Below are 72089 nucleotides of genomic sequence, written 5' to 3' on the forward strand. Positions count from 1 at the left end.
TTGTACATGTTGTTTTTTCATGAATATAAAAATAAGATGTGGTAGGATTGCCAATGAGAAACTCTCAACCAGAGACCAAATGACATAGGTGGCAACCATATGTCACTGTACGGCCTTTTATGCTTTTAATACTTAAAAAGAGGATAAAGATACACATACTTACAGTAGAACGTGCCAGCCAGGAAAACAAATATAAAAAATAAAATAGATACATTCTAGTAAACATTAAAACATGACTGTATGTAAATACTTTTTGAATACAACCTCCAAGTATTTTCTAGTAGTACAAAATATACTGCATGACGAACAGTTAAACACTCAGTAGTTATTTTGTTGTATCATGACTTGCTATGTATAATTTGATTTTGTTGTGTCCCAAGGCTTCGCTTAAGGGTTATATATAATGTCATAAAGAATGCAGTCTGACAAGTAAGTATGCCAGACTTGTGTTTAGTCTACATAAGACTCATTAGTGGCGCTTGAATCAAACCTGTTGAAAGGAAAAATCAATTATATGAATTTGAAGAGTATTCAAAACTGAAAATTTCCATCTATGTATCAGTATCATCAAAATGGCTTGTGATATATTTTTACTTACATGGTGACTGACTGTGCAAGACCCTCATAGAGAGTCAAGGTCGTTAAACACTCCAGTAGTACTAACATGTCAACTGTTTTTTTATCTAGCTTATTAGAACGAACAAAATGTATTTTTGTGTACTCGTATACTCTTGTTGTTTTACAGTTTATATAGTTTTACTTGTTACATATAATTTGTAATTTGTTTGTCTAAATTCTAATTAAATGTTTTGTTTTGATTGATCTTTACTGTTATATCTTAACCTCAAAACAATAAGTTCAAATGAGACTATATTGCTCACCTGTTATCTAAGCATAGTTTTGACAAACGTTTCTGAAATTGATCATGAAAACCCATTCAGAGCAGGTCTTTAGGGGTATGGTTTTCTCCCAATTGTGTTTAAAGCTTGTTATGTTAACTAATTATGTTTTTGCAACATTATGATCCCTAGAAGATAGAAGACCTGGATTCTGGATACCTTGTATGCAATTCCTTATGTTATGAAGATTCCGTCTGGCATATGTCCATTCTCCTTGACCTTTTTTTGGTTGAGCAACAGATTCAAATTTTTTTTTTTTATTTGTCTTGTGAATTTCTCCAATATTATCTCATTTTCATGGTTTTGTCTGTTTATCAAATACTATATGCAATAGGTCAACTTTATTTGGTGTAAAAAATGATTGTAATGTGAAGATGTCTGTCTGGCAGGTTTCATCTGACCTTGACCTCATTTTCATAGTTCATTAGTCAATGTAAAGTTTTCATGGTTATGTTTGTTTTTCAGATACTGTAAGCATAAGGTCAACTATATTTGGTGTATGGAATGCTTGCATGGTGTTAATATTATCTGGCATGGTTCATCTTATGTTGACTACCCCCAAGGGTGACTGGGGAATAGAAGTATGGTCGCCATTGGTCTTCCTCCGACCGGCAGTAAAACCCTTGCTAAAGTGGGGCGTCCGTTTGGCTGTGCGGGATGTACAAATTTGCAGCCACGTCCGGTCAGAATGGGGACGTTAAATCCGATGCCTCGTGTAAAGAGAGTGCCACGCTCTTTGCACGTTAAGAACCCTTGCAACAACTCTTTGAGGGGTCCGTAGGTGACCTGTTGCAAGGCTAAATTTCTGTCCCTATCCAATATTCCCTCATTTCCCGTGGCAGTCTAAATTTCGTCTACCTTAACCCCGAACGCCCCTATTACAGAACCTACTTATTGTATTTATTGTTAATTTGTTCTCGTCCTGAATATGCATGAAATATTTGCCACTGGACGTTAAGCAACCAACAATCAATCAATCAATCTTATGTTGTCTTCATTTTCATAGTTCAGTGGTCTATGTTGAATTTTCTCAGAAACCACAAGCAATAGATAAACTATATTTGGTGTATGGTTTGATTGTAAGGTGTACATGTCTGTCTGGCAGGGTTCTTCTGATCTTGACTTCATTTACAATGATCATTGATAATGCTTATTTCATTGGAAAATTTCAGTAAAACCTTCATATCACATATTTTCAACATAAATTCAATCATGATCAAACTAAGGCAGGCTAGACATTTCAGTGTGTGCACTCTTATTTAACCAATCTGCTCTTTTTGTAGTAATTTTACAGCACTTGTACCAAATTGCTGTTCTTCATCTCAATGTCACAGTGAGGTCTTCAACATTGAGTAAAAACTCTCACCTAACAGCAAGTTTAATTTGCACCAGTGTGAGTTCACTGTACACTGCATGTGATCAATATCTAAGAAAAAAATCAAATTTTTGAACATAGCTGCAGGATTATATATATAAAAAATTTATAAATTATAAGAGGCAGAGAAATCTAACAAATATTGTCATAAATACTGTGGATTCATTTAATTTTTTCGTTGGAGACCAATTTTCATGGATTTCGTGAACCACTGATTTAAATGTTCAAAAAAGTACAAAATTTTCAATAGGCTTATATGCAGACTTTTACAAAACCATGTAATCAAATATTCAGAAAAATACATATATGAATACGTCATAATTTGGTGGACTGAATACCAATTTCAACTAACAAACTGGCTGAATATGAGAGTATGAAATAGCACACATGTAAGAGAAGTTACATGTATCTAAAGAATGAATACGTGATAATATGAGAGGATACACCTCAAGCAATTGGAAAACTTCTTATCTGTAATTCATGATTTTTATAACCTCCTTGAACCTTTAACTTTTTTATGTATCCAAAAAATACACTTTTGATTCATTGAGAGTGTTCGCTACTCTGTTTCAATATAACAAGCTTTTTAAAAGATTGTTTTAGATTGATAATATATATATAACAGAGCTAAAAAATCAGAAAAAAATTCAAGGTACGTGTCCTTAATTTTGAGATATAAGCCATTGAAAATTTGGCGGGAAATGATTCTCTCTAGATTTTTCATACAATTAACATTTGCACCTCTTCTCTTTCAAAACTATGAAAAAGTAACAAGGATTTAAATATAGGATTTAAAAAAATTGCTTTTATTCAATATGTAATTAAATAATAATAAAATGCTTCGCTGAGCACAGCCTGATACGACCGCAGAGGTTGAACCCTGAACAGTTGGGGCAAATTTGGACACAATATTCAAGCTTGATACTATCTGAATTTGGATTGTCATCAAATTTTTGACATAATATAGGTTTCTGACACAAAATAAATGTGGTCCAAGATCTTACAAATCTATTGTGAATTACTGTGCAATTGAAGATTTCTTCTTGAAACTTTTATTGTCCGGAAACCAATGTATCTTCGGACGACGCAGACTACGACGACTACATCATACCATTATACAATCCCAAAAATTTTTTTGCAGTCATATAAAAAGAAAAGTAGGGGTTAGCGGGCAAAATATTTTAATGGTTCCACACGAGTAAAACCAGAGGGATCTGAATTTCTGACAAAAAGTCAATAACAATACTAGCAACATCCTTAAAGAACAGAGTAAATGAAGCATGAAAGGTAGGTCTACAATTAACTGGGCTATAACCTTTTCCTAAGAGTACACTTACATCTAAAGTATTTACAATACCTAGGTAATGCTACATCAGATAAAAACTTTCACTCAAAGTCAAGCATGAAATCTTGGTCAAAGTTATGACTGAATGCTGGTTAAGATGATGTATGCCAGTTCCTTAAATGGACATTTAGCAAAAATCAATTTGTTCCTAAAATGCAATGCATTCATGAAATCTTGAAACTTTAACAAACATTAGTTGACTATTTGTTTTTTGACTATTTTTACATGAACACCAATACACTCCCTACAGACCATGTGTATGCAATTGTATATAATCCTAGATTATATTATACAAGATAAAATTGAGAATGGAAATGGTGAATGTGTCAAAGAGACAACAACCCGACCATAGAGCAGACAACAGCCGAAGGCCACCAATGGGTCTTCAATGCAGCGAGAAACTCCCGCACCCGGAGACGTCCTTCAGCTGGCCCCTAAACAAATATGTATACTAGTTCAGTGATAATGGACGTCATACTAAACTCCAAATTATACACAAGAAACTAAAATTTAAAATGATACAAGACTAACAAAGGCCAGAGGCTCCTGACTTGGGACAGGCCTAAAAATGTGGCGGGGTTAAACATGTTTTTTGAGATCTCAACCCTCCCCCTATACCTCTAGCCAATGTAGAAAAAACAAACGCACAACAGTACGCACAGTAAAACTCAGTTTAAAGAGTATACAACCTTTGATGTAACCACTCCTTACCATATTATATAAGTCAAATTCTAGCAAATAGCAAACTTTGTCTAAAAAAACTTTTTTAACTTTGTCTAAAATTACACATCTGGCATTTAATGTATGGTCAACTTTCATAGAAGCTTACTGAATACAGTTTTTTCGTTCCATTCCATATGAGCAAAATCAAATCATCTAAATATTAAGTTTATTTATCACATAATTCATAAATATAACAATCAAGAAAATCTTTGTCTAAATTATTAATGAATGTCTATAAATGTCTTTAGGGGTCTGACTTGTCACTTCCCTGCTGCCTTCATAGCCTGAAAAACAGAAAGGTAAACAAATATAATAAATATGGAAACGGAAGATTGTTTATTGTGTATTTTTAACCAGCATTTGATATTAATTTGTAAAAATCAAGTAACCCCATAATGTGCAAAATATTTTCATAATGTCTGTAGGCTTATAAACATGGTCATTATCAGTTTTCAGACCACCGTAGGTCACATAAAAATACTCTAATAAATATTCATCTAAATGACTTCATCAGAAAAAAAAACAGATTTCAGTATACATTTATAATCTGATACATTTAGACTACTATATAAATGAAAGGGCACAGGTACTCCAAAATAACTGCTTATTTGTAAAATAAGAAAACACTAAAGAGGACAATAAAATTTCATTAACCAAGCAAAGGAATGTTGTTAAATCTATCAGCATGCCAAAACATAACATCTGGCAAACAACTTCAATTATGTTGACTTGAATTTCCCACCCCCCCTTAGTACATGTACAATTATTACTTTAGCCATAGTAGTTCACAGCTGCACTGTAGACATGGTTACATCTACACCAGTTAATCTCCCCTAGTACAAGTATTACCTTAGCCATAGTTCTTCCTAGCTAAGTTGGAGACATGGTTACATCTACACCAGTTAATCTCCCCTAGTACAAGTATTACCTTAGCCATAGTTCTTCCTAGCTAAGTTGGAGACATGGTTACATCTTATGATGATGATCTACACCAGCTCTCCCTCTAGTACAATTATTACCTTAGCCGTAGTTGTTCCTAGTTGAGTTGGAGACATGGTCACATCTACTCCAGCTTATCTCCCCTAGTACAATTATTACCTTAGCCATAGTAGTTCCTAGTTGAGCTGTAGACATGGTTACATCTACACCATGTAATCCCCCCTAGTACAATTATTACCTTAGCCATAGTAGTTCCTAGTTGAGCTGTAGACATGGTTACATCTACACCAGCTCTCCCTCAAGTACAATTATTACCTTAGCCATAGTAGTTCCTAGTTGAGCTGGAGACATGGTTACATCTACACCATGTAATCCCCCCTAGTACAATTATTACCTTAGCCATAGTAGTTCCTAGTTGAGCTGTAGACATGGTTACATCTACACCAGCTCTCCCTCAAGTACAATTATTACCTTAGCCATAGTAGTTCCTAGTTGAGCTGGAGACATGGTTACATCTACACCATGTAATCCCCCCTAGTACAATTATTACCTTAGCCATAGTAGTTCCTAGTTGAGCTGTAGACATGGTTACATCTACACCATGTAATCCCCCCTAGTACATTTATTACCTTAGCCATAGTAGTTCCTAGTTGAGCTGGAGACATGGTTACATCTACACCATGTAATCCCCCCTAGTACAATTATTACCTTAGCCATAGTAGTTCCTAGTTGAGCTGGAGACATGGTTACATCTACACCAGCTTCTCTCAATGACTCGATCTTCTCCTCCGCTCCACCTTTACCACCAGCAATGATAGCTCCTGCATGTCCCATCCTACGTCCTGGGGGTGCTGTTACTCCAGCAATGAAGGATATAACTGGTTTGGCATTTGGTCCCTGCAAACAAGGGATGAATTGAAAACAATCCTTAACCTCCCAAGGAAGTTTTTAAATCCAAATTTAAGATAAACCAGCCTACTTTTGATATGGTATAAAATTGTATTCATTTTATTTACCCCTGTGTTATTGTTATCTGTATTTATCATGATTAAAGTGTTCTTAAATTTAATGCTTTTTCTGTCATGTCTGTACAAATTCACTGTCAGAATTTCCTTATATTAACACAAAAATGAAAATCATGGTAGGACATTGTATGAATTTCTAGTATTGCTAACAAATCATTACGTTTTGGTGTATGATTTTGAAAATATTAACCAAACTACATTAGCTTCTTAGACAGCTTACTGCTCTTATAAGTTATTTTGCTGTCCCCTTTGATTTTTACATAAAATTTCTGTCAGTCTGTTATGTTATGTCCTAAATCAGGACATTTGTTTTTTTCTTCTATTTTTGTCCATTTACAAATTTGATATTGATGTCAGATCTTCTTATATGCCTGTTCTGTTGTGTATATCAAAAAGTAAAATAACAAAAGTACCGAACTCCAAGGAAAATTCAAATCAGAAAGTCCCTTATCAAATGGCAAAATCAAAAGCTCAGACACATCAAATGAATGGAAAACAACTGTCATATTCCTGACTTGGTACAGGCATTACCTTATGTGTTATTGCTTAAAACCATGAAGTTACTGGTTGAGAGGCTGTAACATTGACATTTAACTCACATACCTTTATTTTTGAATATTCCAACGATTTTTGTGATTTACAGAATTAGGAGTACTTTGCTATACTTTGTTTAAGTACAATGATAGTGATTTTTTGATAGTTTTATTCTTTTAGTTACAGTAGACAATTTTCACTTGACTGCTTTTATAAATAATAATCACAATATCGCAGCTTGAATTGACAGTACACGTAAGTAACATGTATACATTTGTTCTCCATGGATATGAGAATGTGCTAATGCTAATACAACTTCATACCATGTACCACTGATTCACCATAAGTGGTTCCCATTAAACTGACCTAATCAAAAACTTCAACACATTGTTGATGTCACCAACACTTCAAGTAGCACACCTAAGTCTAGCCTCGGAATTTTTCTGATGGGAGACAAAAGACAGTTGCAATAAATTGATTTTGATTTTGAATAAGTCCCTATCATATCAGTAGCTCCAGAAATTTAACATTGGTAAAATGTAAAGCTTTCTAATACGATAAGAACAGTTATTAATACCTCATTGTTAAGACAAGTATGAGGCCATAATTGTTTGTTTTGAAGGCTACCAATGTAATTTTGATATGTCTGGTTAAGACATAAATGGATGCAAGTATACAAGTGCTTGGGTATTCAGACTATTCAGTTAAAGCAGACAAACTTTTACTTACAGAGTTATTATTCCTAAGATATTCAGATGCTTTTTCTTCTGCTCCACCACCAATCTCTCCAATCAATACTATTCCTAAATGTATAATGAAAGAATATTACATTGTTTTGTCCAGTCTTCAATAAAAATCATTCTATAATTACAGTCTAGTAAAACTTTGATAACCCAGGAAGCCACACAATATCAAGTATTATCAGGAAACAAATTAAATATTAAATTTGTGAAATAAACAGAACTGACACTTTAACAACTACCAGCCATGTTTTCATTTATTTGTGTTCCATACATTAAATAATGCAATCAGTTTAAATTCAAACCATAACAGAAAGACAGATTTCATGTACCATACAACTGAAAATTTTCATGAAACAAAATTTTTTGAACATGCCTTATCCTATCATCTTTTCTAATGTTTTTACTCTAAAAATATTAAGTAAATCTGATATCCCAGTAGAACATCATTTGTGTGCAGGAAATATCGAAATGATAACTGTACTTGATAAAGTTGTTGCAATTCCATGTCATTTATTAATCTTTTAATAAGAAAAAAAATCTGTTTTTGAATATTGAGTGCCATGTTTGATTTTTACCATTTATTAGTTTTTGTCTTAAAACTTTAAAAAGCAAAAATGATCAAGACGACAACATCTACAAAAAAGTATAATAGCAAAAATTGTCAGTTGACTCCTTATTGGAGTAATGGGCTCTTTAATTAGGATTTTTACCAATTTTTAGTGTTTTTGCCTATCTGATTAAAAACTATATTATTACCTTTTGAATAGCCAAAATGATCAGCAAGACAAGACCTACAAATTAGTGTTTTGTTTCATCCTTTTTGTGTTTTGGGCAAAAACTGAAGAGGGTAAAGAAAAATGAAATCAGAGAAAATTATCCACTATACAAGATCTACAGAAAAATTGATTTTTGTCATGAGTTCTATTCTTGTCTAGTGTTGGAGAGTGTCCATTGTTGGAAGATGAACATAGACCTAGGTGAGCGATACAGGCTCTTTAGAGATTCTAGTTTTCTTCAACATATAATGTGGATTTTTTAGTACATGTACAAAACCATGAAATCAAATATCCATGGAAGTACAATTTTTCTTCAATACCCAAAGATTTTGCCCACGAAAATAAATAAATCCAGAGTCCAAAATTTCAATGGTAAGAAGTCTCCATTTAAAAAATATTTTGTTTGAAAGAATGATAAGGCTGTAAAAGGAAATAATGTATGTACCTTCTGTTTGTGGATCTGATAGGAAAACTTCTAAACAATCAATAAAATTAGTTCCATTAAAAGGATCTCCACCAATACCAACACACAGTGATTGTCCTAGTCCAGCCATTGTTGTCTGGTGTACTGCTTCATATGTTAAGGTACCAGACCTTGAAACAATGCCTAAAAATACACAAATATATTTTTTTTTAATCAGGTTACACAATTTGTTTTACTTTTGGACATGTTTGGTTCTATCTGCTATTCAATGTTTACATTAGGTTTTGGATTTTAACATATTTTGGCCTCGAGAATCACTGAAGAGAAATTGATTGTCAAAATGTGCATCTGGTGCAGTAAATTGGGTACAGTATTGTTAATGTTATAACGTTATTAGCAGTTTCTGTGTTTTCTATAACATGTATAATACATAATTTCTCAGTTCTTCTATTTTTACACAGTTTGAATTTTGTGATTAACTTCTGAATTTTACAGTGATGTTGTTAACCGAGCCCAGAAATTTAGATACAATCCCGGTAAACTTATCAATCCTCTTAATATACTTATTCTAAAAGGTTACCAATTCAACACTATAATTAGATCTTTGAATATTGTTTTTATTGGTATAAATATTGATTTTGTTATCAGTAAATTAAAACCATACTAAATATCATTGTTATACACCTATGAACATTCACGGTCCTACAATCTGTTGATACCTATATTTTGGCATTGCACAAAGTCATGTTTTTCTCTGAGTATTTATGACGTCTTAAATCTAAATCCACTGGATGTTGGATGTGTACTGACTGATAATTTAGTCTTAGATTCATGATTTTTTTATCAGTTGTTATTGGCTTTGAACTAGCTGTTAGTAGCTGTGGGTACTCTTAAGATCTGTAATTTGTGTCTTTTTTGTTGTTAGGGATGTATAAATACCCTGCCACCTCCAGTCTGTGCTTTTGTTAGATCTATGTAGTTCTGCTTTGTATCAATCTGATGAGTTAAGCCCTTTCAAACTGATTTTTAAAGTTTGTTCTTATGTTGTGCTGTAACACCACCATCCCAGGTAGGGGAACGGTTGAGCGCTCACAAACATGTTTAAATTCTGTATGTGCCTGTCCCATCAGGAGCATGTAGTTCAGTGGTTGTTGTTGGTTCATGTCTGTCATATTTGTTTTTCATAAATTGTTTTGTTATAAATTAGGCTGTTAGTTTTCTCAATTGAATTGTTTCCTATTTTTTGAGTCATGGCCTTTGGTAGCCAACTTTATGAAATGTGCTTTTCTCATTGTTGAAGGCCATACAATTTCCTATAATTGCTTACATCCACTTCATTTAAAGTTTTGTGATTAGTTGTTTCATTGGCAATCATACTACATCTCCTTATTTATATTTTCTAAAGCTATTTGACCAATAACAATGCTAATGCGTACAGGAAGATGTATCTTTTATGTTTAATCTCATCAAATAATAATTTCAGCTTATTTGTAGACATATTACAATCAACCTTCCATTTACTGTTTTTTTTTTGTTGTTCTTTTCCTGAGAAATCGAAAGTTTTTTTGAAATGTTCAAGACATAAGTATTTTTTCATGTACAACTTTTTGCCTAAAGAGGTTTATGACAGAAAAAATGTCTTATCTATAAGATTGACTCATGCAGCCATACTGTATTTCATATCAGAACAAAACGAATCCATGACATCGACTGTACTTTTATGTACTGACAGAAAAGTCCTTAAGTTTGGCAATTTTGCAGATGTCAAGTAGATTTGATACATTTATAAATAAAGTTATCAAAACTTGATAAAATATTAGATGTTTGATGAAATGATACAATCAATGTTTGCATGTTTAATGTTGATATCTGTTTTAACCAAATTCCCAGCTAAAATTTTTGCTATATGTAAATTGAAGAAGATGTGATATGATTGTCATATGTCTATTTCCAAAAACACCAAAATAAAGTGTGAAATGATTATGGTATTTATTCCCGTACTGTTTTCTGTATGATAAATGTACCTACCTATTTTCCCTCTTTTATGTATATGTCCTGGCATGATACCAATCTTACATTCACCAGGCTAAAACAAACAACCATAAGTATATCAAGAGGTATATACATGTATCTCTAAATCTCAATGTGTTCCCTAAAAGACGTCTTTTTTTTTTTTAAATCAGATCATTAAATAATACCAATAAGGTGGTAATGACTAAGTGAATGGTCACACTAATACTCTGACTTTGAAATGATAGTTAATAGTTAAACTTTAAATTCACTCTAGACTCAAGGCTGATTTAGCATTTTAATATAAAGCCCCGACCTTCCAACTGGGAAACTTTAATTGTAAATATATGTTCTGGGGAAATTTGGTCTAAATCATTTTCAATGAGACAAGTTTGAAATATTTCAATCTTTTTGAATTCATGTTTTACAAAGTGTTGTAAGGACAATAATACCTTGATAAATCCAGGACATTTGTGACTTACTAATTGCATAAAGACTGACCGAAATCTTGTTCAGATCAACATACCTTTATAATTCCAGGACAGTTGGGACCTACTAATCTGGATTTAGACTGACGGATGAGTTTATGTTTGACTTTAACCATGTCCTGCTGTGGGATACCCTCAGTTATACAAACAATTAATGGTACTTCTGCTTCTATTGCTTCAATGATTGCTGCAGCAGCAAATGGTGGAGGGACGTAGATGGCAGAGGCATCTGCATTGGTCTGATCTCTTGCCTGAAATACACATGCAAATTAACAACAAAATGTACACTGCAAAAAACACTGATGCAGGGATATAAACACTGACCCATACATGTAAAATTATATAAAATGTGTAGTATTCGTAGGGTTAGTTTTAGGTCATCAGACAGACCATCTAGAGATGTCCGAAGAACTACCCAGAAATCCTTCTCTTCCGGTTGAAACAATGGCTATTACAGACGACTATTTACACTAGAAGAGCAATCGGCCGTTCCTGACTGCAGGAACGACCATCCAAGGTATATATCGGTCTTTAGATATACTCGGGATCACAACATTGGCGCTGCGAGCAATTAGCGGGCAGTGTCAGAGCTTTTAGGGTTTTTTTTAAGGTTTTTGCCGGCCGGTTGTGGACGGCAAAAATAGTAAGGCAGGAGGGGGAAAGGTGATTTGGTTTATTCCAGCGAGGGAGTAAATCATTTCAGGCACTCGTGGAGTATTTTGGAGGAATACTTCACGGTAGTTTAGGAGAAAGGATTGTTCAAGTAGACGACAGGTGACCTTGCTGACCCTGAAGGGACAGCTGGGTACCAGTCACCGGTAACCGCAGACCAGAAGGACGGGTTACCAGTCGTCTTGTTATTGTTTTTTTTTTTCAGGTAACTGCAGACCAGAAGGACGGGTTACCAGTCGTTGTGTTATTGTTTTGTTTACTTCTGTTAACCGCAGACCAGAAGGACGGGTTACCCGAACCAGAAGTTTTCGTGTTATTAAATAAATAACTTGTGGTATTCTAAGTGTGTTGTTTGTTGTTGTTTATTCTTTAAATTAATAAACTTTGTTATAAATTGTTGTTCAGTGATTCACAGTTACAAATGTCGGTTGTAAACCTAAACACTTGTAGCTTTCAAGAGTTACTCCAGCTCCCGGGTATAGGCATAAAAACTGGGGAGCAAATAATGGACATTAGGGAGAGCAGGGGCTTTGTGACCGAGTCAGACTTGGCCACAATCTCCCACCTACGAGTAACAAGGGGCCTCTTATCCAGGCTGGACTTCAGCCCAAATGGAGGTGGCCAAAATATTGGGCCACCACCTCAGCTCCAAGGCAGGCATGGTGAGATGTTAGACAGGGAAAACACTCTCATAGACTGGGGACACATTGCCCCACAGGGAACACCATCCCAAGTACAAGGCAAATCTGCATTTAGGCAAGAAGCATGGCACCAGGGGCAAAGTCCCGGGCCCTCAGAAGGGCCCAGCCAGATGGACTCTGCCTTCCTTGAATATAGTCCATATCCCGGGGATGCTAAAGCTAGACCCGAACCCACAGGGAATTGGGACGGGGGCTACAGGGAACAGTTGCAGAAAAAAGAGTGGAGTCACCAAATTGGTGACCCAAAAAATTCGTAAGGGTTCCGCGGAACCCAGTGTCTCGCCTACTTTTTCTGTTAATCGCAGGCTCAACAAAAATGAGGAAGTAAATCAATAAAAATATTCCTCTTGATACTATCTTTTGATTATAAGAAGCTTCTGTCCAAGTTTGGTAAAAATCCAGGATAGTTTATGAATCTAATAAATGTTTAAAAACTTTAACTGAAGACTGAATGTAATGTTAACTGGAAGAAAACAAAATTTTCTTCTAGATACTAGCATTTGATCATAAACAAGCTTCTGTCCAAGTTTGGTACAAATCCAAAATAGTATAAGAAAGTTATTAAAATTTTAAAAACTTTAACCACAGAGTGAATATACTGTTTCCTGGCAGAAAATCTAAGTCCATTTAAAAGTAAAATAGGAAAAAATGGATTTATTTTTTTACAAAATTTCCTTCTAGATACTAGCTTTTGATCATAAACAAGCTTCTGTCCAAGTTTGGTACAAATCCAAAATAGTATAAGAAAGTTATTAAAATTTTAAAAACTTTAACCACAGAGTGAATGTATTGTTTCCTGGCAGAAAAATTAAGTCCATTTATAAGAAAAATACGGAAAAAATGGAATTTTATTTTTTACAAAATTTACTTCTGGATACTATCTTATGATCATAAACAAGCTTCTGTCCAAGTTTGGTACAAATCCAGGATAGTTTGAGATAGTTATTAAAATTTTAAAAACTTTAACCACAGAGTGAATGTAATGTTTCCCGGCAGAAAAACTAAGTCCATTTATAAGTAAAATACGGAAAAACAGGAATTTTATTTTTACAAAATTTACTTCTGGATACTATCTTATGATCATAAACAAGCTTCTGTCCAAGTTTGGTAGAAATCAAGGATAGTTTAAGAAAGTTAATAAAATTTCAAAAACTTTAACCACAGAGTGAATATTTGTGGACGCCGCCGCCGACGCCGACAGAATGTAGGATCGCTATGTCTCGCTTTTTCGACTAAAGTCGAAGGCTTGACAAAAAGGGTTATCCCCCTCACCACAGAGGTATTATTAGGAACAAGCCGTATTGGCCAGGTAAAGACAGTGCGTGGGACAAAAATAAACCGACCTATGGGGAAATACCTTCATACCCCATGGGTCACATAAGCAACTATGCAGGTCAGGGGTCAGCACCCTGTAACCAACCAGCTCACACTGGTGGGGTACAGTATGAGACACCCTGCAGTAGGTATGGCAAGTGGCAAGACAATAGGGGCGAAGACACAAGGCAGGCCCCATCAAAAATCTATGGAGAGAGGCAAGACAATAGGGGTGAGGACACAAGGCAGACCCCATCCCGTGCCTATGGGGATAGGCAACCCCAGAACCAGTATAATCAAGGGTATACGCCAGTGCCCCCACAAGGGGTCACCGCAGGGGGGAGCTATGGGCAACAGGCCTACCAAGTACCATATATTGAGGATAGGCCTAGGGAAAACACAAGGGGACCCGACAGCAGAGGTGGGGCACAAGGAACTTCAGGTGGCGTCTCTAAAGTTACCAATGCCCCAAAAAATATTAAGTATGACGGGAAGGGCAACTGGCAGGCCTTTTTCACAAAATTTGCAAGGTATGCGGAGGTTTGTGAATGGGGTCCACAAGAATGCAAGGACCAACTTTGCTGGTGTCTTGAGGGAAAAGCCAGTGAGTATTATGCCCTCATAACAGAAAGAGACCAGAAGGTCAGTTATAGGGAGCTTGTGGAGAAGCTACACAAGCGTTTTGGTTTCAAGGCGCTCCCCGAGACTGCCCGGGTCCAGTTTAACAATGCCCGACAAGCCCCTGAGGAGTCTGTTGAGGACTGGGCTGATCGGGTGTTGTCCTTAGCGACCAAGGCATTTAGAAACCTTCCTGACGATTACATGTACGAGCAAGCCATAACACGGCTGTGCCAGGGTATTGAAAACAAACAGTTGGGGGTGCAAGTCTCTAACCTTCAGCCCCAAAGTATTGAGGAGGCCATAGATAAAATACGGCTATTCCAACATAACACCCAGGCAATATATGGCAAGCCAAATCGGCGTGACGTTAGGCAGGTAACTGATGGGCAGTATGAAGACCACCCTGAGGCCTTCCATGAGTATCAGGGGCCCCATGTAAGGGCTACCATGGCCCTTGAGAGGGCCCCAGTCAGTACATGGAAAGTGGAGTTAGAAAAGTCTGATAAGAAGTTTGAAAACAAACTTGGTCAAGTCCATGAAAAATTAGACGACATGATGGACCAATTCAAGCAACTCCTCACAAACCCCATTGCAGGAAGCTGCTCACCTGGCAGACAGACAGGGACAGAAAGTTGCCACCACTGTGGGGAGAGGGGCCATTTCAAAATGGAATGCCCAAACTTTGGAGGTAAGTCCGTCTCAGGGAGTCCCTCCACTGATAGAGGGCCTCCATTGGAGGGAGTGTGCTACCACTGTTTAAAGCCTGGACATGTTAGGAGAGACTGTCTGGATTTACAGGGGAGGGATAAAACTGTTACCTTCATAAATCAGTTAAGCAGAACTGCAACAGGACCATTAAACTTAAACGGGACTACTCAGGAGGCCGGAGTGTGTCCCTGCAAATGAAGTTAGGCCTCTCAGTAGTTGAGTCTGTACCCCAAGGCAGAGTAGCGGAGGTAGCTATAGTGGGCCCAGGGGTAGGTGCCAGGGACAGAGAGGGGAACAGAGAATCCAGTGTGTCGGTGAAGGTTAGAGCAGAGATTGAGTCAGAGCAGTGCTCCAATTCTGACGGGGAGGCAGCTCCTTCAGGCAGATTGGACTGCTACTTATTAAAAAGTCTTGCAAACACATGTGCTGCCACAACAGAGACAACTTTCGCAAATGATGAGGAGACCCAAGAGAGTTGGGACTCCACCTCAGATGGTGAGGCAGATACCACTTTGATAGAAAGAGCCAGCGATGAGAAGATAGTCACAGTTTGCCCGCAATACCAGGGTTCGACATGTCCTACTCCTTTAGTTGACGGCGGAATGACTGACAATACTGAAAAAGGTCGCACACCCATCACTTTTGTGGACCCTTCCTCAACTGGAGAAATTGACAGAAAATCTACAGGGTCCTCCACGGGAGCAATTAACAAAAAGGCCACAACTGAAAACAACAGTCCAATCAACAAAGGAACAGCCATTAGTATAGAATCTTTATGTGACAAGGACTTATTATCGGCATCCGTTAATCCAGAAAACCCAAGGTTGAGTTTGTGGTCACTTTTTAAAGCAGATAATGTGGGCACTAGTTATTTTAATCTGCAGCCGCCACAAGTAGACAGTGGGACACCAGTCTTTTGTGTGAGCAATGTCACAGTTAGATCAGGTCCCAACAGAAGACAGTGGGACCCTGGAATTCCCTACGTTAACAAAGGTATAAATAGAGTGCAAGTGAGGAAAAATGAGATCAAACTCTTCACGATGGAGAATGGATCAGCACTACCTACTGGGTCCAACTATACAGAGGACATGCAGCCACTAAGTGGCCCGGTCTTAGTTTGTATAAAGACAGGGAAGAGGTGGCATACAATCCAGAGAAGAACAATTTACAGTTGTCTGGGTTCCCGATTTGTTGGGAACCCATTGTACTAAATTTTAGTGTATCAGTAGACCCATGGATACAAAGGGTCTGGTTGGGGGGATAGGGTGTATACTGTTTATTATAAAGGGATGCATATTTTCTCTAAATTTGGTATGATTTCCGTATTTTGTTAATTTTTGGCGAAATTCACAGGGCCCACCTCAGTAGAGGGGGCCTTATTAATAAAACTGGGGGGAGTGTAGTATTCGTAGTGTTAGTTTTAGGTCATCAGACAGACCATCTAGAGATGTCTGAAGAACTACCCAGAAATCCTTCTCTTCCGGTTGAAACAATGGCTATTACAGACGACTATTCACACTAGAAGAGCAATCTGCCGTTCCTGACTGCAGGAACGACCATCCAAGGTATATATCGGTCTTTAGATATACTCGGGATCACAAAAAATGTTTTCAACTGTAACCAATTTTCTTCTTAAAGTACATATAAATAAAAACATAGTTATTTTTAAGATAGCGATCTTTTAACTGCAGGTCAGTGATGATTAATGTTACATCTCAGACAATAAATGATAAAACCAATTATAATATATAGTTGAAAGAAAATTTATTAGTGAATATAAATATTAAAATTTATATCAATTCAATCTTACTGCTTCTAGAAATTAATGTGGTGAAAACGGGGATGACAAAGAAATAACTGATGATCAACTGTTTTAAATACAGGAAAAATTATTAATTTATATCAATTCAATCTTACTGCATCTAGATATTTTTCACTATTGGGAAAATTGGTTTTTTATTCTTAAACCATTGCTGGTCACTAGCTAAATGGTTAGTCACATGAATTTTTTGGCACAGACTGAATATTCTTCTGATTGAAATTTAAAAAAAAAGCTGGAAATAAACTGTTAACGCACTTTAAAACCAACACTTGTCAAATACATATGTTGTAAATGTTTAATAGGTGTATTCATCATCAATGGTTATCTATATTTACAATCAAGTGCTTTTTATATATTGCATGAAAACAGTTTCATATTTTTTTCTGTGATCATTTGTGAGAGGGGGGTCGGACCTTTATCGGGACTCCGGGATCGGGTGTTTTTAAGCTCGGGATTTCGGGATTGATCCTTTCAGGATCCAGGAATTCTTTTTTCGAATTTCGGGATGTCGGGATTTAAACTTCTTTAAATTTGGGACCTTTGGATTTCATGTTTTTAAGCCCTGGATTTCGGGATCAAGACCCCTCCAACTCCCCCCCCCCCCCCCCTCATTTGTAGATAGTCTAATAATTTATTTGAAATTTATTAATGTTTTTTTTTTAAACATGTTTAATGGCTAAAGGAGACAATATATTTTTCCCTGGAAAACAATGTCTTCATTAAAATAAAAAAACAATCTTTCCTTAACAGTTCATTTTTAAAGACATTTATTATCTGGTTGAAGTTAACCCTTGTTTTAAGAAGTATAATAATTAATTGTTTTTTTTGAAAAACAAATTATTCTTAGTTGTTACTGGTAAGTTTTTTTGACAAACAAATTATTCTTAGTTGTTATTAGTAAGTTTTTTAAATGTTCTATCATCATTATTTCATCATGCTCTTTAATTCTATCAACGGATCATTAATGTATAATATTTACTGTATCATTACAGTGTAAGGGTCAATGTTCTTTTGTCGTTTATATAGCTTCTAAAAATCAAGAAAAACAAAAACAGCCTGTTAATGAAGACAAAAGTAGATCAATAAAAGTCACTGTTTGTTTTTCTCTTATAAAAATTCAACATACGGAAATAAAATGAAGTATTAGATAAATATTTATGTGAAAAAAATTGTAGGAACCTAGGAGACCCCAAAATATTAATACTATGTTGTTTTTCTGTCTTTAATAAAACAAGAGTAGTTGACTATAATTATTTAACTTAGGCATTTCTAATGAAGGAGATCCAGGAAAGCCCTATGGATGCCCCAAATTTTTAAAGTGTTATTTCAAATTTTTAATCAATTATATATGATTACAGTTAAAGCAGCACTAGCTGCCAAATTCATCCAGTAAATTGAGTCAGACTCTGAAATTTGATTTTAAGCAAAGTTAACCGAATATCTGAAATCCAAGGTTTTCATAGAAAACAATAAACAAAGCATTTACATTATATCTATGGCAAGCCGTTTCTATATTTATTCAATTTCAAGATATCTTATAAAGTAAATAAGATATCTATAAAGTATATAAGATATCTTGTATTCTATTTAAGATATCTTATCTAATTAGAAGTTAATACTTTAAAAGATATCTTATTAAATTTAATAGATATCTTTTAAGCAAATACTATACGAGATATCTTGTATATTTTATATAAAAGATATCTTTAAATGTATATAAGATATCTTATTAACTTTATTACATATCTTGTTAACTTTATAAGATATCTTACAAGCAATACAAGATATTCTATATGATTGATTTATCAAATATCTTAATAATTTATCAGATATCTTATTTAGCTTTAAAGATATCTCTATAAGTTTATAAGATATCTTATTTAATTTCTTATTTAATTTATAAAATATCTCTATTTACTTATAAGATATCTTAATTTTTTTAAAGATATGTGATTTAATGTTTAAGATATCTTATTAACTTCAACTTGAATAAAACATCTCACAAATAAAACAAGAAATCTTTTAGTTTATTATATATCTTATATATGTTAAAAGATATCTGATTTAGTTAGATATCTTATTTACTTTATAGGATATCTTTTTAAGTTTATAAAATATGTTAAAAATAAAAGATATATAAGATATCTTATACAGTTTACAAGATATCATTAAAAATAAACAACATATTTTTTTAGCTAGATAATATAACTTATAAACTAAATAAGATATCTTTATAGACTGTTTAATAAGACATCTTATTAAATTAAAAGATATCTTTTTTTAGTTTATAAGATATTTTATTCAGTTTAAGACATTTCTTTTTTGAATTTATAAGATACCTTGAAAATAGAATAAATATAAAAATGGCTTGCGATCCATATCAAGAAGGGGCCCTATATAACTTACAATGTATGATAATATTTTGCTCATTGTTGAAGGCCATATGGTGACCTATAGTTGTTTACATCTACATCCTTTGATCTCTGGTGGAGAGATGTTTCATTGGCAATCAAACCACATCTTTTTTTATATGGAATTGTTATAAAGTATCAATATGAGGACAGGACGCTGTTTAATCACCCATCAACATGACCTTTGAAGAAAGCACATGCACAATTGTTTTCTAACTGTTGGAGGTCGCATGCCTCTATGGATCCATCTTTTAAGTGCAATTTCTAATCTACCAATTTCTTTCTTGTTTCCAAAATGAGAAACATAAGGATATAGTAGATACTTTTAGTCAGACATGTGCATGACGTTATTTAATTTACTTTCCTTTATGACCTGAGCTCTTTTAATAAAGTTTTAAATTAAGTAACTACATTAGTAAAAGGTAAATATAAGACTGTAAACAAAGTAACAAAAATGTGCAAATTAAACAAAGGTGATATGGGGTTAATGTTGGAAGGGACATAGCTATATAAGTCTCTGTTGAGACCAGAACAGGTAGACATACCGGAAGTATCCATGAAGAAACAATGGCACCACAAAAAAAACCAGCTTAAAGCTCTTGATCTACTATTGATCTTCACTTCTTATATTTGATTATCTAAATTCCTCATGTTTTCTTGTCTTCACTTCTAATGTTTCATAGTCCTAACTCCTCTTGATCAATTTACTCCACACTTACCTCTTGAACAGAGTTGAACACAGGAAGTCCAAGATGTTTTTGTCCTCCTTTTCCTGGAGACACACCTCCAACCATTTTAGTGCCATATTCAAGAGCTTGCTGACTGTGAAATGTTCCCTTTAAATATAAAACAACATCCAGAATGACTTTTAACCACATTTTAACACATATGTAAGCCCTTTTGTTCATTAAAGGTAAAAAAAATATATAGTATATGTACATGACTGGTCATTTCATCTTATCTTTTTCTGTCCTTTTTTCTCTTGATACATTTAAGTACATGTCTGGTCATTTCATCTTATCTTTTTCTGTCCTTTTTTCTCTTGATACATTATACCACTTGTCTTTGGTCTTACTATGACCTTTAAGGTAGTTTATATCATACATTGTACATGTTAGGGAATAGATATAATTTGAATCATTGGCTACCAAATTTATAACCTCGGAAGCCCAAACCCTCTCTTTTCACTAAATGGCTATATGCTGTATAATAATTTTCTCTCTTCATGAACACTTCCATCTGCTGCAGCTTTATGTACCTTTTATGTGAAGCTTCATTGATATTCCTTAAATAATGTGAAAATCTGTTTCGTTTAAACTTGTACATGTTATACATGTACATAGCTTCGTGGAACTCGGAAAAAAATGTGGCAACTTGTAGTTCATCCAACCAGCTTCATAAGATTTTTATTATACATGTTACACAACTTTTATATGCCAACATGAACAGATTCATTTGAGGGCTAAATTCATGCATGTGTGGTTAAGAAGGTCATAGAAAATCATCATGAAACATTTGAAAATTATTTATAAGATGTTTCTTATTAACTATGCATACAGAAATCATTTGACTACATTGCTGGGTAACCATCAATTGCAACATTTAGGAAAAAAATTGTTTTAATGGGAATGTTAACAGATTATTGCAATAATACTCTGGAAAAAAACTCAAGTTTTTGATAAAATACAAATTGAAGATAGTTGTACCTGTTTGCCTGTAAATCCTTGGCATATGACCTTTGTATGTTTGTTGACCAGCAGGTTAGGTCGTGAGTTTGTGTAACAGTGTCTGATTCCTACTCTGCCAATAGCTGTATAAATATAAAATATAAATCAAACTGCCATCTGGTGTAGTGGATGGAATTACCTAGATAGTTAGAATGTACATCTTCAACAACTGATGATTATGGAATATTGCTAAATTTTCTTACTTTACATGTTATAGAATATACTACCATTAAAATTAAAATGGAAACGCATTTATCCCTTGAATAAAAACAGTGCATTAACTTCTGAAACTCAATGATTCTTTATTGTATTTATTTCACAAAGTTCTCTTGGAATGGAAAATGAAGAAATATTCTGGTCATATCAAAAATTTCATTAAATTTGTATCAGTAAATATTCAGTTAATTTGTCATTTCGTAGAATCATAAATTTTCACATCAAAATTGAATAAATCTATGACATCTGGAGCTTTTGGGTGTTGCTGGTTGATGTGGTAAGCTGCATTGTCCATGAGTCTACAGAAATTTATTCTGTAAAAAAATATCTGCCTTTGCACATGTTGCAATTTTAGAATTATTTGGAATTGAAGTCTTAAACTTTGCAGACATTACATTATTATAATATTCATACAATAAACTTTTACATTACTGTGACAAAAAATACAACCAAAATTCACGATAAATTTGAATTTGAACACAAGAAATATCCATCTTACTATGTTTTGTCCAGGAAAACATGGATAATTTTTTTTTTAGGATTTCTGACAACCACTGATCAATACAGCACAGTCTCTTAACTTTTAGTCAAACTTGATTGATGACTACAGTTGTTGCGTAAACCCCTGAGGGTTTACGCAGTATATATTGGACGATGTCCGTAGTCTTTCGGAACACCAGATGTTATTCAGAATACATCTGTTCTTTCTATGACCACCTTTCATACACATGCGCAATAGCTTATTAATTGACCTGTTGAATAAGCATTAGCATCTTAAAGTTGCTATAGAGATATGTTACATATGATGCGAAATTTATTATGAATCTTTTGATGCAAGCTACTTTAATAAGCATTTGAATACTTCCTTGCACGTAATTACAAGCTGCTAATATTTACCTACATATATGCGTACTTATTTTAATTAGAGTCGAACGTTGAAACTAGATGTGTTTAGATATGAGATAAGATTTCATGTAAACAATGCGATTTATATTCGGAACGAGAATCGTTAAAATTAAAATCTATAAAAGAAGTATTACTAGCATTTCATTTAAGATTTTGAGTCTGGGGAAGATGTACTTGATGTACAAAGTAGGCTTCATTATTCATTTTTTTTTTACACTGAAATTAAAAAGAAGTCTTTCATGCACTTTATTAAAATTTTACGTCTAGAATAGAACAAGGACGTATATAATCTATTATACCTCCTTGAATGGATGTAAAAAACGAGGATTTTTTCGAAAAAAATATCGTTTATTAAAAATAATGTTTAAATTAATTATGAAAGTACATGGCAAATTGAAATACAGTTATTTTCCCTGTTTAAATATTGCAACATTATTTCCTTTTTAAAAAACAAGGAGGTCATATAACCTCCTTGATTAAAATAACAAATCAGATTGTTATAGGTATATCTGGATCCTTTTTCGTTATTAGAATGTGAATAAATAGATATTGAATATGAAAAAAAAAACTAAAACTGAAATCTAAATCTAAAATATATTTTTAAAAAAATACATTTGACCATGCAGATGAAAGAAATGATACTTCAAGCAGAGACAATATATAATATAATGTATAATAATGTATTATATGTCTCTGCTTCAAGCAATGAAATAACGAATTAAATGTGCCGCTTTAATTACGATCGATAACCTTAAAATTAATCATCCCATGCAATTTCAGCAGACTTAACAGGGTCAGCGATAAGATATCAAATGTCTATTTATAGACACCGAGTGATGACAGATGCAGGCAGAGATAAGAAAAAATAATTTCTATTTATAGTTATCTGAGCCAGGGAACAGATTATCTAACCTGTAGTAATTAAGGCGCTTCAAAATGTTCGTCAAAATAAAAAAAAAAAAATATTATTTCTTGAAAACGATCAGATGATGAATTTTCGGTTTTAATTATTCAAATATGAAAATGTAAAATAGTGCAAGGAGATTTTGAAAGACGACAGGATAATTGATACTTAGGTTTTATGCATGTAAAATAGTTTTTAGGAAATTTTGAAGTTTGTTTTATTTATGTTATATTTTTATAATTTTGACCACAAGAGCTTTGTGTGACCATTGTGATAATGTACCGATGTAAACGCGTTATCTAATTAATTAAAAGCTCCTGGTCAACTGTTCTCATAACTGTGTAAACTAAACTTTCTCTGATGTCTTATATAACAGCTACGGTGTATGGGTTGTAAGTGTTTCTTTGTGATGTTAAAGTTGTGTTGCAAAATCAAATCGGTTGTTGTACTAATTAATTAGATTACAAGACAGTAAGTGAGTATACAATTATTTATAATTGATACTGAGAGAATCTTAATTATATAGAGTGACGCCTGTTGTTACCATATGTTGACATATTGGCTGCATTGAAAGTCCATGCAGGTGGAGTGAGATGTAGACTTTACGAATGAGACAATAGCCTATTCAAATGATTTTTTAGTAATCTAATTTGAAAAAAATAGAAAGACAATATAAATACTAAAAAAATCATAGAAAGATCTTGCAAGGTTAATGATTTTTTTTCTTATTATAATTACGTTTTTAAATGGGTTTTTTTAGTCGTTAAATACTTTAGGATACCTTACATATGTCATGCTCTCGTATAAAAATGGTGCAATTGAAAGAAAAAATCGTCACAAGTGAAATGCAGATCATTATTGCTTAAAACATGTATACTATTTTATCATACGTGTAAATATATAATTGAACCTTACTTTAATTGACGAGTGTTATTAATTTGTACTTTATAGTGCACATTATAGTAATACCATGGACACTAGAGTTTAAGATTATTAGAACACAAGTTTATTGCTTAATTATGATTAATCTGTCAGAGAAAAGGATTTCATAACCAGTTAAAAAATTCAATATCTAAGCCAATTTCTTACTTAAACACTTTCCCAATTAACTTCAAGATTCAAAATCAAAATTTGTTCAAGTAATATCTTTGCATATAAATTGATACATTGTATGTGTCTGAATGTTTGTTTAAAATAAAATATTATTGGTATTAAATTGCTTTGTTGTTTGCATTTACGATTTCTTTCACTTAAACATAGAAGCAGCAAGAAACATGACATTGTATGACATATATAATTGAGGAATTAGTTTCTTTAGTATCGACTAATTAGAGTTAAATAAAAAAAATCAATATTGGAAATCAAGGATTTTTTTCATTCAAAACTGCTTTAATATAAAAATCAGAAGATGTGGTATAAATGTCAATGACACAACTCCCTTTCAAGACACAATGTGGTACAATTAAGCAAAATTTTACAGGTTACATTTTTCTTTCAATACAAGCCATCTCAGTGATCAGTAGGCTATGTATACAGTGCCCCCAAATGACTAGTATAAAACTATCCAGCACGAGAGAAAAAGGATAGGTCAATATAAGAAACCTACAAGGCAACTTCAGTTCCATTTCAATATTTAGATTATTCTAATGGATTTGTCAAATGTCAGAGGGAATATCTGTTTTAAATGTGGTAGGAAAACCAATGAGACAACTCTCCATCAAGACCCAGTGTAGTCAAAGTAAGCAATTATAGGTTATAATACAGCCTTCAACACAAAGGCTTGGCTCACATTGAACTGTATCCTACTAGTGGCCCCAAGACACTGTTATAAAACAATTCAAACAGGAAAAATCAAATCTAATTTAACTTCAAACCAGAAACAAAAAGCAAATATGAACTGCACCAAAAAAACCCACTAAACAACATGCTTCTGACTTGGGGTGCTTATGAATACATCTGTTTTAAAAGAATTTACATACATACCATAAGACAGTAGTGTAACTTTACCATGTAAAAGACACCCTTTAAAAGTTAATGAAAAAACATGTTCAAATAAAAAAATTCGTAAGGGTTCCGCGGAACCCAGTGTCTCGCCTACTCTTGCTGTTAATCGCAGGTTCAACAAAAATGAGATGCGGAAAAAATTTAATAAAAATTTTCCTCTCGAAAATTTTTTTTATTGTATGAAGCTTCTGTCCAAGTTTGGTAAAAATCCAGGATAGTTTATGAATCTAATAAATGTTTTAAAAAATTTAACTGCAGACTGTATGTAATGTTAACTCGAAGAAAAACTAAGTCTATTTATAAGTAAAATACGGATAAACAAGTACAAAATTTTAATAAAAATTTCCTTCTAGATACTAGCTTTTGATCATAAACAAACTTCTGTCCATGTTTAGTACAAATCCAGGATAGTTAAAGAAAGTTATTAACATTTTAAAAACTTTAACCACAGAGTGAATGTAATGTTTCCTGGCAGAAAAACTTAGTCCATTTATAAGTAAAATACGGAAAAACAGGATTTTTTTTTTTTTAAATTTACTTCTAGATACTATCTTATGATCATAAACAAGCTTCTGTCCAAGTTTGGTAGAAATCTAGGATAGTTTGAGAAAGTTATTAAAATTTTTAAAACTTTAACCACAGAGTGAATGTAATGTTTCCTGGCAGAAAAACTAAGTCCATTTATAAGTAAAATACGGAAAAACAGGATTTTTTTTTTTTTTTTTAGTTTACTTCTGGATATTATCTTATGATCATAAACAAGCTTCTGTCCAAGTTTGGTTGAAATCCAGGATAGTTTGAGAAAGTTATTAAAATTTTAAAAACTTTAACCACAGAGTGAATGTAATGTTTCCTGGCAGAAAAACTAAGTCCATTTATAAGTAAAATACGGAAAAACAGGATTTTTTTTTTACAAAATTTACTTCCGGATACTATCTTATGATCATAAACAAGCTTCTGTCCAAGTTTGGTAGAAATCCAGGATAGTTTAAGAAAGTTATTAACATTTCAAAAACTTTAACCACAGAGTGAATATTTGTGGACGCCGCCGCCGACGGAATGTAGGATCGCTATGTCTCGCTTTTTCGACAAAAGTCGAAGGCTCGACAAAAAGGAACACCTTTCAACAGTTCATAAATGTGGCCTTTAAACAAACTAATGTTTAGAAATGGGTTTTCAGTGATAATTTCCGGTTTGATTATGTTAGTTGTTTTGTTGTTTTCAATTTAGTTTGTTTATTTATAAGTACAAGGTGTAAGCTGTTTTGTCTAGGCTGTAAATAGCTTTCTTAATGAATTGGTTTTGGTCATCAAGGTGAAGAGAATACATTGCAATTCAAATTATATATATTGACAATTAAACTTGCAGGCCCTTTTTCATGACCCACAATTTAAAATATAAGAAAACATCAAAATAAAAAGGGACATTCAAAAAATATCTTCAAATCGAGTTAAAGGTTTTAAAAAGTTTTTGTTTTTAACAAAAGAGGTTTGTCATCTAAAACTATTAAGAGCACAAAGCACACAACTTAAAATTGCCTATGCTTACTACCCTACGCATCACAAAAACCTTGCAGAGCAGGTGTAAGGATCTTAATTATGAACAATATCAAGCCATTGTTCAAATAACCATGAACATATATCTAAAATTCCAATAAAAACAGCTATTCAGTTTCACGTATTGCATTTCTTTTTTAAGCACAAATAATCATTAATTGATTAAATTTCTTCACATTTGTATTTGAACATAAGCCTAGAAACTAACTCTTATCTAAAAAAAACAATTATCTAATATTTAATGCCAAACAAGCATTTGGGTTTACGATTGCATTTCTTTTTTTAAAGAAAGCAACTTGTTATACAATTATACAACTTGTAATGTACAAATGAGTGATTTCTGTAAAGTTTTGCAACAGAAATCAAGTGTACATGTATTTTAGACAGGGACCCAAATAGGTACATGTATAAATTTACAGTGATCATTTTTTTTATTATTTGTCATATTTTCTGTCATGGCACACTTGATGATGCATGTAAAAGGCAACATTTTGCCAAAAGACACAATGACTGAAATATCATCAGGCTAAGTTAATTATAATGACCTTCAAAAAATAAAACTTTGCGAGTATATTACATGTATCTTTAAAGTTTTATTCATTTCTCATACATGTACAGGGCTGGCAAAGTGTTACCTGGGCAGTGAAAACTCAGATTCAGGGTTTTCACAGACTGGTTATCAAAAATCTCAGATGAAATATACAGGTAATGGGTAATATGACTTTTAAGTCTATTTATAGTAAAAAATATGAAGTTTCATAGAATTATTGCTACATACATTTCATATTTCATACAAAGAAACACTGCAAGTCATTTTCAGACAATGAAAAAAAATACTTTATCATCCTTTTCTCCAATAATTGTTTAGATAAAGAGAAGTTTTGCACATATCTAAATACCTTGTTTATTTCCAATCCAAATCTTGAAAAAAATGTATTTTAGTGCAGTGTACATGTATTAGTGAATTGTATAATCTGATTGCTGTGCAATCATATTGCTCAATGAACACCCTAAGGGCAGATTAAAAGCTTATTATTTTTCTTCTTTTGTTTCCCATCTGTAGGAGATCAAAACAGCCTCAACAGTGTTTGGGAAATCAAGCAATATTTTTGCATGGTCTTATAGTTATATCATGTATATGTATAATATCATGATTATTTAAAAAAAAATATACCCAAATTCAAATCTTTGGCTTCATGTTACATGTGTTAACAGCTTGACCAATTTAGACAAAATGGCAATTTAATAAATTTTTAGAATTACATGTATAAATGTATGTAAAATCTAATCGAGAAAACTGTTCACATTTTTCCATGTCTGCTCATGCATACATGTCTTAGAGTAGCTGGACCAATACTTTCTCAAATTAATACTTCTAATAATATGATATATATGTTTCAGTTACTTTCTCACCAAAAATTATACTGGGAATTGCAATAAATGTTTATATATATAAATCTGCTGTTAACAGGATATCAGTCTGTGCCAAAAACTTTTCAAAGCCCTAGCCCATAGGGCTAGTTGAATCAAAAAATTACTAGCCCGAATTGATGTTTACTAGACCTGAAAAATTTTGTGTCACGGGTGAGGATCACAAAGTGATCCGAACCTTCTAGGAGGGTTTGGGGGCATGCCCCCCAAGAAAATTTAGGAAAATTAGATGTAAAATCCTGCATTCTGAGGTTACATTTTTGTATCTGTAAGTGAATATTTCTCCAGGTCAAATGTAAAATTCTCATTTTCTCCAATAAAAAATTAGAATAGTCCTTTTGCAAAAAAAAAAAAATCTGTTTTCCATAAACTCGTACCATTTCAAGTAAGCACTAGTAAATTATTACTCAACTTAGGGATTGTTACTTTTTGGGGGGAAAATTCCCTCATTGTCATTGATGGATGATCCCAACCAGTTTAAAATTATTCCTAATATTCTTTCATATTTTGTTAGTCTTAACAAGGATTCTTTAATGTCAAAGTTTAGTTAATTCTCTGGCACATCTTTTTGATCTGGAAGGGGCCTTCATTTCTGTATTCTTTATTTTTTATGCTATTTTTCTCAATTCTTTATGTTTTGTCAATTTTTTTCTAAACAAATATTCTTTATGTTTTTTTTGCCCATTTGCTATATTTATCTTTTTAATACTGGTTAATGAAAAATCATAATACAGTGTGTACTGGCTGGTCATTAATGCGTATGATACGATTTTGACACGCCTACATAGCTGATGAATATTCATGACTTAATAGATAAGGACAGCACAGTTCGGTACCCAGACAAATCGGCATCCGACAAATGGACAAATCAGCACAGAGAAAGACACTTCGGCACCCAGACAAATCGGCACCTAGACAAATCAGGATCTAACATAGACAAATCGGCACCTTATAAAGATAAAATCAATTATTTTATCCTTGATCAAAATATAGTGAACCAAACATTTAAGTTACCTGGCACTGATATATGTATGTGGGTATGAACTCAATTTACAAGTTTAGTGTTAATATAGCGATTATGTTTGACTGTTTTTACAAATTACCAATTTAATTCCTGCACTATTTATGACATTATTGTCAATATTGTATATGGTATCTTCGAAGAAGTATCTTATTAGGTCTTTCCACCTTTCCGTGGAAAGACCTATTGGTTTTCTTCTGATTATTTTTTTTTTCTTCCGCCTAATTTTTTTCTTGCGGTGTATTTTTGTTTCAAAAGATGTCGCTTAGTTTTTTGGTATATGATATCATACAGTCTAATCGCTTTTGAAACTGACCCTGTTTAACCGAACACTTTTCTTTGTAAGAGTTATCTCCCCAAACACTGTTTTTCTTGTTATGAGATCTCCTCCGCAACCGTAAGAGAAAGCGACAAATTTATTTTTCCAAATTGCTCGTTATATCCTCAGGATGTTAGGTTTTATTTTGACCGAAGCCGTATAGAGATTCCATATGAGAGTTATTTCCCCTTTTGTATTTGATATAAGTGAAATGTATTTTTAACTGGAAAACCATAAGTGATAGAGGCCTAGGGTCTTTTGATATGAGGTCCTTGGTCCAAAAAAATTAAAATGAGGTCAAGGTCAAAGGTCAAGGTCATGTTCAAAATTTTGATTTTGGCTTGTTATCTCTTATTTTTAGAAATCATATAAGATATCGACAAAATATTTTCACACAATTGTTAGTTGCGACATGTCGTAACACGTAAATTTTAGTTGAAAGGGTACGTAGACATTTGATGCGAGTTTTCCCCCTTTTATATCTAATATTAGTCGTATGGTAATAGAACTCATTAACAATATAAAGTAGAGGCCTAGAGTCTTTTAATTTGTGGTCCTTGGTTTATGACCTTGAAATTGAGCTCAAGGTCATAGGTAAATTTAACGTTCTAGATTTTGACCTTTGCTTTTACCTCATATGTATACATGATAAAGCCAAGGGACTTTTTGCATTAGGTTGCAAGCAATGTGACATTGAAAAAGTCAACCGGAAGTGACCTTTTGTAAACCGGAAGTAGCTATTTTTTGTACTAAGTTAATGTAAAAGTATATAGAACCATATATTTTTGGAATCAGTGTCAAGTAAACTATCAAACAATACCGGAAGTAACATCTTTTAAACCGGAAGTAAAAAATTATCTCCCTTATTTATATCTTTTTGTATAAAAAACATATATTTTTGGAATCAACGTACAATAAGCTGTCATTTGACGCGGAAATTGACATTTAAAACAAAATTTTAATATTTTCATATCAAAATAGATCCTTACTGGTGGAAAGACCTTCAATTGTTCTCTGAACAATTGGTTTTTAATTCTTTTTGTTTTTTTTATTTGTGAAGACTGTATTGCAGCTTAGTCATTTGGATAGCTGTCTTGTCATCTTATTCGTAGATCTAATTTTGTTGAACATTTTTGTCACTTAAAGTTTCCCTTCATCTATTATACTTTCTTAAAAAAAACTTGAAAATTTAATTTTAAAAAAAATGCGTTTCAAGCCAATAACTCCTATAAGGGATAAATTTACAATTTCGGTCAGTTAACTTAGTTAACTGAGTTGTAGATCTCAACTTGCTGGCCATTTTTGCTGTTCAAATTTTCTCTTTATCAGCATTTAAGATAATAATAAAAAAAAAAAAACAGAGATATTTCGTAAAATTTATAATTCCAGATGCAATAACTGCAAATATGGTTGTCCAATTGGTTTGAAAAATTATGTGGCAGATAAATCTTAACATGCTTATCATTTTTATCCTTATATGGTGATGTTGTAATCAATCTATTTATTTGTACCATCTTTATATAATATTGTATTGTACAATTTAAATTTATGATTCGTTTAATATTTAAATATAATAATTTATTTTTTATTAAAGATATAAACAAGGTAATTTGAAAGGCTTTGATTCATTTATCACCGTAGTTCAATTCATAAGTCAGGCAGTCTATTTTATCTACATTATTATGAAAGAACACCGGGGTGTTTACATTGGCATTATTTACTATCAATGACTGTGAAACAAGAAAGGAAAACATTGTACATTATAAAACGAGAAATAATTAAAATTAAATACAAAATTCTTGTTTAGTGAAATCAAAAACTAAAAACGGAAACCTTTTAGATTTTCATTTTGGATTTAGAGAAATCAAAAACAAAAAATGAAAACACTTTCGTTTTCCGTTTTGGTTTTAGAGAAATCAAAAACGAAAGATGAAAACACTTTTGTTTTCCGTTTTGGTTTTTGAGAAATAAAAAACGAAAAATGAAAACACTCTCGATTTTTGTTTTTTGTTTTTGATATTTCAAAATGAAAAACGAATGGACGCAAATATACACGGACCCGTACGGCCTTCAACAATGTAAATGTAAGCAGCCATGCTCAGTTAATTGTAGATATTAAATCAGATACCTTGTGTAGGGAGAATGTAGCAATTCACTCTTTCATGGTGCCATCAGTTGTATTTTGTAAGGCAACATTTTTTTTAAATTTCCGCAACTTTTATTTAAAACGGCCTCTATTACATAACGGAGATTGCAGTAGTTTCTAACTGAAGTCATAAAAAAATCAGTCTTCACACGCTCTTATTTTTTTAGATTATAATCCCAACGAGTGTTAATCCCGAATAACCGTAAAAATTTAGGCCCAATCCTAAATTCCCGGTATGATAATAGAACCTATATACAGTATTTATTGTTAACATGATTTCGTTCAAATAATGCATGAAATATTTGGCACTGGATGTTATTTCTCTTGTTCGTGTGTCTTTAGTGATGCTCGAAACCTAAAATTTATTAGAAACCCGGAAAACCAGTTTTTGATTTGAAGAGCTTTTAAAATATCAGAACTGTTGAAAAAAAGGGAAGTCAATTCTGCTGAAAGCCCGCCTTTGGATTAATATAAAAGGCATCATCGGAGTTTATTAGCAACACATAATTTACATAGTAAACGATTAATTCAGTCAAAAGTTAATTCATATGTTACATATTAAATTTGCAATTATGATAATCATTAACAACGGGCATTGAACAAACTAATGCTAATAAATTACTACCTCATCAACTGTTTCTTGATCATAGAATTGCCGTAAACGTTATTGATTTTATTTAGGACTAGGTTGGTTCCCTCCGTAAAATATCCAGTATGCCTTCGGAATGTCAAGAATTTCAATAACGGCTGGGTACCAGTCTAATTTAGGACATACATGTATTGGCGCTAAAAGACGTGAGACGTTCTGGCGTTTAACAGTGGACACGTTTTGGCGAATAACAATTATCGGACACGTTTAGGGGTTTTGAAATCGGACACGTTTGGGTCATATTGAATATTATGGACACGTTTGGGGAGAATAGACACGTTTGGGGGAATCGGACACGTTTGGGAGTGTTACATATGTTTCTGGGTTTTTACTCATTATGGCTTGCACGCGCTTTTATGTTTATGGGTTTTAATATTAAAACAATAAAATATAGTTTCAGGTATTGTGTTGTCTTTACAGATGTAAGGATCAAACGAGAACACAAGCTGAAACACAAGTTATACTCTTTCGATCTCTCATTTGTCTCTATTGAGAAATTATCAGATTTATACATAAAATACTGATTAATGCATAACTACAATTAATTATGATTTAATTAAATGATGTTTATTCAAACACCGTCATATCTAACAATCAATTATGATTTAATTAAATGATGTTTTACTATTCATACACAATCATTTAGGATTTAATTAAATGATGATTTCAAATTTTGTTATTGCATATTTTATCAACGGATTGTAATATTACGGTAACAATTCTTTTATTTTTCCTAATATATATATATTTAAAAAAATGAGGTGCCGAATTGTCTTGGTCCCGACATGTCCGGATCCCGAACTGTCCAAAATGGATGCCGAAATGTCTTCGGACTTGGGTGCTGATTTGTCTGGGTGCCGAAATGTCTTGTTACCGGACAGCACGTGTAGCCAAAAACTGGGAGTTGTAGATTTGTAGCGAAAATGTATATATGTAGTTTATAAAATAGAAAAATTAGATCAGAAATATAGTTATTAATTATTATAAAGCCAAGCGAGTAAAAACACGGATCTATCACATTATTCTCTATTCTATAAACCCCTATCAACACCCTCTTTATTGTCACTTTCGCCGTTAATTTTGACTTTTGTTTAAAATAATAAAATGCCTAGATCGTTTTCTGCATAGGTTTTTTAAACTCGAAACTTCTCCGGTTATTCATGAAGGCATTTTCAACTTTTCAATGTTTTACCTGGGATAGCCCCCTGTTTCCATTTCAGAATCGAATGAGATCGAATCCTTGATTGTTTGTTTACATTGAGTGGTATTTATAGATTGTGTTTATTGCAAGCACATGGTCGAGCCTCGTTCTTGATTTAGTTGGTGATTGGGTATATCGCGTTGACGACTGGTTCCCTTTGATAAGAAGGGGGAACATCCGTAAAGAATTTAATAGGGATACCAGTTAACGGAAGAAAACAAGGTCAGCGACAAATTTGTAACTTGTTTTTCATAGATTCAATAAAATACCGGCTACAATTTCGCAAACAATTTCAGATGTTCACAAGACCGGTCGGGCAAACACCAGTGCTTCTGCACAAGTCCGATGAGATTTTTACTAGACAGGGGCTTCGGGCTACCGCTTAACGTCGCAGACTGGGATATTGTAAGGTATTCTAATTTCTAAAGGTTTTCTGATTTCGTCCCCTTTCACCATGTTCACAGGAAACACCTGCTTCATATTACACTACATGTGATGATTAAAATAGTCTGAAACATGTTAACATTATCTGTATGTGTATCTGTATTGGTATGTGTAGAATCCTATTTAGGCTTTTATACACGGTGGAGAAGAGCACCTTGTTATGGGCGGTGTTCCTGTAGAGCGGTCTTGAATGCCTCTACAGAATCTGCATGCACAACTTTATCTGGCAGTTAACGTTAGTTCAAGTTTATAATTGTTTCCAAGAAGAATGAGTTTTTATATTGTGGCTTATTGCTGTCTGGCACTTTAAGTCCTCTGGTGTTGTTTATTATATGCCATTTATTATGTCTTCTTACATTCATTGATGTGATTCTTTTTAGTATTGCATTTGTACTTTATCAATAAAAATGATAAATTCTTTTAAAGATTAAGGCCAGTATTTCCTATTGCCCAGTTATCCCCCTGGGTTTTGCCAGTACTTCCCACTGGCTAGCCAATATAGCAATAAACCCTGGGTTCTTACAAAAACGTATTAACCCTGCAAAACTTTGGAATCAGTTTTGTTTTTCACAATTCAGTTTATCCCTTTTGCATGTGCAGAATTTATGGGAAATTCAAATTTTTTAGTAAACCACAGTTATTTTCTTTTTTGGCCTCAATTATGAAGCAAATGAAGAAGGTATTTCAACTAATTTAATATTTTTTGTTACAAAACATGTTTGACATTACAAAAATTATTCACTATGTAAAAATAAGTGATGACCTTAATAAAATAAATACTTCAATTTTGAAAAAAAATCTATAATTCTATTTCAAATAGATACTTATACGGAGAGTTCTTCCTCTTTAACAGGTAATATTTCCTTTATATTACCCGATTCTGTGTATAACAGTTATGAGGGTCTTCCAAACCTTTTCTACAGAGAATCATGACATAAGCAGATAAGTGTCTGTGATGTTCAACTCCACCGTGATCAAACATAATTCATAATTGCAGGAATGTCAAGACTTCAACGATTTAATGTTATTTCCTATATATTTGTTAACAGAAGATTTTATAGGATAAAACATGAATAGGAAGAGATTAATTATGCTATTTACCAGAAACTTTGCCAAGGACTTTTCTGGCAGTCGACATCGTGAAAAACCGGAAGCATGAAATGTTGACTAAAATTTTCTCTACACCGGATTAATCATGTTCTCATTTCGGATTAACTTGAAGATCAAAGTCAAGTTATGAAATAACGGACTATCACAAGCGTGATATTAGAGCTTGTGATTCAGTAAATAATTAAACTATCTGCAGTATTCCAATTTATCTGCCAGTATATCATTGCAAAAGTTGTTAGAATTCTCATATCCTCAAATTACAAGCAAACAGTATTAAGAGTAGACATCGGCACGGAATGTCTTAGGTAGGTTAATTTGTAATTGAACTTCAGTTTGTCAAGAGACATAATATAGTATTCAGTGACACAGCTTCCATTGATGCAGCTCATTATTTACAAGGGACAAAAGAAAGCAAAGAGAAGAAATGTGCAATTAGTATTTCGTAGATGCGGATCCAGGATTTTAATGGTTATAAATTACAAAAGCGTGATAGAGATCAGCACGACGGTGGTTTACTTACCCTGATTAAATCAGACCTTCCCTCCAGTAGAAAACAATGTTTTGAATCTGATAAACTTGAAAATATTTGCTATGAAACTTATATAAATGATGCCAAATATTATGGGAGCTGACAAACCTCCATCCATGAAAAATGATGACTTTATTGAAAATTTTACAAAATCACTAGATAAATGTTTTGTGTCATATGAAAATATTATTATTTTTGGTGACCTAAATTTTGATATGTTGTCTGCTGAAACATCTCAGACTTTACATGATATATGTGATATTTTCAACTTGTCACAACTGGTTAAAGGTCCAACATGTTTTAAAAAGGGTTGTAACCCATCCCTTGTGCATGGATGTTATTATTACAAGTAAAAAGAATTTGTGTTTTAAAACAACAAATAGTCCAAATGGTGTTAGTGACTGTCACAATATTATTTCTACAGTTGTGAAAGGGAATTTACCTGCACAAAAATGCAGGGACGTAACATATAGAAGTTACAAAACTTTTGATATTGACCAATTTACAAATGATTTACAGAAAATAAAGATTTCAGAAAACTGTACTGAGAAAGATTTAAATAGTATTTATGATGATTATGAAAAAGATTTAAAAAATATATCAAATAAACATGCACCTGTCAAATCTAGGTGTCAAAGAAGAAAACCACTGCCATGTATGAATAAAGAACTGAGAGGGGCCATATATAGAAAACAAATACTTTATTCACAATATACTAAAAAAACCGGAGTGACAAAAACTGGGAGAAATTTAGAAAACAAAGAAATTTGGTAACTAAGATAAAGAGAAAATCAATAAAAGTATACTTTTTAGAACGTTGCTCTGGTGGGAAAACAGTAAAACCATTTTTCTTAAAAAAGGGGAACTGTGGAGAACAAAAAATCTTATTGTGTGAAAATGACAAAATTGTAAATAGTCCAAATGAAGTTTCAAATGTTTTTAATAATTTTTTCCCCACAGTAGCAGACAAAATTGGAGCAGATGTGGTATATGACCCCTCAAATCACCAAAGTATAAAAGAAATTTTGAGTAACAGAAAGCATGTTTCTGACTTTGAATTTAAGAAAGTACCTAACGAAAATGTCAATAAAATATTGAATAAAATAAACACCAAGAAGGCTACAGGAGCTGATGGTATTCCAGCAAAAATAGTAAAAAATTGTAAATCTTATATTGCACCACAGCTGACAACTCTTGTAAATTTATCAATTGAAAATAACTGTTTCCCTGATAAACTTAAAGAAGCCCAAGTGACCCCCCTTCATAAAAAGAGTGACTCATTATTAAAAACAAACTATAGACCAGTTAGTGTCTTACCCATATTTTCTAAAATCTTTGAAAAAATATATGAAATTCAACTAACTGAATACTTTGATAAAATATTTAATCCTTTTTTGTGTGCATTTAGACGTGGACATAGATGTCAGACCACACTTCTCAGAGTGTTAGAAGATTGGCGTGAAGCTCTTGATAAAAACCAGTACATTGCAGCGGTATTAATGGATCTTTCTAAGGCTTTTGACTGCCTGCCTCACAATATCTTGCTAGATAAATTATCAGCATATGGTGTATCCCCCCATGCAGTTGCTCTTTTAAAGTCCTATTTATCTAATCGTAAACAACAAATTCAAATCAACAATGTTCTGAGTGGTTGGGCTGACATCCATAAAGGCGTACCACAGGGTTCTATACTAGGGCCATTGTTGTTTAACATATTTATAAATGATATTTTTCTTTTTGTTAAAAATGGTAGTTTATATAACTATGCAGATGACAATACTCTGTCTTTCTGTACTCCAGGTTTTGATTTATTAATTTCAACTTTGGAATCTGAGTCAAAAATACTTATTGAGTGGTTCCGGGTGAATAAAATGCAAGCAAATCCCGACAAGTTTCAAGTTTTGGCTGGTGGCAAAAAGACCTTCAAAACTCGAATCTTACATGTGAAAAAACAGTAAAATTATTAGGCATTGAAATTGACTATCAGTTAAATTTTGATGTTCATATCAGCTCAATCTGTAGGAGGGCATCACAGCAATTAAATGTTTTAAAACGTTTGGGCTCAGTTTTGGATAGACTTAGTAAACTTACTATTTTTCATACTTTTATTCTTAGTAATTTTTATTTTTGTCCTTTGGCATGGCATTTTTGCACTGAGAAAAATTCCAAAAAATTAGAAAAGGTGCAGGAAAGAGCACTCCGTTGTGTATATGAGGATTTTACCAGCCCCTACGAGGACCTCTTACTTAAAGCTAAGGTGCCCTCCTTGCAGATCAGACGGATTAGAACAATGGCTCTAGAAACTTTTAAGATTATAATTAATATAGCTCCTGTGTGCTTACAAAATTTGGTGAGTGTCAAAAATCTAAGTATTCTTTCAGGTATGTAAATATTCTGGATATTCCACAGGTAAAGTCAACCCGTTACGGTAAAACATCTTTCAAATTTGCTGCCGCTACTTTATGGAACAGCCTTCCAAACCATTTCAGGACTGAAAATAGTTTTTCACACTTCAAAAGTCTTGTTCAGTCCTGGAACGGTTTGGAATGTCGCTGTTCTGCTTGCAGATAATTCTTGAGATGTTTATTATTTATGTTGCTTTTGCATGGTTGCTGTGGTCTAGCATGTTTTATTTCATTTTAAATGTGTTGCTAAATTTTTATTGCATGCTATGTAAGTGAGATTTAACTTCGTATCACAGGTTGTTTTATATGTCAAATTAGACTGTTTTTATGTTATGTATATGTTTTTATATTCGGTCTAAAGCTCCTTAGAGCTTGTGTTGTGTCTTTTAACTTATGCCGAATCAAAATTAAGTTTTCTTATCTTATCTTATCTTATCTTATTTTGAAAAAAGGGGGCGGGGCACCCCCCTAAATCCGCTTCAGCTCAGTTTAAACTTTAGATTGAAAGATTTTTTCGGCGGTTTGACAAATGAATAAACGTAGATACAGATATCTTGGTTAAGCAAAGAACAAATAATCATGTTATAAATACCTATCAAACAAAAAGATCTGCAAAACTGACATCATTAAGAGTAAATATCTCCCAGTTGAAAACGATATTCCACAGCTTGTCTTTTTATATATGATTGTCGTTAACAGGAGTTACTGCTTCAAATGAGAAAGCTGCTTAACCACGGGTAATCATCACTTGATTTACTAACGCCATCATGATTTTATCACTTCTGTCACTTTTGGCCAAGAATATTTAAAAAAATTGTCGTAGCCACAACCCTGTCTTCTTATATAACGGATCTTCAGTAAACAGCGTATGCATATCCTTATATAACGGATCTTCAATAAACAGAGTATGCATATCCTTATATAACGGATCTTCTGTAAACAGCGTATGCATATCCTTATATAACGGATCTTCAGTAAACAGCGTATGCATATCCTTATATAACGGATCTTCAGTAAACAGCGTATGCATATCCTTATATAACGAATCTTCAGTAAACAGCGTATGCATATCCTTATATAACGGTATTTCAGTTAACAGTGTATGCATATCCTTATATAACGGATCTTCTGTAAACAGCGTATGCATATCCTTATATAACGGATCTTCTGTAAACAGCGTATGCATATCCTTATATAACGGATCTTCAGTAAACAGCGTATGCATATCCTTATATAACGGATCTTCAGTAAACAGCGTATGCATATCCTTATATAACGGATCTTCAGTAAACAGCGTATGCATATCCTTATATAACGAATCTTCAGTAAACAGCGTATGCATATCCTTATATAACGGTATTTCAGTAAACAGTGTATGCATATCCTTATATAACGGATCTTCAGTAAACAGCGTATGCATATCCTTATATAACGGATCTTCTGTAAAAAGCGTATGCATATCCTTATATAACGGATCTTCAGTAAACAGCGTATGCATATCCTTATATAACGGATCTTCAGTAAACAGCGTATGCATATCCTTATTTTAAGCTTCCATAAAACGACAAATATTTTCATTATAATAGAACTTTTTCAAAATTGTTTGCATTAATTTTTCTACATCAAAGCTTTATATGCCGAATCAATACATTTATGAATGCAACATAATGCGCATAGAAAATATAACATTACTAGTATTTCAAGTCCTTATTTCATGATACATGTAAAAGTTCAACAAAGTTTAATTCTATAGGGAATCATTTATTGCAAGTGTTTGGCCAATCAAAAGGGCAAAAAGAACAAAGATATAGAAAACGACATGACACACATAATCCTAAGATGGAAATCATAATTCCGACTGTGTATAGTTAAATTTATACTCCATGTTAAAAGCTAATCTGAAAACTTATTGTAAATTTATAATTTAATACATCTGCAAAAAGGAAATCTTCCATGATAAAGTGACTGTTTAATACAGTGTCCAGGGTAAATAAGGGAAAACTAATATGATAACCTTGAATTTTGCGGCAGTAAACCAATGTCGGGTGGTTGCGTCTGTTAAGCTTTGTGACATCAACTTATAAATATCCAGATACTTCTAATCAGAATGGGACATTAAATCCGATCCCTCGTGTAAGGAGTGTGCCACGCTCTCTGTGCGTTAAAGAACTCTTGTATCAGCTTATTAAGAAGTCCCGGTAGGTGGCATGTTTCTCTAACTATCCAACATATCCTCTAAAAATTGGAATTCCAAATTTACCCGCTCTTCATCTCTCCACCATTTTTCAGAACTTACCTACTATTCGATTTTTGTTAATTTGTTTTAGTTCTGAATATGCATGAAATATTTGCCACTGAACGTTAAGTAAACATAACAAAATCGCCTTTTTGCATCATTAAATACTGAATACTCTTGCAGTGCCCCGCCCAAGCATATTACGGTCCTTGATCTACTAGTACTAGGGCCTTGAGCTCCTTTGCCTTCCTACAAACAAGGATCAAGCTACGCCGTGTCTATACAGTATCAAGCGCTAAGTAGTCCCGAATCAAATAAATTGTGAATAAATAAAACAGAAACTGCCAAAGATCCACCATCAAATCCAAATTCTGCTACCAACAAAAAAGTCAAAAAGTATTAAATGTTTACCTTTCTCTAAACCTAATGTTTCTGGAACAACCTTCATCAGGTACACTCAAAGTCTGAAGTTAGGGAAGCAAAAAAAACCTATTCAGAAAACAAAACAAAATAAAAAAAGAGCTTCAACGGAACAACTAAACACGTATGAGGCCTGAAGGCTTTAGCACAATTGCATAATTCTTAGAGACAAATTATACCATTTGACTCATGTTAATACTGCAGCTCTGGATACTGACCAATTCTATCCCCTTGTAGTCCTTGGCATCACTATGATTAACAGTAAAATATTGTTATTAAAAATAAGAAGATGTGGTTTGATTGCCAATGAGATAACTCTACACCAGTGACCAAATGATATAGAATTAACAACTATAGGTCACCGTACGGCGTTAAACGATGAAAAAAATACCCATACCGCATAGTCAGCTTGCATGTTTAATTACTATGATTAGAATATAGCAAAGTGCTCTCGACCAATGAAATTGTAGGATTTGATGTCTCTTAATTGTGAAGAATGAATGTAAATCATGTTCTTAGTAAGGGATTATCCTATTATTTGGTTCTATTTACAGTTCAAAACAAATAGTTTCTATAAATGAGTTACAACTGCCCCGAAGCACATCTATCAGATTGAAAAGATTTATCACACAGTTGAATTGTGAAACAAACAAAAAAATCAAAATAAGTTGAAGTTTACTGGTGCCGTAAAATTGGTACCTTCAATGTTATTATGAAAATATTAATAATTTCAAATTACTAAAAAATTAAACAATACCAAAGCAATGTAAAAAAAAAAGAAAAAAAAAGTTTTAAAATAAAAAATTACCTTAATCTTTAGCTTTCCAAAACTCTGATTACTGGACCAGCAGTTATGAAGAATAGTTATTTCCAATATTCCGATAAAATAAAAAAAAAAAACCCAAACCCAAAAATTTTATTTAAGTTTTGAATATATTTAAAACTTTTAAAGGCATTTTATTAGAACATTCCCCTGACATAATGAAATAGTATTTGATTTAAAAAGCCGGACCAAAATATTGGCTGTGAATTAAATTAATTGTAACTCAAATGTATTTATTGATTTAAACTGTAAATAAAAAAAGGATAATTCCTTACTAAAATATTACATGATTTACATTCATACTCACAATCAGGAAACATATACAATTCCTTCCTTTTCTTTGTACAGTTGTGTCAACTTATGTCGATAACACATTTTTTTTAATATTTCCCAAATTATAAGAGAAAGTCCATACATCACTAAAACTAATCCCTAAATGAAATGCCGAAAAAGGAAGTTATGCATCAATTATAAACATTGCACTGACAATGAAACTAATTCTTGAATCAAACCAATCAAGAGATCATTTGAGCCTTGAGCACTTTACAATATTCTAAGTTTGTAAGAGAATGATAATCCCTTACTTCCTGATAAGTACTCGCTAACGCTCGTACTTTATTATAGGTTAGACAATACTTGGTCATGTTTTATGTTTTATGAAGATATAAAGCCCAAGGCGTAGCCGAGGGCTTTACATCTTCATAAAACATGACCAATTATTGTCTGACCAATTTAGAACATATTCACACTTTCGAGTGACCTTACAAAATTATCCTTTCCCATTGTAATATTCAAAACTAAATAAGAATTCACTTTTTATAATGAAGTGAGTATATAACATATGTAATGACCATTACAACGGATGGAATGAAATAGCACTGACATAGTTTGTGAGGACAAAAAGGATAAATTGTTCAAACATTTGAATTTTTCTTCTGCATCAGGTAAAAATTTAAAAATTTAAGTATACCTTAAATTTGAGCACACAATATATATATCAATCCGCTTTCTGAAATTTGAATATTTTTTGATAATTATAAAACTTACTCTAAAAATATTTGAATTACGACCATTCAACATCAGATGCTTACTTTTTATTGATGAATGTACATGTATTGTGGGTTTTTTTTCTCTCAAAAAAATCCTTTGTTTTATATATCAGCAGTCTGAAATTGTTTTCTTGAAAAAAAATAATCTACTCGAATGTCTAGTATAAAAATTGTATAAAAGATGATTTTACCTACATCATTGCCCCCATTTTATTTATTTGTTTTTGTTTTTGTTATATATATGTACCATTAATATAAAGATTTGCAATGTTCTAAATGTTTTTTACAATTCTTTTCTCTTTCATCTTTAATCAGTAGGCTATTTTCCCAAGGAAAATGCCTCAGGGGAACGTACACTTCGTTAGTGAAGTTATTAAAGAGTTCACTTTCATAATTAATCTACAATGAAAAGTCATTCATGTATAGCATTTTATAGTGCATGGAAAGCCATGTACTATGAAAATTAGATGGGAAAAACTGACTTTTCATTGGACGAGAAGGGGTGAGTATGTTCTAATCATGAAGAAAGGGATTATCATTCTCTTACATATACAAAGGGACTGCTTGATGATTAATTTAAATCTACTCAATGTACTGAATTATGCATCATATATATTGTAGTTGTCAAAAGAATGACATATAAACGAAAGTATAGGTAAGTGTTTCTATTGCACTTCGTAATGAAATGAAATTCCCTGTTAAAGAATGTCATAAAAAACAACTTCTAGTCCCAACATCAACAATAGTTAATGATTTATCAACAAAGAATTGTGAAGTGTAGATATCCAGTTTTCAAAGTGGCATAGAAAAAGAGAGTGAACTTGAGGGGGAGGGTTGAGCGCGCACAAATATGTTTAACCCCACTACATTCTTTATATGCCTGTCCCAAGTCAGGAGCCTGTGATACAGTGGTTGTCGTTGGTTTATGTCTGTCATATAAGAATAAGAAGATGTAGAATGATTGCCAATGAGGCAACTCCCACCAGAGACCAAATGACATAGAAGTTATGCATGTTTTCGTATGTTGTATTGTAAAAAATGAGTTTTCTCGTTTAAACTGTTTCACATTCAGTTCATTTCGGGGCTTTTTCTACTGACTATACAGTATGGGGTTTTCTCATTGATGAAGGCCATCTGGTGTCCTGTAATTGTTGATATCCACGTCATTTGAATCCTGTTAGATATCCTATTTTTATGTTGAGAGTTGCCAGGTAATAAAAAAATACATGCTTTTGCATCAAAACTATCTCTTATAGATCAAATCAAATCTTTTTACTGTACATCCTTCAGTATTGTTGGATTTTTAACAAGACGAATTACAAATTATCTTTGAAATGCGATGTAATTTTGCCCTTCTTTAGGGATATAGAACATCCGTATTGGTTAAATATTTACATTCAGTTGTAATGCAAAAGCCAAAGATACAGTTAGTTACTGCATAAACACTTTACAATAATTGATTATTATATTTTATTTTTTTTCTGATGGGTTAATCTTCATTAATGAAAACCATAAAAAGTGCTGAGTCAAGTGTTTTTTTACATTATGGCACATACAAAATTTTTTGAGTGATATGGATTTCTGTACGTACAGCATAAGGTACGCTCGGGATCGGAAGCATTAAGATAAAAAAAAAAATACTGGAATTTAAAGAGCATAAAATTTCTACACACATTAGCGTCTATTTCAATAGGAATCTTACATTTCCGTACAACAGAACTGCTTAATTATATCATCGTTGTCCAGAAAACTATTGTCCAGAACTATCTATATGATCACAAATACTACTGCCAACTGTCGGGAACACTTGGAAGATTCAGTCTACTTGGCTTTGCCTTTTCTGACCTCATTTGCAGTATAAAAATCTGAATATCTAAATGAATACAAGCTCTTATAAATTTTCTCTGCAACTAAAAGTGAAAAAAATGTCATTTTCACACACCCTGCTACCTTTTATACTTTGAAAATGAATGCAAAATGTTATTTATACGTGCATACTGTTTTATTTGGGTGTAATTATGGTCATTGTTGTCATTGTGTACAGATGAACGTACAAAAAAACCTTTCATAGATATAAGAAGATGTGGTATGAGTGCCAATGAGACAACCCTCCATCCAAGTCAAAATTTATGAAAGTAAACCATTATATGTCAAAGAACGGTCTTCAACACGGAGCCTTGGCTCACACCGAACAGCAAGCTATAAAGGGCTCCAAAAAATACTAGTGTAAAACCATTCAAACGGGAAAACCAACGGTCTAATCTTTATAAAAAACGAGAAACGAGAAACACTTATGAACCACATCAACAAACGATAACCACTGAAACAGGTTCCTGACTTAGGACAGGTGCAAACTAATGCAGCGGGTTTAAACGTTTTAACAGGCGCCAACCTTCACTCTAACCTGAAATAGTAGTGTAACATTACAATATATGCATCACGACTAAAACATATTAAACAATAACACAAACGACCAACCATGTTTTGAAATGTTGTAAATTGTCGAAAATCACGAAAAAACTTTAATTTATAACGTGACTGTATGAACACAAAAATAGAAAAAGAATATTTTTGGTTCACTTTTTTAATATTTTCTTTTAGTAGTTACTAAGATAGGAGACACATAATGTTATACATAGAAATTATTCATTGGCTACAGCATGTATTCTTATCTTGTAAAGAAAAATATTATAGATTCATCCAGAAAGTAAGCCATTTGTGTTATCTTTTTCCTCGAGTCAACTTTCGAAACATTCGTCCGATAATTCTTCCAGAATATCATCAACTGTATATTTATATTGAACTAGTCTATCTCCATTTCCTCTAGATACATCTTTTGAATTAAAATTTCGATCACATTCCTCAGTGGGACTTCCCATTGAAAATATAGGTTTCTGATGCTGTTCGTTTATACTAGACATAAGCAGAGGTACTGCTACACATGATATTCTTCTGAACTGATTTGGTAAAAGTTCCTTTAAATCACTGGCACTCGAAACAGATTTCATCATATTTGCAGCAGAATTCATTCTTTCACGTTGTTCGAGAGTTCGACGCACGGAATCAATTCCTTTGACATAGACTATCGCTTGTCTGTCTAACTCATCGTGGTCTGTTTGTTTACTTTTATAGAAATTAAACAAAAACACTAAAACCACTGAAAAACCGTACACCATGATGACCACAACGACAAACGTCAGAGCTCCTGTTGAATCGTAATCATTTACAATCGGCGTCTCGCCTGTGGTTGTTTCTTCTGTAGTTATCCATGAATTGGAAAAGTTGTAAGGGACCATGGTTTAGTTTTACTAAAGTCTATACTAAGTTCAAAATTTGGAATGTTAGGTATTCTAATCCAAAGTTTACATTTTTTTTTGTGCCAATGAAAAGAATTTTTATGGACCTCCAATTACTTTGTTAGCATGGTCGCAATTGAATGGCATTATTAGTCAATTGTGTTTTAAAATTAAGCTTCTTATATATGAAGTTATTATCGAATTAAAATTCGTTTGATTGTACTTTGTATATTTGTATGTTTACAATATCGTGTAATAAACAAAAATCCTTTTGAAACTACCAGTTCATACATGAATCATTTGTGTAACATTTGCTTCACCAAGGACTCTCCTAATTTATTTTTGAAAGTGTTTGCCAATATGATATAAGAATACCTGATTGAAAAGGTTTTGGTAAAACAAATATAAAATTCATTGAAATCTAATACGAAACTGCAAACACGCGAATGTCGAACCAACTCAAAATATTCACTCCAAAAGAAGGAGTCAATGAAAAGCAAGAAGATTAATGACTTTAATAATTTCTAAGGTCCAATTAGTGTGTGCTATCTTTTAAACATTTTAATAGTTACTAAACAGGGAAAACGGTTACATCCAAATTTACCGACAGATTATTTTAGAATGGATTTATTATTTATTGATGTTTGTTAATGTTTATAGGCAAATATCTTGTGCATATCCCTTTAACGTGTTCTCTCCCTTCACGAGATACCAGCTGAAATAATGCCCGGACTTGTGTACTTATAGGTATATTCTACATATCCGAAGAAATGCCCCTCGACATGGATTTTCCTACCGGAGGGGGAGTCCAGGTATTCGTTAAAGTATCCTAGTCCAACCTTGGAGTTATTTTCTTACAATAAAAAAAAAAATAACGAACCAGTCTTAGAATATTCTAGAACAGTCAATACAAAACATTAGTCGAAGAAAAACAGACAAACACTAACAGTCTTATAAACACTATCAAGAAAGGTATACTGATTGAGCAACACCAACCCCACTAAAACTGGGGTGTGCTCATGTGATCCGGATGCATAAAAAATATACTAGGCTTATAATTTGGTACACTGGAAGTCTACATAAGACTTATCAGTGGTAGTTCCTCTAATTGAATTTCTGGGGGCGGAACAAGAGGTTCAGATGGTTATCCCCTTAAACCCATCGGTATACTCATTGTAAGTAAAAATCGGCTGTTAATAGGCAGTTTGTTATAGGACAAACTAGGAAAGAAGAACGTGATTAAATTGTGGTTACGACAATTTGAACTTTCGGACGAGACTGTCAATTGATGATGACTACATACACTGTTCTAATGTAGAACCCGCCTCGGTCTCGTGGAGCGTGTCCGCGTCAAAGTCGTGTGCGGGAGGTCGTGGATTAGAACCCTGGCCGGGTCAGACGAAAGACTTTAAAATTGGTATTTGCTGCTTCTCCGTTAAGCACGCGAAATGAAGGAATAAGAGCAAAGACTGGTCGGCTCTGATTCAGAATAATGTTTCCAGGTAGGTTGACATGTCTTCCTGATAACTGTTACCTTGTGAACTAGCACGTTAACATCCGGTTCAAGCGTCTCGGTCTGGTACAAAGCAGGGTTCATACTCATATCGCATTAAAATGTCCTCATCCTGAATATGCATGTCAAAAGAGGTTTTGTAAAAAAAATACGTCATTTATATTTTAAAGTGTGTTTGATAAGTACCTTTTAATCCCTGTTTTTAAAGTTATCATTAATACCATACATAATTTTATTATTAAGATGCCAGAATATAACAAAATGCTGATGACTTGAAAAACAAGAACATTGCTTTGACCTTAATTTGACGAAAATTGCACAGTACAAATACTTTACGACCTGACAAAAAGGTAGCAAAGATGACATGCTTTCGAATGATGTGAAATTTTATGGCTTATAACATTGTCATTCCGCAATAAAGTTTGCCAGCTCTCATTAACGTGAAGATTACAGAAGAATAATTTATCTTTCTCCAAGAAATGGAATGCTGTAGGATCTGATTAACTCAGAACAAGAAAGATAATTTAAACTTAAACCTACATTAGAGAACTGTAAACCAAAAAACACTTTTGTAAAACTACTTTTCAAAAACAGCTAAATCGACTAATAAAATGTGATTTATAGTAACATCAGGAATATATAAGACTCATATATTCATATGATTGATCCTTTTACAAGTATGCCGTCTAAATAATTGGATTCAGCATCCATATATATATTTCCCTTCATCGGAGAAACTTGCAATGTTACACAGGAAAAACAGCAGTTCGTTCCGACACTCTTTCCGCTCATTATATTTGGGTATTTGACGATTGTTAACATTCTCACTGGAAATATGGGACTAATAATATTGTTACATTTGCGTACAATGTATGCTAATTCACGCTGAAGATATTTTTTTTTTAAAGTATGTTCATTATGTTCTTTGAATAATGTAGCAAAATATTGACATTTTTAGTATAAAAAGAGAGGCGAAGGATACCAAAGGGACATTCAAACTCATAAGTCGAGAATAAACTGACAACACCATGGCTAAAAAAGACAAAGACAAATAGACAAACAACATAGAAAGTATATAATCATCAACTTGGTATCTTTTTTTTAAATTTTCGCCATATACCCGATATCAACTATATCAAGCATTTTCAATAAAAACTGTTTCATGGGATCATCTAATTCATACTAACCACATTAAAATGAGTGGACAAGAATTCGATCGATATTCACTTAGTTTAGAGGAGAGTACTTTCTGATAGTTTGATAGCTTGATTTCATGTTTTCTTTGATTACATAACCGACAAAATGATCAATCATTGTCATTGCTCAAGGAAAAATTGTGATTAAAATTTAATTAGATCCTTGTACTTACAAACGAACACTATAAAAATGATATAGTTTTAAAAGTGAAAATATTCTTTTATTTTCTCTCTGAAAGTTTTACAGATATCATCATAATTTGGTTGACAGTAACGAAATATCCCAGATACCTCCGATATGTTCTATTCGTCACATTTGCAATCACAACCTGCTCTCCTTGTGTAGGAATTCCCCGAATGCGAAGTACCAACGGGGTTTACTTGTTTTGGAAAATACAATAGGGGTATTACTGATGTAGTAGGAAATGCTAACCCTTCTGGAGCAACATGACGTCAAGTATTTTTTTAAAGAGATTCGTGTTGCTTTTGCTTTAGTTTTCCTAGTTGTATCTTCTGAAATAAATTGTGTTGATCTAACCTGATTCTAAACTTAAGCAGATTGAAATATAAGAGGCAACAGTAGATCAAAATTCTACGTCCATCTTTGTTTCATAAAAAAAATACCAAACTTTCAGCTATCTTGTACAAGGAAGGGACAACACATAATTTGGAAAAATGCCCTCTGCTTCCAACAACAAACTCTCTGAAAAATGACATCATCATTGATTTTTTAATTGACAACATTTTTTGGTTTGGTGGACGTGTTTTCAACAGACAGTCGGAATTCCTATGGGAATCAACTGTGCTCCTGTTCCTGTAGACTTTTCCTTTATTCAGACAGACTTCATACAAGAGCTTCTTATGGAGAATTATGAAGAATTTAAAAACACAAACATTAAAGTTCCGCATTAAGGATAATGTCCTTGCACTAATAATTATAACTGTGGACCGTGTTTATCGCATCTATCCAAATGGAACTTGAAATAAAGTGGATAATACAGATATAGTTCAGTCTGCTTCAGATCCTGACTTACATCTAGAATTTGGGGTGAGGGTCTGTAAAGAACTAACCTTTACGACTACGCAGAATATTTCAATTTCCCATCTGTGAACTTTCCAATTTATGTAGTAAAACTAAAGGAGCACCTACAATTGGAGTGTGTATCTTCCAGTTGTTAAGATATTCTAGGAGCTTGCAGATTCTTTCATGACACTCTTGATAAAGGGTTGCTAATCACAAAAAAGCTATTGAATCAAGGATTCTAATGATAGAATTGAAGTCGTTTACATAAAAATGGTACCATACGCTACAAATTTATTGTTTTGTGATATAATTCTGCTGCATATTTTGTTAAACATGAACACTAAAATAAAACATGCTACACCGAGGAACAAATGATCAGTTTGCTGAATTTCTCATTGATAACATATTTGTTGAATTTGGAAGTAGAATTTTTCAGCAGGTTGTCGGCATTCATATGGGAACCAACTGTGCACCTCACCTGGCAGACCTTTTCTTATTTTCATATGAGTCGGAGTTCCTTCATAAATTTATAAAAAACTAGAAGATCAAAGAAGCTAGATCAATTAATTTCGCCTAAAGGTATATTGATGATGTTCTTTCCATTAACAGTCCTAACTTTTCTGATTGGGTCCCATTAATATATCCTCAAGAAATAGATATTAAAGAAACCACAGACACAGCTTCCTCCGCCTCATTTCTACACATTTACCTCGAATTTGACAACAGCGGCCATCTCAGTACCAGAATTTATGACAAACGAGACGATTTCAATTTTGAAATTATAAATTTCCCTCGCATTAGCAGCAATATACCAACTCCATCCGCGTAGGGAGTATACATTTCTCAACTAATCCGATATTCAAGAGCATGCAGCTGCTATTCAGACTTTGTAAAACGTCATCGGTGTCTGAGGAAAAATAAACTGAGTCAGGGTTTTGTCAAAAAACGTCTCGTCCGTTTTTTCTCACAAAGTACATCGGAAAGTACCAAGACATAATAGACAATATTCAGCGTCTACTTTACAAAGAATTCAAGATGGTCTTGCGTTAAAGATTCTACGTGCAGAAGTTGTGTATCTTTTTATTTACTTTATAGTTAAAACTCCTTTTGTTTGTATTCGTGCCATAATGTTTCTTTTGGTCGTATGAATGTTGACGTGACTCGTTATTTATGCATCCCATTATTAGGTTTTTGACTTTGGGCTTACCTGCGTCTTTGTCATATTTACTATTTATTATATACTTAGTAGTAAATACAGATAAACTGTATGTGTAATACAATCATTGGCAAGCGTGCTGTATCAGCCACCCGTGATGATATCGATATCAGCACGGTTGCAAAGGCTTTATCACACCTTTAATCTGTATGACGTCACGTCATCGATTGCAGTCACTGTTGCAAAGGCTTTACTTATCTGTATGACGTCAGGTCAAACCTATAATCTGTATGACGTCATTTCAAACCTCCTTATCTGTATGACGTCATGTCACATTAAAAACATCTACGTGAGGTATATGTATATAATAAAGTGTATATGATATGGCTTTTTCAATATCACACACCGTATCAACCCTCAACCAATATAATCCCTCGAGCAGAGCTCTTGGGATTATATTGGTGTCTCGGGTTGATACGGATGTGATATTGAAAAAGCCATATGGTATTCTCTATTTATAACTACAGCAACTTTTATGTTGGCGTCTTTGTTATATTTATTCTAATGTTTGTTTGATTTTTTTTAGTCAGTCGTGTTGTATGTCTGTGATGTAAGTTTACACAATGATTGGCAGCTGGATACGAATTTTTGTCACATTATTATGTCTGTTTGGGTCAATATAATGGATCTAGAAACAACTGTCATACAAGTGAGAGGTTTACCTAGCTAAAAAACAAGGTATAACTCACCGTTTTCATTGGACAATGCCTGAACCAAGTCAGGAATATGGCAGTTGTTTTTCACTCGTTCCATTGGTTGATAACGTTTGATTTTTTCAGTTTTTATGCATGGACTCCCCCTATTAAATTTGCCTTGGAGTTCGGTATTTTTGTTATACTTTTTTCAAAAGATGTTCGTACCCAATCTTGATATCAGCTATTGTTATGGAATATCTATGTCACAGATGACCATTAATGTGTTGTCATAGCTACAATCCCGATTCCTTGCAGTGGATCTTTGATAATAAAAAATCCAGTTATTGTTATAGTATAAGCACTTTTTTGAATACATAAAAAGTTGCTTGTCATTCAGTACCTTTAACGCTTCCATTATTGAAAGACACAACAAGAACTATATAAAATAATATGTGATATGATTGTTAATGAAACAACTATCCACCAGAGTTAAAATGACGGGGATATATGTTATCAATGATTATTACTGTAATATTGTTTAAATGTATCATATGATTAAAAAATGTGAAATTGAAAAACGTCTTATATATTTGGCTTTTCAAACTTTTAGTCTTCTGACAGAAAGAAAACATGTGTGCACGAGATTCATATTTCAGAAAAAATACTAATTCATTTATGCAATATGTTAATAGCTTCATGTTTTATTATTATGAACATATATTTATGGCGTTTATTTCATATGATTTCTCATAATTTTCTTTAACAATGGCATATACTTCCGTGTTTTAATTTATATTTGTATTATTTGCTTCGAGTTGAACAAACTATTGAATCTAACTATGTCTCTAGCCCCCGCCCTGTCAACTGGCCACCAATCATTAGGATCTTCCGCATCATACACGTCTTTATTAGATAAAAAAAACCATATAACAATAGTCACAAAACTGAAATGTTTGATAAATTTACAAGGTTTCTCTCATGTTATTTTAATGGCTCACCTAATACATCATATAATTTTGAGTAAAAAATCATATCTTTATTTTTACATAACTGTAAACGAAAATGGATAAACAAGTCTGAGTAACACGAACTCCATAAAATACCAGGTTTAGTGTCCGTTTTCGTTGCTTTTGATGAGGATTACATTTAATCACTTAACTGTAATGTTTGCAACTTCTCTCTAGCATAACACAGTCTATGGAATGTTTTGGTTTGTTCCATATTGGTGTCAGTCCACAAATTCACTCCCTCCAATTTAGAACGTATGTAAAAGTAGCCCTACTATGACACAAAATAATGCTTTTGGTGTCATTGTTTTCTTAAACTAACCAACAAATTTGCAGAAATGAAACTTTTGGTGAAAGAGAAATATATTTAGACCATTTTTAGCCAAAATTTACTTGTCTATGAGTTTGCATTAAAAATTGAGGATAAATGCGCTCCATAGTGTACTAATTTTAGATTTCCAGAAAACCAGGGGTTATTTTTAGTAGTAATTGTCTTCCGAAAGGCAGTTCTTTCTCAGAAGACTTTAAACATGGGTGTAAAATTAGCATGTAGAAAGGTGATACATGTACAATCCAGGATATACCGGTTTCTATGAAGTTAAACTTAAGGTAAAATATTAAGAAGGCTGTGAAAATTGCAAAATTTGGTTGAAAAGATAGGGATTTTGAATTGGTGGTCTGACACCATATTCCCCACTTAATACTAAAAAATTCGTAAGGGTTCCGCGGAACCCAGTGTCTCGCCTACTTTTGGTGTTAATCGCAGGCTCAACAAAAATGAGGAAAAAAATTAATAAAAATATTCCCCTCTATACTATGTTTTGATTGTAAGTAGCTTCTGTCCAAGTTTGGTAAAAATCCAGGATAATTTATGAATCTAATAAATGTTTTAAAAACTTAAACTGCAGAATGTATGTAATGTTGACTGGAAGAAAAACTAAGTCCATTTATAAGTAAAATACAGAAAAAATGGAACAAAATTTTATCAAAATTTCCTTCTAGATACTAGCTTTTGATCATAAACAAGCTTCTGTCCAAGTGTGGAACAAATCCAGGATAGTTTAAGAAAGTTGTTAAAATTTTAAAAACTTTAACCACAGAGTGAATGTAATGTTAACTGGCAGAAAAACTAAGTCCATTTATAAGTAAAATACGGAAAAATGGAATTTTTTTTTTACAAAATTTACTTCTGGATACTATCTTATGATCATAAACGAGCTTCTTTCCAAGTTTGGTATAAATCTAGGATAGTTTAAGAAAGTTATTAAAATTTCAAAAACTTTAACCACAGAGTGAATGTAATGTTTCCTGGCAGAAAAACTAAGTCCATTTATAAGTAAAATATGGAAAAATGGAATTTTTTTTTTACAAAATTTACTTCTGGATACTATCTTATGATCATAAACAAGCTTCTTTCCAAGTTTGGTAGAAATCTAGGATAGTTTAAGAAAGTTATTGAAATTTTAAAAACTTTAACCACAGAGTGAATGTAATGTTAACTGGCAGAAAAACTAAGTCCACTTATAAGTAAAATACAGAAAAAATGGAATTTTTTTTTTACAAAATTTACTTTTGAATATAATCTTATGATCATAAACAAGCTTCTGTCCAAGTTTGGTAGAAATCCAGGATAGTTTAAGAAAGTTATTAAAATTTCAAAAACTTTAACCACAGAGTGAATATTTGTGGACGCCGCCGACGACGACGACGACGACGACGACGCCGACGGAATGTAGGATCGCTATGTCTCACTTTTTCGACAAAAGTCGAAGGCTCGACAAAAAAAGAATGAACACAATTACTGATATTTTTAAATCATTTGTTAGCAAATTAATTTCATATGTGATCAAGGCATAACTGAAAGTAAACCGGTTTTCTATCAATGTTCCCTCCATGTATGATGTGTGTACATGAGTAGATAGAGCATTAGTGTTTGTCTCCAAAAGATAAATCGATACCGATTAAGTTAATAAATACAGGTTAAGTTTATATGCACCAACATCACAGTTAGAACATTTTCATATAACCATTTAGTATATAGACGATGTTCAAAAGCAAGACATGTTTCTGTGAGCACATGCATTTGCAGTTTGCCATCTCTGGGTCGATACCACTGTTGGTAACAGTAACCGTGGGTATCATCTCTGGGTCGATACCACTGTTGGTAACAGTAACCGTGGGTATCATCTCAGGGTCGATACCACTGTTGGTAACAGTAACCGTGGGTATCATCTCTGGGTCGATATCACTGTTGGTAACAGTAACCGGGGGTATCATCTCAGGGTCGATACCACTGTTGGTAACAGTAACCGTGGGTATCATCTCTAGGTCGATACCACTGTTGGTAACAGTAACCGTGGGTATCATCTCTGGGTCGATACCACTGTTGGTAACAGTAACCGTGGGTATCATCTCAGGGTCGATACCACTGTTGGTAACAGTAGCCGTGGGTATCATCTCTGGGTCGATACCACTGTTGGTAACAGTAACCGGGGGTATCATCTCAGGGTCGATACCACTGTTGGTAACAGTAACCGTGGGTATCATCTCAGGGTCGATACCACTGTTGGTAACAGTAACCGGGGGTATCATCTCTGGGACGATACCAATGTTGGTAACAGTAACCGGGGGTATCATCTCAGAGTCGATACCACTGTTGTTAACAGTAATCGTGGGTATTATAGATGATAGTTAGGCAATGTGTATAAAGACAACTGTTCAGCCATTACATTTTATATACAACTAACGTATTTCCGCCCAAGGCGACGTCACTGACAATACGACGTCGACAATGGACAAGTACAATAGTACGAACGTTATGTTCCCGCGACAATCTCAACATACTGGGGCCGCGAAAAGTAAAAAATATCACAATTTTCTAAATAATCTCAATTATCCATTGATCAATCGTTTCACTGATAAATTACTGTCCATCAATAAATAATAATACTTTGAAATTGTCTCTCGCGTTGTGTTTTTCTTTGAAATCTTGAGTACATGTAATCATTTAAAACGGAAATTACATTTAGCAATTAAATTCAATTAATGTCACTCATGAAATAAGAATAAAATTCAACTTTGCACTAAAACGCGTAATTGTCTATCAATTACATCACTAATGGTCGTCTTTAACATCATTGGTGTATCCACTTCCGTATGGTCTCACGGGCTTTAAGACTTGCTTTTCGTCTCGGTCTGTTCTCCATATTTTCCTGCTGATCATCTATTGGAACGTTAGAATTGTTTGTCATCGTTTGTGTAACTTCTAATGGATATAATTTTGCGATCGGTCTAGTTGTTTCCCCATTGTTGGTTCTTATTCGTGCAGATCTTACAAGTCCGTCGTTACCTCTCGCCAGTTCGGTTACGATCCCAATTTTCCAGTTTATACGCGGAGATTCGTTGTGAATTTGCACGATGTCTCCTGTATTTATTAATTGTTCATTTTTTCCGGTAGTTCTATGAAATTCACGTAACGACGTAAGGTATTCGGATTTCCATCTTTTCCAGAAATGTTGAATCAATTGCGTTTGTCTTTGTACACTTTTATTAAGATCGTAATGTCCCATGTAAGTCGGGTCGGTGATGTTATCGATTTCTGGTTGTGGGTACGGTAATGTTGAAATGCGCCTTCCGTATAGTAGATGAGACGGTGTTAAAGCTTCACAGTCTTTGATATCGGACGATGGATAAGTAAGCGGTCTGTCGTTTAAGATAGTTTCTATTTCCGCAACAATTGTTTGTAATGTTTCCATGTTAACTTGCGATCGTCCAAGCACTTTTTTCAAACTTGTCTTCGTAAGAGCAATCAAGCGCTCCCAGAATCCACCATACCATGGTGCACGTTTCGGTATGAATCTCCACTCTACACCGTGTGTTGATAAAGTATCTTTTACTATATCCGATTCACATAATCTTTTTATTTCCTCAGATCCTGCAATGAATGTAGATGCATTGTCAGATACTAGAATTTTAGGCAGAGATTTACGGCTAACAAAGCGTCGAAATGCCTGAATAAATGAATGTTCGCTCATGTTTGGAACTACTTCGAGATGAACTGCTCTAGTCGATGCGCACGTAAATAAGCATATATACGCTTTCTTTAAAGTTCCTTCTTGATCCCTTACGTATAAAGCGCCTGTATAATCGACCCCTGTGACGGTAAATGGCGAGGCTTCCTGTACTCTTATTTTCGGAAGCGGTGGCGGGTCCGGTTTGCTGTAAGATTTTCCCATAACTTTGCGGCAAGTTACACACTTATTCAATAACTTCTTAATAAATTGTCGAAGTGTCGGTACCCAATACGATTGTCGTACAAAAGTTAGCGTAGCATTAAGTCCAGAATGGAGTGAACGTTCGTGTGCGTCTATCACAATCAGTTTGGTAAGTGGATGATTCGCAGGTATAAGGTACGGAAATTTGGTATTCTCTGAAATCGGTGCATTGTGAATTCTTCCATTGCATCTCACAAGACCATCGTCATCTATGAAGAGTCCTAATTGTCTTATTCTTGGAAATTTCATTGTGTTTTTATTTCGTGTGTCCTTTAAACTTTTTATTTCGGCTGAATATGAAGATTCTTGGCAATCTAATATCCATGAACGCACCGCGGTATTTATATCATATGTCGTCAAAATTCCACCTTTTCTCCGATGTTTGGTATATAGGCATTTAGATATGAACCGCTGAACGTAAGCGGTTACTCGAATCAATTTCCTGAAAGTCCCATATTTCGAAATGTCTATAACGTTACTAATACCATAGTGATCAGTATGAACTTCATTGTTTAGAAATTTCTCTTCGTCGTTTTCTCCTGTAATTGTCATTACCATTTTACTTGTGGGAGTTATTTCTGGCCATTTTGTGCGATCCGTTAACCAATTTGGTCCTTTTTTCCAAATGACACTATCGATGTATTGATCGGCGTTAATTCCTCGTGTTAAGAGATCGGCTGGATTGCATTCTGTTGGACAATATCTCCATTCATGTTGATTTGTAGATTCCGTTATTTCTCTCACTCGATTCGCTATAAATCGTTTTAACGGTTTCGATGATTTTAACCAGTGCAATACTATGCAGCTATCCGACCAGAAAACCACGTTTTTACATTCGAAAGTCGATTGTACATGTGACGCTAGTCTAGTTCCAATAACTGCGGCCATAAGTTCTAGTTGCGGTAATGTTAGGTTTTTCACTGGCGCTACTCTGCTTTTTGCCATCAGTAACGCAGTTTCGGTTCCGTTGTTCAGATATGCGGTCGCTCCATACGCCTTTGGACTGGCATCGCAAAATACGTGTAGTTCAAGTTGTTCCGAAGTAGAATTACCGGAGAAATAATATCTCGGAAAGACGATTTGTTTCGCTTTCTCTAAGTCGCTTGCTACATTAATCCAAGTAGCCTTAAAGTTTTCGGGAACTTGTTCATCCCAATCCAGTCCACTTTTCCATAGATCCTGTATTAGTGTCTTTGCTCTTATTGTTACCGGGCTGATTATTCCAAGTGGATCGTATATTTTCGACGAATGTTTCAAAATCTCCCTTTTTGTTACAATGTCTCGTATTGGAATATCACATTTCTGGTACATCAGATCATCGGATTTGCTATTCCATAACATACCAAGTACTTTTGTGTTTATGTCCATATCTAGTACATTTTCCGTCTTGGCTAGCTTGCGTATATTCTGACTGTTTGACGTCCACGATCGTAGGTTGAATCCGGCGTCTTTCATCATTGTTCTCGCTTCCTTATAATACGTATCAGCCTCATCCTCGTTCTGTAAACTTGTCAGAATGTTGTCCACGTACAAGTCTCTTTCCATCAATGTAGCTGTTTTACTGTTGTAACGTTGTAAATGTTTCAGTATTGTGGCGTTTAGTATAAACGGTGAACAAGTCGCTCCAAAAAAAACGGATTTGAACCTGTAAGTCTGTAAATAACTTGTTGGGTCGGATGGGTTACTTAGCCACAAGAAACGTGTAGCGTCTCGGTCATCCTCGTTTAATCCTACATGTAAAAAGGCTTTCTCAATATCCGTTGTTATGGCGACAGGGTTGGCTCTAAATCTCATCAGAATTTTTGTCAGGTCGTTTAGCTTCGGCGGTGTATCCAAGAGGCAGTCATTCAAGCTTTGCGAATTAGGCGACTGGCGACAACTGCAGTCGTAAACAATTCTGATAGGCGTAGTGCTTGATTCCTTCTGTACTGGATGATGAGGAATGTAGTGTAGTTTTTCTGAAGTTTCTGCTGTTTCATCCACATTCTCTATGAATCCCCTACGTTCCTGTTCTTGTATGATGTTCCCGTACTTCTTTAACATATCTGGGTTTTGAGTAAGTCTTTTAATGACGTTTTCTGTCCTTCTCTTCGTGACTGCTAAATTTGTAGGCAATTCATCATGATCCTGTTTCCATGGTAACCTAGCGAAATATTTATTTTCTCGGAACTCAATTGATCTGTCCTGATAGGCTTTAATATATGCATCACCGTCTTCGTCTACCTCCTTACTATTTATTCCTATTGATTCTAAATTCCAAAATCTCTCTAGATTGTATTCTTCAACTTTGTGTGATATTAGAACATTAAATATGCTAGTTTTCGACGTGTTAGTTTTCTTACCGTATATAGGTCCCGAAAGCAAATATCCGATCTTGGATTTCACGGCGGTCGGACCGTTTCCCCGTACAATATGGTCTTCTACAATGTCCCAATAGTGATCTGCGCCTACTAACAACGATATTTCGAATGAATCTTGCTGTGTCATCGTGTGCGCTAACTTTAAACCACGCAAATAACCATTTTGTGTATCAATATTACGTATGTGATTCTGTAGAGGCATGGCTATCATCGGTACTATCAGTACTTTGATTGGCAATACGTGTCCTGCATCGGTTTTCAGATAGATTGTTGTCTTTTCTAGGTGTCTCGCGTTTTTCTCTTCACCTCCAAATGCCGATAAATGTATTATCTCTGTTCCCTCTATCTGTAAGTTGAGTTTATTCGCTAAGTTCTGCGTTAAAAACGATCTTTGCGCTCCTTCGTCAAAAAGAATGTTTGTCTCGGTGTAGAGCTGATTCGACCCTACTTGTGCTACGGCGGTTTTCAAAAGTACATTTGATCGCGATTCTGTCGATTGTGAATACAAAATGGTAGTATCTTGTTCCGTTGTATGACTATCATTTACGAGGTGAACGTTTGTCGAATTTGAAGATGGTGGGTTTTGCGGGTTGCTGCTCTGATTATCTTTCGCGCGGAAATTCGTATGTGCTGAGTTACTACCCCCGTTTCTATGGCTTACCTCATGGACTGGTTTTATGCTATTTGTTAGACGTACATTACACAAGCTTGTATGGTGTTTCTTATTACAATGTCTACATGTGTGTTTAGATTTACATTCGTTTAGTCTGTGTTTACCAAGGTAATTAAAATGTAAAGCATAACTTATCACGTTTTACTATGTTCATACGGGATTCTGTGTCGGTTATTTTACTGCAATGGGTAGGTGCGTGTATTTCGTGACAGAAAACGCAAGGTCTAGTCTCAATATTCTTGTAAGATTTGGACTTCGGCAATTTCGCTCCGGCAAAGAAAGACGATGTTGTGGGCAAATTGTGTGTTGACTCTATCTCTTGTCCTGCGTCCATTATATCTATCTCGTCTAATATGCTTTTACGGAGGTCCCGTAATACCCAAGTTTTTGTTCTGTGTTCTCGCGCGAGATGTTTTCTGACTTCCCCGGGTAATTTGTTCATAATAATGGGAACAAGTAACGTGCCGTATGTTTCCTGTGTTTGACCCAAAGCTTCTAATCCCCTGACGTAACCTTCCATTTTATCGTAAAAACTTCGTAAGCTTGTTAACTGATTTCTAGGCGAAGGAATTTCTAATAATGCCTGCATGTATGCATTTATGATTTTATCTTGTTGACCGAACCTCTCTTTTAACAAATTTACGGCTTCATCGTAGTTTACATTTGTTAGTGCGAAACCTGCTATTGATCCTAGTGCTTCATGTTCTAGCTGTGCTTTCAAGTAATTAAATTTTTGTACATTTGTAAGTGACAGATTAAGATGTACGGCCGACTCATATGAGTCCCAGAAAGTTTGCCATTCTAAAATGTTGCCTGAGAAGGTTGGAAGCGAAAGTTTTGGTAGGCGGTGACTCTGATTACTAGTTGACGAAAATGTACTTTGTTGCGTGTTAAATGTGTGACTGGCTTGTACAGACGGGTTTTCAAAGGACTGTGCGTTGTGTGGGTTGGTTATGTTGTGCGTTGGAACAAACGGTATAGTTTCTGGATTTAACGTGTGAGTTGTAGTATGTGATTCAATATGACGGGACTGCGGGGTTTGGACATTTTGTATGAACTTACGTATGTGTCGAATCTTCGTTTCCATAGTCACTGAATATTCATCTGAATCAATAATCTCATTTTCCACATCTTCCGGTTCTGTTAACTTAAGAATTTGTTCATTTAAGTCCTCAAACAATGTTTGTTTTTGCACAAGTTTTCCGAGCGTTGCAATGACTTCTTCTTCATCGAAATTCGTATTCTCCTTTGCTTCATCTAATCTGCGGAATAGTCTGGTAACAGCGCTTCTGTTCCCAGATCGAACTGATTTCAATTTTTCGAGATCCATTGGTCACGGTACCATAAATATAGATGATAGTTAGGCAATGTGTATAAAGACAACTGTTCAGCCATTACATTTTATATACAACTAACGTATTTCCGCCCAAGGCGACGTCACTGACAGGTATCATCTCAGGGTATCGGTGGGTATCATCTCAGGATCGATACCACTGTTGGTAACAGTAACCGTGGGTATCATCTCAGGGTCGATACCACTGTTGGTAACAGTAACAGTGGGTATCATCTCTGGGTCGATACCACTGTTGGTAACAGTAACCGGGGGTATCATCTCGGGGTCGATACCACTGTTGGTAACAGTAACCGGGGGTATCATCTCTGGGTCGGTACCACTGTTGGTAACAGTAACCGTGGGTATCATCTCAGGGTCGGTACCACTGTTGTCAACAGTAATCGTGGGTAACATCTCAGGGTATCGGTGCGTGTTATCTCAGGATCGATACCACTGTTGGTAACAGTAACCGTGGGTATCATCTCAGGGTCGATACCACTGTTGGTAACAGTAACCGTGGGTATCATCTCTGGGTCGATACCACTGTTGGTAACAGTAACCGTGGGTATTATCTCTGGGTCGATACCACTGTTGGTAACAGTAACCGGGGGTATCATCTCTGGGTCGATACCACTGTTGGTAACAGTAACCGGGGGTATCATCTCTGGGTCGATACCACTGTTAGTAGCAGTAACCGTGGGTATCATCATCTAAGCAGTCTGTACTGACATGATTTATAACAAACCTTTCTGTCTGTTTACAAATAAGTTATCATCAAGAAACTAAGATTTCAACTCCCTGAAGCAAATAAAATTGAGAATGGAAACGGGTAATGTGTCAAAGGGACAACAACCGGACCAAAGTGCAGAAAACAGCCCATGGCCACCAATAAGTCTTCAACACTGCGACAAAATCCCGCATCCGGAGGCGGGCTTCAGCTGGCACCTTAACAAAAATGTGTACTAGTTAAGCGAAAATGGACGTCACACTAAACTCCGAACCATATAAAAGAACCAAAATTAAAAAACATACAAAAACATACAAGACTAACAAAGGCCAGAGGTTCCCGACCTGGGATAGGCGCAAAAATGCTGCGGGGTTAAGCTTGTTTAGTGAGATCTCAACCCCCCCCCCCCACACACACACACTTATACCTCAAGCCAGTTGATCTTAGATGGATTTGGCTATTATTAAAGTGGCGTTATCTTTAACTGTTTCAGTTCTTATTCATCCTTTGCTATCAAATGTTCGGCTTTGAGCGTTCCTGGTGAAGGTAAAAAAAAAAGCACTTCGGACGCGTGAAATTTATAAAGTGGCGTTATCATTTTTTTCAAACATACACATTATTCAAGATGTTAACATTATCTTATCTCACAATAAATGACTGGGTGTCTGTAAAGTGTTAGAATACAAAACCAAAGTAACCAATTAAAGTAAGAAACGGTTTCCAACCTAATGGACCGCGAAGACGGAAAATAATGAACTACGTACAGTGAAACAAACATCACTCAAAAGAAAACATAAGAAACCGTCTGCCGTTATGTTCACGTCAATAAGTTTTATTATACTTCACGTTTAAATGCCAGATTTTGATTGGCTAATACGAGGGAGACAATTTACTTTATTATACTTCACGTTAAAATGCCAGATTTTTATTGGCTAACACGAGGGAGACAATTTACTTTATCCCATGGCTGAGCGGGAGACAATTTTTTTTGAATGTCACCCTCTCGTGCAGACCAATCAAAAACCGATAGTTTAAATGACAATAAATTGAATTTACATAAAATAATTAAAGATAATGCTCGAATTTTACGTTTTGGCTCAGAACTTTTTCATAGACTGTCAAAATAATGAAAATAGACCATCTTGCTTCACTTCTGTTGATTTTTCTATTATCTGTAACGTTGTAATGTACGTGACGTCATAGTTAAATACTTAAAATTTAAAATTCAACAGTAAAAGACAATAATGATAGGACATTCAGTATAATAAATTAAATAACACATAGCTGAGAGGGTGATAGAGCAGATTGGTACCCCGCGAAAAAACATTGTCAACCTTGGCTTCGCCTCAGTTGACAATGTTTTCTCGGGGTAACAATCTGCTCTATCACCCTCTCAGCTATGTGTTAATTATATAATGTACATCGTATACATTTGAGTACGTAGAACAATCAGATCTTTTGTGATGCACATTTTTGAGATGACTTAGGTTGTCTTGCGTGATACATTTTTGGTAATGGTGATTTAGTCCTGATCGGTGCTGGTGATAATGATTCTTGACGTTTCTTAAACAACAAAATTTAAAGTAACAATTGAGACATCTTAAATTAGTTTCTAAGTTATGGTTTCATAAGCTGAAACTAAAACATGGCCTTCTCAAAAAAAGAAAATAACAAAAAAAACGATTTCAAAGGAAAATTCAAAACGGAAAGTCCTTTATAAAAAAAGGCAAAATCAAAAGCTCAAAGACATCAAATGAATGGAAAACAACTGCCATATTCCTGACTTGATACAGGCATTTCCTTCTGTAAAAAATGCTCCACTATGCGTAACATCTATAACGGAAAAAGCATAATAAAAAATCCCCCTGAAGTCTGTTTCATGTACCAAAATCCGCATGCAATACTAACACTGCGAAAAACAGTAACAATCTCTAGAAAATGTGCATTTTTCTTAGTTTATCAATGTCCTGGTTCTGTGTTGGTTTGTCCTGGGTTTGTGCAGGTGGTTCCTGAGATAACGCTGGTGATTTTTGACAAGGCGTTAATCTTATTTCGTATCAAACATAGCAGAATCATGGGCATATAATTGTATTCAATAGGATTTGTGACAACTATTTGAACTTTGGAAATGCACTGGGACTGTTTATTTATCGTTTTCAAACCATCGTACCTACACATATTAATTAAAAGGGCAACAATATCTTCAGTTCAATATCAGATGAAAACATATTTGAAATATATATTTCCAAATACATAAGTTTAAGCAACATTTTAAACGCCATTAAACTTTTGGTCTTATTTTCTCTGATATGTGTCTCATAATACTACCGAATGGCAGGATACGCTTTATATCATATGAACAAACTGGTAAATTGAGTGGTCTATTCCAAATGAATTTACGACTTAAAATAATCGGTAAACTGCTGTTGTCTTTGTGTTTTCCTTTAATATATTAAGTTATTACAATAAATTTGACAGGCTAAAATAATCTGGACTTGCTTTTCATACACGACAAATACAAACGGAATCTTTACAGACTTGTACAGGAACAAACATTGGCGAGACCGATAATTATGGCGATTTTGTCATACCTGATTTAAAGCTCCACGACGTGTTGTCGTTTGTTGATGTGGTTCATAAGTGTTTCTCGTTTCTCGTTTTTTATATAGATTAGACCGTTGGTTTTCCCGTTTGAATGGTTTTACACTAGTAATTTTTGGGGCCCTTTATAGCTTGCTGTTCGGTGTGAGCCAAGGCTCCGTGTTGAAGACCGTACTTTGACCTATAATGGTTTACTTTTATAGATTTTGACTTAGATGGAGAGTTGTCTCATTGGCACTCATACCGCATCTTCTTATAGCTATGAATTTGAATCCCTTGAGGATCAGAACATTCCATTACAGCAAGCATGTGATGTTTTGACTAATCTTTATGGCTTTGCTAACTCTCTGCTATATTTGCAGTACTATTCAGAAGTTGTAAGTGATTTACAATGCAGGAGCGTGGAGTCGGGATGGCATGCGACAAGAATATTTGAACGTTCCTGCATTGCCATTAACTTACAATTCCTCAATTGTACTGTAAATGTTTTTCTCATACATATTAATGACATTTTCCCGCGGTAGTGTTAAAATGGTCATCGAAACTAGTGGACGAGGGAGAGCTGTTGGATTTAGAGGATGGATGAAGCCAATCGATTTGAATGTTTTGTTGCAAAAAGCTAAAACTCGGTATGCTCTGTGAGACAAAAATTACATTTGTAAGTTCGGTTGACAACGTCTTTCATGTTAAATCTTATTTCTGAATAAACATGAAATATTTTCTACTTGGAATCATGCAAATTTTTCTTGGATGTAAATTTAACTTGTACAATTTTCCATTTTTTTCCCTTAAAATAGTCATCAACAGTATTTTTTTCAGAACCTCAATATTCGAATTCAGGATATCCATAAATCATTGATGACTCCACAATTCAATTTAAGGATATCTTGACATACATATACTAGTACAAGGACCTCCACAATTCGATTTAAGGATATCTTGAAATAAATCAGGACCTCCACAATTCAATTTAAGGATATCTTGAATTATGTCAGGACCTCCACAATTCAATTTAAGGATATCTTGAAATATTTATATTAGGACCTCCACAATTCGATTTAAGGATATCTTGAAATATATCAGGACCTTCACAATTCGATTTAAGGATATTTTGTAATCGATTTAAGGATATCCTGTAATCGATATGTGAAGGTCCTGTAATATTTGAGGATATCCTGAACTCGAATTATGAAGATTTCCTCCAAAATTTTTCAGCAGCATCTTGAATACAACAATTTTGACCGAAAAAGGTCTCTTGTCACCTTTTGTAGTATATGTGCATAACGACGATGGAATAGTTCGACGGAATAACTTTTCCTCAAAGTCGTACGATTGCAATGTTTAATAGAATTGTTATTTTTTTTATTTACGAACACTATTATACTGTTATTTACCATGGAGTCTTTAATCTCGTCTGTTTTGTTGTACTTTTTGAGTTACGTAAAAGATGCTTTTTTTACAGGAAACTGCAACAGTGCGCGAATCAATCAAGACAAATGTTTTAACGTCATTAAAGTTTAATTTGCAACGAACGATGCTCAATTACTTTCACAAGAGACAGCGTATTTGTATCCGTTAGTTTCAATAATTACATAATAATTACATAACATGCATGTTTCGTACGAATTTTGACTTTTTATTGACCGACAACAATCGTGAGGCATTTCAAAATTATAATTCATTTCTCAAAAAAAGAGGTATGAAAGATACCAGAGGGACAGTCAAACTCATAGATTGAAAACAAACTGACATCGCCATGGCCAAAAATAAAAAGACAAACAGACAAATAATAGTACAGATGACACAACATAGAAAACTAAAGACTAAGCAACACGAACCCCACCAAAAACTGGGGGTGATCTCAGGTGCTCTGGAAGATCCTGCTCCACATGTGGCATAATGACTACACGTGCTTCCCATGCCAACGTCACAACACTGCATTGGAAGACAAACGAAAAGTTTAGTGTAACTCGTTGTTTCTTGGTTGTAGCACATAAATGAAATTTTAAGAATTAAATGCTTTTTTTTCGTATGTTTATAGGATTGTAAAAGCGTTGATCGTGCGCATATTTTAAGTGGAATCGCTTCATACAAATTTGCTTCGGTCAACGCTTTTGCACCCCAATAAAATTACAAAAGAAGCACCCAATTCTTAATTAATATACTTGAAAATTTTATGAGATTTCTAAATTATGCATTGCAATGCAAACTGTTACCAAGAAAGACTTGCAAATTACTCATTCAAACATTCACATTTAAATAATGTTTTCCTTGAAATTGTACAAACAAACAAAAAAAAAACCAATTGATTCGTGACAAAAACAGTCTATATAGGAAAGCTAATGCGTATAAGTTAGCAATCTGTGTCCGGAGGTAGGAAATTTCTACAGAGAAAACAAACAATAACAAACATTAAAGGTGCGATTTTAAATCAAAGATTTAAGTAAAATTTCAGTACAAACAATAACATCACGCACAAAGGTGATTGTTAAGTTTACACTTAAAATTTATAAAAAAAAGATGATGTATTGATCTATAATTATGTAAAAATGTTTAACACCTCTGGTCAGCATTGTCCATTTGTTTGGAATTCATCTGTAAATTTCTTAGCGTCGTTGAGTTGAAAAAAAAGAGGGTGAAAAAGATACGAAGGGAGCAGTAAAAAACATAAGTCGAAGAAAAATATAATATACATTGGCCAAAAATAAAAAAAGACGCATCGACAAACAATGGTCTAAAATCCTTAGCCATGTTGAATAAGTAACGACTTCATTTCTTTCACGTTCGTTTTATGGTTTTGCATAATCCACAACACGACCAGTCAGGATTTTAAAGCTTTGTTATTATTTATGAACCTAAATTGCAGAACGTACTTATTCGATTTATTGTTAGCTTGTTCTCAGCATGAATATGAATGAAAATTCGCTGCTGTTTTTGTTTTAGTAAACACCAAAAAAAAAAAAATCAATCAATCAACCATTCTATGACGTGTTGCTGTCTTTTTGTGTTTTGTATACTGTTTGTCTTTTGATCTTTTCTTTTTTGCCATGGCGTTGTAGTTTATTTTCGACTTATGAGATTGAATGTTCCTTTGGTATCTTTTTTCCTCTCTTTTATGATTTAAACTCATTTAGCTGACACTTTTCAAAGGAAATTTTACCACTTATATAACGTGACCAGTCATATGATATCAGGATGGGGAATTTTGACAAGGAAAAGGACAAGAAGGAGTTACAAAAAGCTTTCCTTGTTATTAATTCATATACATGTCTAGTTCATTAAATAGTTTTATACTTGAGGATATATATATATAGCAAATAATATCTTTGATTCATTGTTGAAGGTTATAGCTGTATATACTACAGAAGTAGCTTGTGTTTTAGTTATTTATTTTATATCCCATATTTTGAGTTAAAAAGAGAGCAAATAATTCAGTAAAACAATTATATAAAAATAAGGAGATGTGGTATGATTGCCAACTTCTACTTCTACCGGATAATGGCCACAATCAACAAAATGAATATTTTGCCATGAGTTCGGTGCGCATACGGACTAGCCCCCCCCCACCCTTCCCCCATAATGTTTGAATTTAGTTCAGCTTTGTTACCGAGGCTTTGAAAGCCTCGACTGACGGTGCTGATACAACCCCAGGAGGAAGAGTGTTCCTATCTGATGGTTCGTGGAAAGAAAGAATATTTCCGGTAATCACTTGATGATGCTGGAATTTAGAAGCTTCTGTCATGCATGTTTCTTGACAGTCGTTTAGGTGGGATCAGACCACTTTCCTTTGTCAGTGCAACTTTCTTATTTATAATTTTGAAGAGCATGGCGAGTCTTGCATCTTTTCGCCTTTGTTCCAGAGATCTCCATTCTAGGTGACTAAGCATCTTGCTAACACTTGAGTGATCATGGTGTTTGTTCATCACATATCGTGCTGCTTGTCTCTGGACCATCTCTAGTTGGTCAATCTCTGTTTTATTGTAGGGATCACATACTGGACTGGGATATTCTGTTATAAGTCTTACAAGCGTTTTATACGGATTTTCCTTTACAGAAGTAGATCCAATGTTCAGGTTTCGTTCTATTGGCTTTGTTACATACGTTGTTAACATGGTCATTCCATTTCAGTTCGGATGTGAATGTGCCACATAGGTATTTGGCGCTTTTGACAGGTTCTAGAGTGTGTGTTTATCCGGCTGATGTTAAGTACATTGCACTTGTCTGGGTGGAAGACCATTTTCCATTTGGTTTCCCATGTAGCTAGTTTATATAGATCTTTTTGTAGGTTGTTCGAATCTTTGTCGTTTGATATGCTATAGTGTCATCTGCTAATAAACGGATAGTGGATTTAATTCCATCAGACATGTCGTTGATGTAGAACAGGAATAGTGAAGGCCTTGGGATACCCCAGATTCTACACCAATATGTGATGAGCTCTCTCCACCCACTACTACTGCTTGTGTCCGATGTGACAAGAAGCTAGCAACCTACCTATTGACATTTCCTCTGATTCAATAGTGTTCGAGTTTATGAACGGGGATACTATGACTGACCTAGTAGAACGCCTTAGAGAAATCCACAATAATTACGTCTGTCAGTTTACCTGCACTCATGTTGTTAGTGATGTCGTCCACAAATCCAATAAGTTGGATTTCGCAAGATTGTTTAGAACGAAAGCCATGTTGCAATGGGTAGATAATTTGGTGGTGATCTGCATGGGTCATGATATGGATTGAGATTATGTGCTCTATGAGATTGCAGCATGTACAAGTCAGAGATATTAGTCGATAGTTTTCTGCTCTATATCTCTCTCCTTTCTTGAAGACTGGGCTAACATTGGCATTCTTCCAGTCAGATGGTACGTCACATGTTTCAATTGTCACTTGATATCTTGATATGTTTGAAAGATGATTGTAAGTATAGGGGCCGTTGCCAGTTCTTTTAGTAATCTTTGTCTAATTTTGTCGGGTCCTGCTGCTTTATTTGGATTAATTTTTGTAAGTAATTTTAATATTCCATTTTCTGTTATTTTAAGTTCCTCAGCAGAAGGGTATTTACCTGACATCTGACATCGAGATGAAAACTCACGCTGGTTGTATGCATCCTCGGTGGAGAAAGCCGATTGGAACTGTTTATTAAGGATGGTTGCTTGGTCTACTTGGTGTGAGTGTAGTAATCCCTCACTACGTAGTTGTGCCAATCCACTGCTCTCCGTTCGTTTATGTTTTATGTATGCCCAGAACTGTTTCATGTTACTGTAATGATTGTTTTCCTCTTTAGGTGTTACTATGTTCTCAATATAGTTCCAGTTCTCTCTGGACCATTTGCTTGGTTTCTTTAAATTGAGGTGGTTTTTGGGTCAGCTAACTTTTTCTTTTTTTTTTTGTACAATCTGTCTCGACATTAACTTGCGATATTTGGAGTGAGCCAAGGGAGGCTATCTTTTTGTTTTGCAGTTTTATGCGGGATATGATAAGTTACACTGTGGTTAATCTTTGATTTGAACAGTAACCAGAATTCCTCCGCTGAACTCCCATTTGACCTTCTGATGAGTTTCATTCATTTCGTGTTTGTTAGTTTCTCAAATTTCTTTCCTATATAACGGGATTTTTCTTGGTTTTTGCTTCCTTGATATAGGCTTGGTGTCTATTTCACTGAAGACAATATCATGGTCTGACACCCCAGGTATTACTTTGGTACGAGTGAAGCGTGACGGGTTGTTTGTGATCACTAGGTCCAATGTGTTGGGACCTCTTGTTGGTTCATCTACGAGTTGTATAAGGCCGTTGTCATCTAAGATGTCGCCAAATTTGTAGTGTATTTTTTTGGCAAGTAGAGTCTGGTTTTAGAGTTCTTGTTAACCAGTTCCAGCCTTGAAGGTTGAAGTCACCACTATAAAATTGAGAATGGAAATGGGGAATATGTCAAAGAGACAACAACCCGACCAAAGAGCAGACAACAGCAGAAGGCCACCAATGGGTCTTCAATACAGCGAGAAAATCCCGCACCCGGAGGTGGTCCTCAGCTGGCCCCTCAATAAAATTGTGTGCTAGTTCAGTGAACTTAACTCCAAAACATATTAATAAACTAAAATTAAAAAACATAGAAGACTAACAAAGGCCAGAGGCTCCTGACTTGGGACAGACGCAAAAATGCGGCGGGGTTAAACATGTTTTGTGAGATCTCAACCCTTCCCCTATACCTCTAGTCAATGTAGAAAATAGAAACACATAGCAATACGCATAGTAAAACTCATTTTAAAAGAATTCCGAGTCCGATGTCAGAATAGATAACAAAAGAAACTAAGCAAAATGACAATGATACATAAATAAACAAAGGACTACTAACAGTTACTGACATGCCAGCTCCAAACCTCAATTAAACTGATTGAAAGATTATGTCTTCATCATATGAAAATCAAGTACAATCCCTCCCGTTAAGGGTTTAGTATCATACCGTCATAAAATATATGAGAAGAACATAATCCGTATCATGCCAACAACTGGTTTTAGAATAAATGTGTTTATTTCCGATGCAAAGACCCTATGAGTGAATCAATATTAATACCAAAATATGCAATCCTTAATGACTTGAAAACAGTATCGTAACTATATACTTTCCGAATAAGTCTGTTTAAGGGTTTGGTTAGCTTTTGAGGTGAATGCCGACATTTTTGTGCTTTGTAAAGAATATTACCATAAAATATTGGATGTGAAATACCTGAACGTATAAGATGTCTGCATGTTGATTTATATTTACGAATGATGTCCTTGTACCGATGATAACATTTAGTAAATGTTTTGACTAGTTTGTGATATCGAAAACCCTGGTGCAATAATTTTTCAGTAATACAGAGATTTCTTTCGTTGAAATCAAATACGTTGTTACATACACGAGCGAATCGAACAAGTTGAGATATATACACACCATAAGATGGCGACAAGGGAACGTCACCATCTAAAAATGGATAATTAACAATAGGAAATGAAAAATCATCTCTTTTATCATAAATTTTGGTATTAAGTTTCCCGTTAATGATAAAGATATCAAGATCCAGGAAAGGGCAGTGTTCATTGTTAGTATTAGCTTTATTTAAAGTCAGTTCGGCAGGATAAATCTCTTTAGTGTACATACTGAGGTCGTCATTATTCAGAGCCAATATATCATCTAAATATCTAAAAGTGTTATTAAATTTTTGAATCAGATATTGTTTCGATGGGCCTTTGCTGATTTTAGTCATAAATTGTAACTCATAACAATACAGAAACAGGTCAGCAATAAGTGGTGCACAGTAAGTCCCCATGGGAATTCCGATCACCTGACGATATACGGAATCTCTATAGCGAACAAAAATGTTATCTAGTAAAAATTCAAGGGCAGTTATAGTATCAAAACAGGTCCAATTGACATAGTTCTTTTGTTTGTTGTTAATAAAAAATGACCTAAAAGAGTTTGAACATATATATTCGCATTCTGACTTTTTAAATGCCCATTTAATCAGGTGTGTGAATTTTTTCTTAATAAGATTATGAGGCAACGTGGTATATAGAGTAGAAAAATCAAAACTTTGAACAGATTCGAAATCACCAATATAATTTATCAAGTACT

The 72089-nt window shown here is 34.1% G+C and overlaps 2 protein-coding genes across 4 annotated transcripts; one reads left to right on the forward strand and one right to left on the reverse strand.

Moving 5' to 3' along the window:
* Positions 1 to 4491: 4491 nt before the first annotated feature.
* LOC127736155 (succinate--CoA ligase [ADP/GDP-forming] subunit alpha, mitochondrial-like) lies at positions 4492 to 35226 on the reverse strand. 3 transcript variants are annotated; one of them, XR_007998830.1, is made up of 10 exons: positions 35156 to 35226; positions 21237 to 21340; positions 20250 to 20366; positions 11320 to 11532; positions 10812 to 10869; positions 8805 to 8966; positions 7570 to 7643; positions 5911 to 6178; positions 5597 to 5675; positions 4492 to 4626 (listed from the first exon to the last, which is right to left on the reverse strand). XR_007998830.1 is itself a non-coding variant. In XM_052246712.1 (9 exons), exons 1-9 carry the CDS (start codon positions 35190 to 35192, stop codon positions 4603 to 4605), a joined length of 978 nt encoding a protein of 325 aa, XP_052102672.1. In that variant the 5' UTR covers positions 35193 to 35226; the 3' UTR covers positions 4492 to 4602. The 3 variants fall into 3 exon arrangements, 1 of the variants encoding a protein (XP_052102672.1); XR_007998829.1 differs by lacking the exon at positions 5597 to 5675 and adding an exon at positions 5753 to 5831; XM_052246712.1 differs by lacking the exon at positions 5597 to 5675 and having other exon boundaries at positions 5990 to 6178.
* Positions 35227 to 51493: 16267 nt separating this feature from the next.
* Positions 51494 to 61881, forward strand: LOC127733758 (PPE family protein PPE34-like). Its single transcript, XM_052243073.1, has 4 exons — positions 51494 to 51520; positions 54842 to 55188; positions 61303 to 61560; positions 61596 to 61881. The coding sequence occupies exons 1-4, from the start codon at positions 51494 to 51496 to the stop codon at positions 61879 to 61881; spliced, it is 918 nt and encodes a 305-aa protein (XP_052099033.1).
* The last annotated feature ends 10208 nt before the right edge of the window (positions 61882 to 72089 follow it).

Source organism: Mytilus californianus, unplaced genomic scaffold (assembly GCF_021869535.1).
Source record: "Mytilus californianus isolate M0D057914Y unplaced genomic scaffold, xbMytCali1.0.p SCAF_3, whole genome shotgun sequence".
In the NCBI taxonomy this organism is placed as follows: Eukaryota; Metazoa; Mollusca; class Bivalvia; order Mytilida; family Mytilidae; genus Mytilus; species Mytilus californianus.

Bases quoted from the DNA above. Each gene is read 5' to 3' on its own strand.
- LOC127736155 (XM_052246712.1), bottom strand. From the start codon at position 35,192: ATGTCGACTGCCAGAAAAGTCCTTGGCAAAGTTTCTG. The intron at 21,341-35,155 runs GTAAATAGCATA...ATATTTATACAG, and splicing joins AGTCCTTGGCAAAGTTTCTG to CTATTGGCAGAGTAGGAATC. The intron at 8,967-10,811 runs GTAGGTACATTT...GTGTATTTTTAG, and splicing joins ACATAAAAGAGGGAAAATAG to GCATTGTTTCAAGGTCTGGT.
- LOC127733758 (XM_052243073.1), top strand. From the start codon at position 51,494: ATGGATCTAGAAACAACTGTCATACAA. The intron at 51,521-54,841 runs GTGAGAGGTTTA...TATCATCTCTAG, and splicing joins TAGAAACAACTGTCATACAA to GTCGATACCACTGTTGGTAA. The intron at 61,561-61,595 runs GTAACATCTCAG...GTGTTATCTCAG, and splicing joins GTTGTCAACAGTAATCGTGG to GATCGATACCACTGTTGGTA.